Here is a 55,216-nt window from a genome sequence, read left to right as displayed (position 1 = left end):
GGGGTGCAAGGTTTGGGCAAGGCCGTGCCAGGGGTGTCAGGGTCAGGCAGGAGAGTGACCGGCAGGTGCCAGGGGGGGACCTTGACAGGGGTTGGGTTTGGCAGGGCTGCACCAGGACCCCGAGTGGAGCCAGGCAGGGCTGTGCCAGGCAGGCTCCCGTAAGGGCTGCAGGGCTAAGCCCTGCCGTGCCAGGTGGGGCTGTGCCAGGCAGGGCCGTGCCAGGTCCCCGGGGCTCCGGGGGACAGGGCTGTGCCAGCCAGACACCGCTATAAGGGGCGCGCGTCCGAGCGCGGCGGCGGGACGCGGGGCCGGGCAGGCTGCAGCCACCGTCCCGCTGGCGGAGGGTGCCCGTGGCCGTGCCCACGCCGCGGCCGTGGCTGCGCGCCTGGAGACGAGCTTGGCACCCAGGAGTCCCCCCGCCCGGCCCGCCCTGTCCGTCCCCCCGGGCTCCGGTTTCCCTGTCGGAGGCAGATGCTTTCGCAGCCCCGTCCCTCCTCCTCCTCCTTCTCCGGAGCAGCCTCCGCGCCGCGCTCCAGCCGCCCGGAGGTGCCTGCCCAGCCCAGCCCCAGCCCAGCCCAGCCCCGCCGGCCGCGGTGCCCGCCCGCCCCGGCCCGGCGGAGGGAGGCAGCGGGCACCCACCCGCCGGGGCCCCGGCCGGACCCTCGGGGCGGCGGCGAGCCCGGCTGCCCGGGTCCCCACGGGGGGCGCGGAGGGGGCTCGGCGCTCCCCTCAGCCCTGGCAGGATGCTGCCTTCCTCCCGGACCCAGCTGGGGCTCTTCTTCATCCTCCTCTGCCCCGCCAACATCATCGGGCTCTGGTGGTGAGTAGGACATCCCGGGGTGGGTGCCAGGAGGGCGCGCAGGGTCCCTCGGTCTCCGGGGATGGTCCCCCCGCCCCAGCTTGGGGACAACAGTGTCCCCTGCACCCAGGGCAGCCCTTGAGTGGGGAGCGCTGCTCGCTGGCCAGGCAGAGCCAGACCGGGGGCAGCCTTACGCTGCCGCGGTTCGGGCACACGAGCGCGTTGGGGACAGCGGGCTGCGGGACCCCCAGGGGTATGGGACACCCGGGTCCTGCGGAGGGAACTGCAGGCTGCCTCCCCGCACCCCAAGCCCACAGCTTGGGAGGGTTGTATGCCTGAGGGCTGGGGAAGGGGGCGTAGGGGCCTCCAGACCTCTCCAATAAGTCAACTTTAATTAAAAGCCCGAGGGTCCCTACGGTGTCCCCTCCCGAGTGGTGGCCTGGACGCGGCGGGGACAAAACCCCTGTTTGTAATGGTGCCTTCATCAAAGGCAGAGACGGTGCCTCGCAGGATACCGGAGGGGGTGGGGGATTCATTACAGGCGCAGAGCTGGGACCCAGCCTTGGAAAGCCCAGGTATCTGTCGAAACATGAACTATTTAAATCTATTAAGAATTTCACCCAGCCTGTCTTTATCCGGTTTTAAGTGCTTAGATTCCAGCTCCCCGGCGTGCCATCCAGGCTATCATTCATTATCTGAGGCTATTCGTCTCCACATTGTCACACTCTTTTGACCCCTAAAATAAAGCTCTCCATAAGCCTTTTCCCTCCCGGTCCCCTGCCTGCCTGCCAGTGATTTATTCTGTGGCTCCATCCCCTTCGCTAGCCCTGGCTCCAGGAGTGCAGGGCAGAAGGGGGGGCCTTGGTGGATATAAATGGTGCTGTTACGGTCAGTTGTACACCAGATGAGAGTCTGGCCCCGGAGCCCAAACGCTGTGTTTATTGCCGGGAAAGGGGTTAATGTGGATTTGAGAGGCGCTTGCTTGGGGTTTTTTGCTACAGCAGGGGAGAGCGCGGTAGGGTGAGTGCTGGCTGGGGCAGGGTGCGTGCAGAGGTTCCCCCTGCTCCCCGCCATCAGCCTGGGGGTAGCTGTGCCATCCCGGGGCACAGTCCCTCCTGCTGCCTGAGAGTTGCTCTTTTTCCCTGGCTAATTCTCAGACAGCTGCTCCGCACACCTGGCTGTCCCTTCAGCTCTCCTTGCTTTCTCTGCCCCATCCTCATCAATACCCACCCAGTGAGCCCTCACCCCCAAGCTCATGCCCTGCGCTCCAGCTCCAGGGATTTCAGTGCCATCCTGCCCACAGCTGGAGCGGGCAGAGGTGAAGCAGGAGCTCCCTTGCCTTCAATTCAGAGGCAGGCAGATGGCACCGGCAAGGGCAGGGTGTTGGGGTAGTGCTGCCCCCCGCCCTGGCTGCTCAGAGCCACGTCTTACCACCGAGCCTGGGTCCTGCTGGTGCCGTGACCATGCCGTGCGTGCGCTGGCAGCACCGGCTTGGGGAGATTAGCAGGATTTGGCAGAGGAGGGCAAGGGGTCAAACTTGTTTTTTCTTCTCTCAAAAAAGAAGAAGAAAAGGAACCTTTAATTTAAGAATAATAACCCAGCTGCACGCAGCACGGCCAAATGCACTGGGCAGCGGAGCGGCTGCAGGGGGATCACCAATACGCACTCTGCTTCACTCCGGAACCCAGATCCAGGGAGCCGGGAGGAGGTGATGTGTGGATGAGGCCACCAGCACCACCAAATGGACATGCCGACCTTCCCGGGACGGGGCACCGGAGCAGGCAGCTGATTCACGAGTTGCTTCCCCCAGAGCTTGGGATCTCTGGCCCCCGGCTGAGATCATCCCTCATTTCCAGGGAGCTCTTCCCATGCGGGGGAGAGAAATCCGGGCGCTGCCTGGCCCTTTGAGCCAGCTCAAGACAGGCAGCTTCCTACATGTCTGCTCCCCATCCCCATCCCCTCTGCCAGGTCTGGGTAGCACTGGTGTCTGTGGGTTTTGCTTTTGGTGAGGAGGGGTTCAGGGTTGCAGCCGTATGTTGTGCCAGAGCTCCTGGAAGCTCTAGGGCCGGTGGCATTGGTAGAGCGGTTCCTTGTTGTCCTTGTCACTGATGCATAGGGACTTTGGTAGCACGTTTTCACATGTGCATCTCTGGGCACCCATGGGTGCTTAGCCAAGGGGGCTTGTTCCCCTGGGCAGGAAAGGGAGGTCTTTACGACCTACCCCATCCCGCCCTTGGGTGCATTGGCTGTGCAGTGTGGGGGGATGCAGGGGCTGCCTGTTTGAGGCATTTTTTTTCCCCACGCTGGTGACAAACTGAGTTGTGAGAGTGGCACGGTGGGGTGCAGTGGGGCTGGGTCCTGGGGGGCATGGTCTTCAGCCCAGGCATGCAGCCAGGCTTGGCCATTCATGGGTGGTAACGGTGCCCGTTGGGATCCTGCCAGATGGCTGCTTCTACAGAGAAAAGTTTGTGTGTGATGTACGAGCAGTGACATCATGCTGATGACATCGTAGCCTGAGAAAGAGCACCCTCATTGTGGTAAGATGTCCCCAGAGGGCCCACTGAAGATACAGTCACCCTTGTCCTACACCACCTGTGCCCCTGTGTCTAAGAAGAGGCAGAAGGACAGAGGGATGGGCAGACGCACGGATCTTTCCATGGCAAAGGGGAGAAGGCTATGGTCAGTGCCGATGGGAAGATGTGTCATTCAGGGGCTGCTAGTGCCTTGGTTAGTGCCAGGCTGCAGAGATTAGGCTCCCCTTGCTCCCACCAGCCCTGTAAAATCTCTCTCTTCCTCCTCCCCTCATCTTTTCGTGTTTCTCACCCGGCTCCTTGTGCAACAGTGATTCCTCTCTGAGCAGGACAGGTAGGGACTGCCTGAGGCTCCTGGGCTGGCCTGGAGGGTGCGGGGATACAGGGTGGGCCAACCTGGTGTCTCAGGAGCCCTGGGCAGGTTCAGAGCCAGTTTGTGGTTGGGCTGTGCTCGCAGGGACAGAGGCACTGTGGGGATGGGGGCAAGCAAAGCTGGGCTTCCCCAGTGCCCCAACGCCCATCGGCTCTCCGTGGGCATGGACGAGAACAGTCGGGAGGTGGAAGAGAGAGCAAGGGGGAAAACCATCCCATGAGATGTGCTCTGCTCCAGCTGTGGGTCTGAGGGGGATCGGAGGGACGGACACCTGCCCTGTGTCCCCTTCCCATGTATGCACGTGGGCAGTGCATCTCCAGGTTTTCACTGGACTCCTTCAGAGGAGTTCGGGGACGACCCATCTACTGCCACCCATGGCTGCACCCTTGCTTGATGGGGTCCCGACCCCATGGCCCCTGAAGCCACACACCACCGGATGGGTTTCATGTGCCAGTGGCCTCCCCTTCTCCTCTGCCACTCCCACCAGCACCCACACTGCCCAGAGCCTGTAAGGGCAGGCTGGCAGGCTGTAGGGCCCCGCTTGCATGTCTTGGGGTGAACATCGTGAGTCACCCTCCACGCCTGCTGACCCACACCCACCACCCCACAACCCACGGCCCCCCATGGCGTCCAGCAGACTGGGCTGCCCAGCCATCCGGGGCATGCCCTCACCCCTGGACCAGCGCCATGTGGGCAGCAAAACACCTCCCAGCATGGGAGCCCCTGCCCGGCGTCATCTCCCTGTACCTCTTCTGGGGCAGTGCTGACCCACTGGATTTTTCAAAGGGAAAACGTTTCCCTTGCACTCTGAGATGGCACTAGCTCCAGAACTGGGCTACTTGTGTCATACCACAAAGACAACTGACCTTTTGCCCATGCCATCCCTCGTCCCTGCTCCTGGACACCTCCGTTCTCCCACAGTGACGCCCAGGCTGCCCAGCCCTGCCTTATGCATGCCCTGAGCTGAAGGGCTCGGCTGGACTTCGCATCTGAGGCTTGACCCCTTCAAACGTCACCCATGCAGGAGGGTGCTGGGCAGAGCCGGGCACACCCCGATGTTCGCTCAGGATGTGCAGGGTCCTGTCACCCCATGTAGCACCTGCATTTGGGTATGTACTAGCCCAGCCCTCATGCCACCCCAGCTCCAACCTCCACCAGCACCCAGAGGAAGGATGGAGCGACCAGGGGGAGGTGGACCCCTTTCTTCTCAACCCAGCCCCTCCAGGGCTTGGACACAGCTTTGGGACCAGTGCTTTTGCGGGTGTGTGCTCCTTCCACCCCCCCCGCCCGGTACCCGCAGCACAAGCTCGGGCAGCTCCTGCCTGCGAGCGCCCAGCCTTGACGTGACCCTGCAGCTGGCAGGTCCATCGGTTGATGCCATGCCACATCAAAGCCTCTTTCCTTTGGGTGGCTTCCCAGCTGTTTGCATGCAGTCCTTGCTGAGGAGGTGCGAGGAGGAGGGCAGGGAATGGTGTCCCCCTGCTCTCCCCAGTCCACGGCATTTCCTGCTCCTTTGGTGCCCCCGGTGCTGCTTGGCAGCCAAGCCCCAGCAGTGCCCCCCAGGGCAGTGACTTGCTGCTTACTCACCACCCCCCTCCCCACCGCCGTGCACCTCCTGCTCTGCTTTCCACACCCGGCTGCCCGGGTTAGTGGCAGCACCCACGCATCGCCCCGGGTGAGGGGCCAGGTACCCGCCACGCGCCTGCGTGGGATGAAGGGAAAGCTGGACGGGTGAAAAATCATGCATATCTCCCCCCTTGTCCTGTTTGCACAGCTTGGAAAGAGACAGGCTCCCGTGGGGTCTGATTTCCTTGCAGGGCTGTCACTGAGTGTGACAGCATTGGGTGGAATGTGGGGTGACACATTACCCCGAGGATGTAGCTTGGCTCTCCAGGACTGGCATCCTGCAGCTCTTGCCTCTCCAAGCAGGTGGAGAAGTGCCTGTGGGCTCGGGGCAATGGGCCAGGTACCCTGGCACCCTGCATCCCCCTCCTGAAGGCATCCAGGGGCTGGGATGGAGACCTGGATATAAGGCAAGCCATGCCCTCGCTACCCCACAGTGGGTTCACCTTGCCACACAGGAATGCCCAGGCAGCAGTACTCAATAGGTGCAGACCTGACTGGTCCCATGTGGAGCTGGCACAGCACAACTGCCACTCTCCCTTGGGGTTTCGGGGCTGTCGGGACCAAAGGACACATTTTTCTACCCAAGATGCAGGTGCCATTTGTGAAGGCTGGCCATCCTCTTCCTTGCCACATGGCTGTACCAGCCCCTCTCCATTGGACCCCTGCAAACTGGGACCCCACTGGTTCCCCTCAATCATGGTCTGCTGGCAGGGGTTGGGAGAAGCCCTGCTCCACACCATCCCCATGTCCAAAGGGGAGATGGGGACTTGTGCCAGGCTCCTTGGTCTATGATTTTGGCTGGGAACCAGACTGGGACATACTGGAGGCTCCATGACCATGGGCTGAGCTGGAAAAGCTGGTGATTATGGCTCTTGGGAGCCCCGGCTCTGTTGCAGCAAGGACAGCATCCAGAGCACAAGGGTTGCATCAGAAGCATCAGTGACTCCTGTTTCCCGTGTGTCACCAGGACTGGGCTCAGGCTGCAGCTGTGGCAGCCAAAGGGGTGACAACAGCAGGTTGGCGGTGGGTTGCAGCTCCTCTTCCGTGCCTCAGTTTCCACTTTCAGCAATGGGGGTTGTTTCCCTTGGACAGGGGTGCAGGAAATCACGGTGGAAAGCGGAGCTCATCACCCTGGCTCCTTTCGGGGCGAGGCGGCAGCCGCCCGGCAGCAGTTTCGGCAGCAGGCGAAGGGCGCTGGGGGCAGGCGGGAGGGATGCTGCCGAGGCGCCGAGCCCGGCCGGGGGCTGCCAGGCGGGGGGCCGGGGTGCCCCGGGCAGTTTGGGGGGAGTCGGGCTGGCGACCTGGTTCCTTCACCAGGGCAGGGGGAGGAGTGCCCGGCGGCAGAGGTGGGGCACCTTAATTGTAGATGCGGGAGGCCTTGGAGCAGGACAAGCTCAGGCAGATCTGGGCCCCGCGCCGGAGCCCTTGCCAAAGCGGTAGCAGTTTGGCAGCATTTTTCTTGCCCTTGTCTCCCCCTCTCCCCCCCCCCCCCCAAACCCTCCAAAGCAAAACAGCTCTCGGGCTCCCGGCAGCCTCCCCGCGCCAGAAAGCGAAGCCCAGCGGAAATTAATATTGCGCCGGACTTAGGCAGCCCACCCCACGCCTCGACGGCATGGCCGGCAAGCTCCTGTGCGCTCCCGCTGGCCTCGCCACTGCCCGGGACATGGGTGGGGACCCCCACGGTGCCGGCGAGCCGCCTACCGCCCCCCGGCCCTGCAGGGCTGAGCTCTTCTTCCCGGCCTGATCCGGCGGGCCGGGGTGAGCTGCAGTTCAGCATTTGATCTGATGGCCCCGGGGGGCTGGCGCATCGTTTTTATATGAGTACAAAGAGCCGTCTCTTAATGAAAGTCCCGTCCCGGCTCCCCTTCTTCCCCACCCCGCCGGAGCAGGCGGCCAAACCTCCACTGTCCTGTTGTGGATGTCGGGAGCCCACGGTCCCCAAGGAGGGTGAGCTCGGAGCCTGGGATGGAGGCTTGAATCCCCATGTGGTCATCAATGGGATGGGACTGGACAGGCTCACTGGTGGCTTTCTACATGGGCCTCAGTTTCCCCATCAATGGGGCACCTGTGCCAGCCCAGTCACAGCCCCAGGATGCTTGCCCAGCTACCCCATCTCTTTGCAGAGGCACCCATGCATCATGCAGCAAAGGCAAACCAAGCTGTGGGGAGCAAAGGGAGATGGGTGCTCCCCAGCAGCGGTGCAGTCTTGCCTCAGTTTCCCTGCTGGAGGTCACCTTTCCAGGCTGTGCCTCTCAGCTGAGCTGTTTAACCCTTTAAACCTCCAACCAAACCATAAGGGCTCCTTTTCCAGGCTGTGTGAGAGGACATGTCTGCCCCAAACCCAGCTGGGGTTTGGTGGGCAGGAGATGCAGGCAGCTTGGGAGCCTGATGTGGGGCAGGGAGACTCTGGCAGGACCTCGAGCTTCAAACAAGGGGCTCGGAGGGCGTTTGCACTGGGGGCAGGATGTTAAGCAAAGTCCTGCAGCCTGGTGTCCCGAACACAGACCCCAGCTGCGTGAGAGCAAAAAGGAAACCCAGAACATAGTTAAACACCGAGATTCAGCTTGTGATTTTCGAGCCCCTGGGGCTTGGCCAGACTATAAAGGTTTGGGTTTGGAAGCTGCAGCACAGCCGGTGCTCCCCAGCGAGTGGGGCTGCCGGCAGCATGGGCTGCCTGGGTGCTGCTCCCCAGGGGACGCCAGCGTACATGGTCTCGCAGTCCTTGGACATCCCAAAGCGCTGGGGGATCTGAGTCCAGCCCTGGGTCCTGTGGGCATCCACAGCCAGGAAAATCATATTATCAAGCAGGACGAGCTCCGAGCCCACGGGAGCGGTGCTGGAGGCGAGGAGCTGCTGAGTGGGGCTGTTTGGGGCGTGCTAAATTCGGGTGGCCCATGGCCCCACGGTGCCACGGGACGGGTGGCGTAGGCGGGAGGCCGTCAGCGCAGCGTGCCTGCCCTCTGCCCGCTGCGGCTCCGGCGTTGCCTGCGGCGGAGCTGGAGCGTCGCCCGCCCTGGCATGGGGCATGGCGCTGGCGGGCTGCACAGCTGCACGAGCCGTGCCGTGGAGGGCACTCCAGGCAAAATGTGTGGGGAAAGTACAGGAGTTTCTGTAGCCAGCGGCATGCCGGGGAGGGCATCATCGTGCTCAGACTTTGCCTCCCAGCCCAGAGAGCCAGGCACCTCTCTCCATCTGCGCTGGCAAGGAGGAGCCGCCTCTGACACGGGCCCAGCTGAGACTTGCCCTCCCGCGCTGGCATCGGCAGGGCTGGCGATGCCACCTGCATCCCTCCCTCGTGCGCCCGCGGTTGCCCGTGGCTCTCTTCCCTTAGGGCCGGTGCCTGGGTAGGGGGAGTCGAACATGGGAGCTTGGCCAGCAACCAAGCGGCTTTATCACCGGCAAGGTCACTCGTCTCGTCTCCCACAGGGTAAAGCAGTGAGCCCCCCCGGAGAGGGGGAGGAACATCGAAAGTGCTGGCTGGGCTCCCCGCTCTGCCCACGGGGCTCCAGGAGCTGCAGCTGCGCTGGGCATCGGTCACACCGCAATGCCAGGGCTGTGCTGGGTCAGTGCCAGATGTAAAGAGCAGGTGCTAAGCAGCACAGCATCTCTGCCACCTCCCGTCGGGTACACCACCATCACCCCCGAGGGCTGTCCCTGAAGGCTTCGGGGTGTGAAGTGGCACATGCCAGCATCATCCTCCAGCCAGCCCCACAGCTGGGGATCTCCAACTGGCTGGGGAGGGCAACGTATGCCCTGAGTGCTGGCATGCAGGTGCCACCCATGCCTTTTGTCCTGTCCTCCCCATACACCTCTCCCTGTCCCCTTGTCACCCAGGGTCACCGCTGAGCCAGCACTGCCCTGTGGCCCCACTCCGTCCCGGGGAGCAGGTCTGGCCATGCCCCATCCCCACCCTGGTCCCCCCCACCGGGCTTGGGTGCTGGTTTTGCTCTGCTCGCTGTCCCCTCCTGCAGGGCAGTGGGGAGCCCCCTGGTCATGGACCCCAACAGCATCTGCCGCAAGACGAAGCGGCTGGCAGGGAAGCAGGCGGAGCTGTGCCAGCTGGAGCCAGAAATCGTGCAGGAGGTGGCCAAGGGCACCAAGCTGGGCGTCCGGGAGTGCCAGTACCAATTCCGCTTCCGCCGCTGGAACTGCACCAGCCACAGCAAGTACTTCGGCAAGATCCTGCAGCAGGGTAAGGCCAGTGCTTCCTCGGCCTTCCACCTCCCAAAAAGCCTCCAGCCGCCCAGTCACGCGCCTCCCCGGGACTTCTGGAGCAGAGTCTGGGTGTGCAAACCTGTGTGTGTGTGTGTGTGTGTGTGTGTGTGCATGTGTAGGGGGTTGCTCAGTGCTCCCCGGTGCAGTCACGCTGAGGTTTTACTGCTGGGACATGTCTCCCCGTGTTGTAATGAAGCAATTACCGATGCTCCCAGACAGCACGGGGCTTCACAAAGCCCAAGAATGCACCCTCGTCTGGCAGTGATTTACTGCTCCCCCGGGACCCCGGGGTGTGTGGTGGGGCGGGGGGTGGGAAGGGGCCCGGGTAGGAGGCAGCGCACAGCCACTGGGATCTGCCCCTCGCCCCATGGGTACCCTGCAGCTCCCTCCTCCCGGCCTTGCAGGGAGCAGAGGAGAGGATTGCTTGGCCCCCATCCCTGCATCCCTGGGTGGGCACCCTGATGCCACCCTGAGGGTCAGGGGTGAGGTGGCAGGGAGGGATGGGCAGGTCCCACCCAGGTGGTCCAAGCCCAGCCCAGCTGCATCAAAGCCAGAGCAGGAGCAGAGGGAGGGGGCACCCGTGAGTCTGTAAGGGATGGCAAAGTCCTGCCACGGTCCCCAGGGAGAGAGGCTGGGGTAACAACAGGGAAGGGGGGGGATGCTCGAAGCACCTCAGGCTGGTAGGGCCACTTAGTGGATGGTGAGTTTAGTCCTGCCCCTGTTCCACATTGGTTGGTGTGCTGGGGTGGGCGAAGATGCTGGAGCGAGCCCTGGTTTCCTTGGTGGTCACATCTCCCGCTGGTGCACCCACCAGGCCATGGCAGAGCGGGTATGTCCTTGGGCCTTGCAGGGGGGTCAGGGTGGCCTCCCTGGGGGCATTGGCAAGGGCAGAGAGCCCTGGGCACCCGGCAGGTGCGGGTACCAGTGAGGGGCAGAGCTGGGGCCCCAAGGGAGACACCGGCCTGTGGCAGGGAGGGCAGGTTCATTTAAGAAGCTGATTTGCAAGTGTGGGTTCCTCCCAACACAGGGATGGAGGTGTACTCAGTTGAGGGGCAGAGAGCCAGGGCACGTGGGGGACACACCTGCCTCTGGAGTCATCTATTTTCACACCAGCCTGGCAGGTGGGATCTGTGCCAGGAAGGGTGCCAGGCTGGAAGCGGGGTGGTGCCAGGATGCCAAGGCCAAACCTGGTGGCGAGTGGGCGATATTGGCGGATGAGCTGGCGGGTACCCAGGGGCAGATTGGGTCGGAGGAGACGCAGGCACATCAGGCATGGGGATGCTGAAGGAGCCCCCACGCTCTGTTTGGCCCAGCCTCGCTGCCGGGGCTGGGGAGATGAGCATTGTTCTGAGGACAGTGGTGAGTTTGGGAGTATCTGGCACTCCAAGGACATGGGACATCCCAGCTAGACCTGTGGAGGTCCCCAGGGCTGAATCGTGGGTGTCAGGAGCAGAGAGCTCGCACTGCACTGAAAGGTGTCAGCAGGCACCAGCCTCCCTGTAAGCCTGCAGGGACTGCATAAACCGTCCCAGCATTTCTTGGGTTCCCAGCTGCCATCGGATGGGCACCTCCCATCTGACAGCCTCTTCTTTCCAAGAATGCTGTGGCACGCTCTGTTTCCTGGCCGTGGTCTCCCTGGTGCAGTCGCGGCCATCGCCCTTCCCTGCCGATTGTGCCAGGCACAGCGTGCCAGGGCAGGCTGGCTTGGGGGGAGCCACGTGTCTGGAAGAGCTGTCAGAAGACCAGCATCCCCCCGGGGCCCCGGCTGGCAGGGTGGCACAGGGACCTCTGCCAGCGGCAGGCTGCCTGCCCAGGGCTCTGCCAGTTCCAGGTGGGAGCAGGCGGGTGGTCATGTGGCTTAGGAGGGACAGGAGAGCCAGGGCAGGGGACACTCGTCCCCGGGGTGGCACTGCTGGAAAGGCACCAGTGTGTCCAGTTCCTACCGACAGCAGTGGGAATCAGGTGCTGCGTGGGCTTGTGGAGGAGCCCCTCATGGAGTCAGTGCCACCTCTTCCCACAGCCCCCCCAAGTCAGAGTGGTGGAGACAGAGGGATGGGGCACCCTCCAAAACACAGCTTCTTGTCCATCCCCATGCCCTCTGCGTGTCACCACCCTGGGCCAGCCCTGCCCTGGCATTTGGGTTGGCAGGGGTTTGCCTGGCACGGGTCGGGGGGAGCACGGGAGCCCCCCCAACAGGACGCCGCGCCCCCGCTGCCAGAATCCCCCGCTGGCTGCGGCTGCAAGCGGCAGGTCCGGGCAGGGGAAAGATGCTTGGAATTCGTGTCCCGGAGCAGAGAGAGACAGGAGCAAATACTAATAATAAATAATCCTGCAGGGTGGAGGCTGTGCCGGCAGAGGGAGGGGGGGCAGGCAGCACCCCATGGCAAAGCGGGTATGGGGGAAGAGTGGGCAGCACAGCTTCATCGCTGCCACCCTGCAGAGGGATGAGCGGCACCCGTGGTGTCCCTCGCAGCACTTGTCTCCAGGTGCCAGCTTGCAGCTGGGGATGGGGTTTTTACTGCTTGGAGGGACATTGCGGGGTAGCGTGAGAAAGCTGTGGGTACCACCTGGACACCTGGGATCCCCCTGCTCTCAGAGCTCCCCTCTTTCCCATGGGGCAGCACCTACCCTTGCAAAGGGAGGCAGGAGATTTGTTGCCCCTAGGACCCTACAGCTGGGGTGGAGGAATGCTTACAGGGCCTGGTCATCCCCCCAAATTCTGCATTCCGCTCGCAAGAGGCAGCTCCTGCCCCAGGCAGCTTGCTCCAGGGTGGGTGCATTGCCAGGGAAAAAGCACCGAGCACAGACGAAGGGAGAGAAGGGGAGGTCTGAGCCCCCATGGGATGTTGGTGGTGGGATGCTTTGCTTGCAGAGTCTTTGCCAGAGCTGACCTCGCATCTCAGCCCTGTCTCTTCTCCTGTAGATATCCGGGAGACAGCCTTCGTGTATGCCATCACAGCGGCTGGGGTGAGCCACGCCATCACGCAGGCTTGCAGCATGGGCGAGCTGCTGCAGTGCGGCTGTGAGCTGACACGGAGCCGGGCTCCCCCCTTGCCCACGGCAGGTCCAGGCACAGAAGGCACAGCCTGGGAGTGGGGGGGCTGTGGGGACGACGTGCAGTTTGGCTACGAGAAATCCCAGCAGTTCATGGATGCCAAGAGCAAGAAGGGCAAAAATGACATCCGCGCTCTTATCGACCTGCACAACAACGAGGCCGGGCGCTTGGTAAGGCCCCTGTGCTCCCTGCCCTCTCTGCAAGCATCACCCCGTGCCCCCACCAAACCCAACCCTCCAACTTTACCTCCCTCAAGCCATGCCTGCACTAACTTTGGGTAAGATCAGACCAAATATCTTTCAGGAGCCCTTTGCAGGTGCTTTGGAAACTCCCTGTCACCCCCCCCCCCCCCACAGCACCCTCCCCTGGGGCAGGGCAGCACCAAGAGGCAGGGCTTTGGCTGGGGGTGCTGGGCAGGGAGGCCGGGAACTGAGGTCTGAGCATTGCTGTCTCTTCCCCAGGCGGTGCGCAGCTATATGAGGACAGAATGCAAATGCCACGGGCTGTCGGGCTCCTGCACTCTGCGGACCTGCTGGCGGAAGATGCCCCATTTCCGCGAGGTGGGGGACCGCCTGCTTGAGCGCTTCAACGGGGCTTTCAAGGTGATGGGAGGCAATGACGGGAAAACCCTCATCCCCGTGGGGGACAACATCAAACCTCCCGACAAGCAGGACCTCATCTACTCAGCCGACTCACCTGATTTCTGCTCAGCTAACCGTAAGACGGGCTCGCTGGGCACCCGGGGCCGCATCTGCAACAGCACAGCCATGGACACGAGTGGATGCGACCTGCTGTGCTGCGGTCGAGGGCACCGGGACGAGACGGTGGTGCTGGAGGAGAACTGCCTTTGCCGCTTCCACTGGTGTTGTGTGGTGCAGTGCCGCAAGTGCTCTGTCCGTCAGGAGCTCAGCCTCTGCGTCTGACCACCTGGGGTTGGGTGAGGACAATTTGGGGCACCACCCCCAGGCTCATGCTGCAGCCTCCCCGAGACAGAGACAGGCTGAGCCGGTGGCAGGGACGGCATGGCTGAGCCCAGCTCTGCGCCCTGGGGAGTCCCAGCTTCCCCAGGGGACAGCGTGGGGCTGCCTGGCATCCCCACGGCCCTCACCGTGGGGCCTGTGGGTGCAGAGCTTCCACTAATAAAGCTATTTAAAGCTGGTGTGCCACAGCGCTTCCTGGGGAGGGCTGGGAAGCGCTGACTGCTGTACTGGAATGGAACCGGCCGGAGAGCCGTCCTGCCCCGGCCATGAGTCCTGATCAGCCAGGCTCCCTCCAGCCTCCTGTTCCTGCTGGCCATGGTGGGACCCATAGCAGAGTTCCGCTCATTTTTTATCCACTCTCTGCTTTTCTCCATGTTGTAGAGCCAGGACGTGAGTGTGGATGAGGGCAAGTGCTCTCCTGCCCTGCTCTGCAGCCCCCAGGCTGGGTGGGTGCTCTCCTCCTCTCATCCATGACCACCAACACTTGGGGATGCCAGTTTGTGTCCTGCCACCACCCTACCTGGGATGTTTGCGGTGACCTGCAGTCCACCGTCCCTCTGCTCACCCCTCATGAAGGAGGTACAGCTAGCTGCCCTGACACCATGGTGATGGGCTGTGAGTTTCTTGAAGGTATCCTCTATTTTTTTACTCCATCTTCAGCCAATGTTGCTGCAGCCTGCGCCACACGGCCTGGCATGGAGAAGCCCTGTGTGGCACTGACACTGTTGGCTTGGTGGCATATGAGGCATTCGCTTGGCATGCTGTGGGCCATCTGCAACCTCAGCTGACCAGCACCATGCCAGGCCCATCTTGGTAACCGGATCAGCCAGTGCCCCTCATGGGCAAACACAGGGCATTGAGCAGCCCACCTGGCTGCCCAGCAGGACAGGCTGCCATCCCTCTGCTCCAGAGGCTCCGGGGGTCTCCAAGGGGGTCCCTCCCATCCTGCGAGGAGCCCAGAGGGAACTGGTTTCTCCAGCCCTAGCCAGCATGGGGGTTTAGGTAACTAACTGCAGAGGGCAACATGTGTGTGCAGCACACGCTTGACTGGCAATGCCACACTGGGCAGAGGAGCCCCTGAGGGACGTCAGCAGAGCCAGAACCTGGGCAGAGAGGTCCACGCTCCTGTGCCTGCCCTCCATGCTGTAGCAACGCAGGGCATGGGGGCTTTGCCCATCCACCCCTCTGGAAAAGGGCTACTGGGGCTCTCAGCCGAGTTGGGCAAGGCCCCGCGCACTGGGTACTGCCAGGCAGGGCAGGAGCGGAGCTCGCAGTGCTGGGCACACTGGAAGGCAAAGGGAGCTGCAGTGGGGTGCTAGTGATGCCCACCAGTGGGTCCTTCCTTGCTGCCCGCTCCAGGCAGCCAGTGGGGAAGGGCAGGGGAAGCAGGGTGCTAGTGAACCATTAACTTGGCCCAGTAAGTGCTGGGGCGGGAGCCTCTAAATCTGTCAGCTGCAGCTTTGCAGCTGGAAATTCCCTCCTGGCTTGCCCACGGCAGCGCTGGGAGAGGGGAGGCACTCGGGGCTCCCGGGATCTCCCGGCCACGTGCCCGCCCATGGGAACACAAGGGTGGGTGCGAGTGGGGTTGGTTGGGTGTGGGTGAAGGTACCCGTGCATGCAACCAGTTCAGCGTGTGTGCGTGCACAGGTAACACGTCTACGCATGTTCACGACCATATATGTGCAGGTGAGCTTGCGTGCACATGCATCACTGTGCATGTGAGCCCCTCGTGGGTGTGCAAACAAGTTGGCCCGTGTGTCTTCATGCATATCTATGAATACACAACAAATTGTCATTGTGTGTGTGCTGGTGACACTGTCCCCTGCGTGTGCCTTTGTGAGAGCATGTTTGTTTGCACGTGTCTTACTGTGTTTGTGCAGGTATGTCTGGGACAGGAAGGACATGCGTGGGTGCAGGAAGGCCCTGCAGGAAGGGAGCTGCAGAGATGTAGGGTCTGTGTGCTGGGACATGTGGGGACCCATTTTGTAGCTGATCAGGTCTGTTTGGATTAGAAACACCAGAGCACACCTCAAGCCCTGGGCTGCCCATCAGGAGAGCTCAGTTCAGGCAGGTCCTGTGAAACTTTGGGTCACCCTGCTCTCCCCTGGAGCCACGCCAGGGTGAGGCCAGTTGTACTGGGGGATTCTGAATCTCTCTGTGAGATGTTAGAGTCCTAGCTCTGACCTTCAGCAAGCTTCCTCTCAGGAGTCTGCCTCAGTTTCTCCACAATGGGCTGCTTTCATGCTCCTGGATGCACTGACATGGCTCTGGAGGTCTGGATCATGGATAAACCCTGGGGAAAACAGGTAGTTCTTTTGAGTAAGGGATCTAACCTGTGTCATCTCTGCCATTGCCCCAGATCACAGCTCCTGAAGGCTGGAGACCACAAAAGCCAAAAATATGGAGGGGGAAGAAGATGGAAAATGGAGCTAGCACAGGGGCAAGGGGTTCACACTTGGAGAGAGGCAGATGGCCACTGATTGTGGGGTGACTCCTCTGCACCCCCAGGACATCTCCAAGTGCACTGCCCAGCTGGGGAGGGGGGTTAGCTCTTTGGGAGCTGCCAACACCCTACCACTGCTGCCTGCTGTCCCTGAGCCGGCAGAACCAAATCCATTCCCTTGGCAGCCAGGAGAGGCCCTGGCATAGGCAGGTGATGCCGGTAGCCAGGCAGGGGCTGGACCTGGCCCAGTGGTCTGGAGAGGCTGAACAGCCAGCAGAGCCCCCTAGGAATCTCCCAGAGCCCCAGACGTCTAGCAGTCCCGCCCAGCTCCCCAGACCTCCAGGAGCTCCCCAAGAGCTCCCCACCCGCTAGCAACCCACCCCAGACTCCTAGAAGCACCTCAGCCGTCCCTAGGGGCCCCTCATCCCCCTCTTAACTTCCCAGAAGTGCTCCAGGAGCCCCTCCCCGCCGATTCCTAGGCGTCCCTCAGCTCTCCAGACCCCTAGGAACCCACTGAAGCCCCTCATGAGCCCGCAACTCCCAGCCCGAGGGGGCGCAGCATCCCCGCCGTCGCCGTGGCAACCCGGGATGCGGGGCGGGGCGGCCGGCGCGGCGCCGGGCGGCCGCCAGGGGGAGCTGCGGCACGGTACGTCACGGCGGGGCGGGGCGGGGCGGGGCGGGGCGGGGCGGGGGTGTCCCGGGGGAGGGCTGAGGGGGGCATGGGGGGGGTGGGGGTGCATGGGGAACATGGGGAGTGGGCATCGGGGTGTCTGGGGATGGGCTTGGGGGTGTCGGGGGGGGGGTGTATGCGGGGCATGAGGGAGTGCGTAGGGGGGGGTGCAGGGAAAGGCGTGGGGAGATCCGGGGAGTTTTCTTGGGGGTGTGCATAGGAGGGCATGAGGGGGGAGAGTGTATAGGGGTGTGCATGCGGGAATGTGCGTGGGGCTGCATGGATGTGGGTGTGCACGGGGGTTCGTGGAGGTTCACAGGGGGGTGCAGGTGGCTGTGCCTGGGGAGCTGTACATAGGGGCTTGTGTGCATGGGGGTGTAAGCGTATGGGTGTGCGTGGGATTGTGCTTGGGAGAAAGTGCGTGGGAGTGTGCGTGTGAGTATGTGTGAGCCCCCGATTCCCTCCCAAACTCTCGGCCCCGTGCCCTTGGGGGCAGGACCCAGCTCTGGGGGGCTGGTGTGAGCCGGGGGGCACATGGGTGGCTGTGTGGGTGCCTCGTGTAGCTGGGGAGTCCAGGGGGTGTAGTTGTACATGTGCGTGTGTAGCCCAGATCCCTGGTGCTGGGCAGTTTGCATTGCAAAACTTGCATGATCTTCCCAAGGGAAACAGAGGAAGTTTATAATATTGGGGTTAAAAAAAAAAAAAAATCCCAAACCTCTGTAATGTTAATGGTTTCATTTTATTTTCTTTCAAATGGGAAGAGCACAATTTTCCCTTCAATTGCCCAAGTTGAAAACAGCCGGACAGATTAATTCAATCAAACTTGAAAAAAAATCCCTCTGGACTGAGACCAAAAATAGAATGTTTTTGCCAAAAAAAGAAGCTTTTTAGGAAAGTTTGGAGTAACACAGATAGGCCTATGAGGGGGAGGCTGAGAAACCCAGATACCAGCTCAGCTGAGGGAAGGTTTGGACAGCAGCACACAAAACCTCCAACAAACCCACCTCTCATGGTTGTGGTCCCTCTGCCTGCTCACTGCAGGGTACCGAGCAGGGGTCTACCCGGCTGGCGGAGCTGGGTCCCAGCCAGGGCTCTTGCCTGCTCAGCCCTGCTGTCCTGGGAGGCCTCTGACTGTCCCTCTCCAGGCTCTGCTTCTCCCCCCAGGGAGCTGTCAGCAACTGTCCTCCTCTGTCCCCACTCCAGGTCCCAGTGACAGATGTCACCCATGCACCCATAGGGTGTCCAGGCCAGCCCTGCTGCAGTGTCTCCAAGCACCCAGGCAAGGGGATGTGCTGGGACTCAGGGCACCCAAAGCAGGGTGCAGACAGTGGGCACCAGGCCTTGAGGAGCAGGAGATGGGGTGCACAAGGACCCCCCGATGTGCTGTTTGGGGATGCTGCCTGTCAATGTGAGGGGTCTGTGTCCTTCCTTTTTCTTGATCATCTCTGGCACTGGTGTCTGGCCCCTGCTCTCTCTGTGCAACCCCAACATTCTGAGGCCAGGTGTGCGAGCGCAGTGCACACTAAGCAGCATCTGCAAGGGCAGTGGGCTCTGGAGGCTGGCAGGGAGTTGCCCCCCCAGCAGGGCACCCCTCAGCCCCCCCCAGCAGAAGGACAGGGCAGACACCCCTCCACTCCTGGGTCCTGTTTCTTACGGCCAGCATCTCACCTTATCCAAATCCCTCCCGCAGCCTCATTATTTTCCCTGTAAGGAAGGCAGCAGCCATCCTCCATCTCTGGGGAGGGGGCTCCGACTATGCATACCCCGGAGGGCAGAGCTGCCGGAGAAGTGGCTGCTGAGGTAGCTCCATGCTCTGCTCACCCTGCATGGGGACCAGCACCCTCCATCCATCCCTGGGGCAGTGCATCCCTCCCCGCAGGGGAGAGGCACCCGGGGCAGCGCCACACAGACGCGCTTGGCCAGTCCCATCCAGCCACCTCCCCACTGCCCCAGCCGGCAGCTTGGCCCTTTGGGGATGCTCTCCCCCTGCCAGGGGCAGTGCAAGGGCTGGGATCCCCCATCACGGTCATACCAGCACCCCAACCAGCTCGATGGCTGCTCTGCCACGGGGTGTCCCCCTGCACGGCCAGACCCTGTGGTTTGGTGGAGGCAGCGTGGGTGGGAGCCTGCCCCAGCCCCGGCATTCGAGGCTCCCGCAGGATGGTACCCACTGCCAGGCTTCAAGCCCTTCCCTGCAGCCTGCTGCCACTGTGGCACCCACTGCCAGGTGCTGGGAGGAGGATGAGGAGGAAAGGTCTGCCTCACCACAAGGATGCTCCCGAGGATGGCTGGAGGCGGCCGGATCCTGCCTCTCCGCCCTGACGCGAGGGGCAGCGTGGCCGAGTGACAACGCTGGGGCTGGCGTGCACCCACTGCCCAGGGCCCTGCCAGCACCCCAGCCCCAGGCAGTCAGGACTGGCTGGGCCGGCCGGGTGGCCGTGCGGTTGGGTCCTGAGTCACGGCAAGCAGACTCGGGCAGGTCGTGGGGTGTGAGCCAGAGGGAGGGCAGCGATGCTGGGGGCTCCGGTGCTGCTGGGCTGGGGCAGCTTGGCACAGTGACTAACGCTGCCGCAAAAGGCAGGGTCGCCCGGACCCCACGCCCAGCCCTGACTCATGCAGCCATCACTCTGGTCCTGTGGGTGCTGCTGGGCAGGGGAGCGAGGAGAGCTGTGCTGCAGGACAGCAAAGGCTGGGTGTGTGGCTGGCTGCATGGGCTCCCAGCAAACATCTCCCTCCTCTTTCTCCTCCAAACTGGCTTGCATGCCCCGCTGCAGACTGCAAGCCACACAGCTCCCAGCACCCTTCCCCTCTGTCCTGGTGGCATCAGACTGAGTGTCTGTCCTGGTGCTGCTCCATCTCTGTCCATCCTCCTGCTCCCCCATGCTTTAAGGTTCCCCAGAGCTTCCCCCTGCACCCTTTCAGCCCCAATCTGCATCAGCAGAGCTGCCCGGTCCTCCCACACCTGCACACACAGACTGGTTGGATCTGGCGGTCTCAGGGGCCATCGGCACTTCCAAGGCTGTGGCATGGCCAGGACTGTGCTTGGCTGGAGCAGGCTGGTCTCTCCCCGTACTGCCCTCTGGTCCTATCTGTGGGCCTGCAGCCAGTCGGTAAGATCAAGTGGGAGCAGTGTGGTACAGCACAGAGATCTCAATGCCTGCCTTTCCCTGTCGTGGGTCTCTAAGCGGTCATCCTTTGACATCCCAAAGTCCCAGCCAGATGCCTACTCCAAGGAGATGCCAGACACCCTCCATCCAGTGCCTATGAAAATCACTGCGTGATTGTCCAGGGCACAGGGCTTGGAGGATGCTTATCCCAAGGCAGAAGGGGCTATAGGAGGGCACCTGCCAGGAGGGAAGCGGATGACAGAGCCAGTGAGTCAGGGACTGCATGCAGAAGTGCTGGAAAGGGCTTCTGATGGAGATGACAACAGAAGCGCCAGCCCCATTCTCCTGGGGGTGTGGAGCCTGTGGTGTGGGGTGTTGGCAGGACCTGCTCCTGCACGAGGGAAGAAGAAAGGAGCAGGGAAAGTGGAAGCAGCCTGGGGGCTGGGCAGGACAATGTGGGGTGTAGAGATGGACGGTTGGCAAGAGGGATGGAGGGACAGAGAGATGGTAGGAGGGACAGAGGGATAGAAGGATGGAGGGAAGGGAGGACGGAGAGGAAGAGGGCTGGATGCTTCCCCAGTCCCCTGCACAAAGCACATGCTGGGACATCACGTAACCTGCTGAAGGAGGGGACCTGCCTGGGTGCTTTGGCCTGGGCAGGGGAGCTCCAAGGGCTGGACCCACAGTGCTCTCTGCCAGGGACCCCCCCATCACCTTTCCTGCCCTGGCTCTGGGCAAGCAGCAACACCCTTCATGCCAGCTCTGCGAGCTTCCCACATCCCTGCCTGGCCTCTGCAGAGTGTGGGGCTGCCAAGGGGCGCTGGAGACCAGGAGAGAAGCTGGGAGGTGGCAGGACCCACAGCCCCGTGGCCCTGTGTCCCCAACTGGGGGGCTGCAGCAGTGACAAGGACAGATGCAGTGCTCACAGAAGGCCCAGTTTTTGCCCTGAGCCTTGATGCTCCTGTCAGGACCATCCTCCACCAGCCTCGCATGCCTGCCTGCACCCATCCCTGCTTGGAGGGGCCAGATCGTGTCCCATAGGCCCCCGATTCCCCGGGCCACAACAGATGCTCAATCTTGTGCTTAAGGGCTTTGCTGGTGTAACACAGAAGAAAGGCTGGAGCAAAGGGCTCACCTGGCTCTTCTTCAGCCCCGGGACGTTGCTGGGACATGAGGAAACAGGTGTGTCCCCCCCGCCTGCCCCCGCTGTGAGCACTGAGATGGTAGGACGCAGCGGCCGGCCTCCTCCCCAAGTCAGCAGGAGCGTGTGAGTGAGACACCCGCTCTTGGAAGCGATTATGTCATTAAGGGCTGGAGGAGGATGAAAGCGTTTCCCCTCTGATTTGCCTTGGCATTTATTTGTACGCAGGATCCTAATGAACACACAAACATCTGTGCTCCCGGAGCCCGTGTACCAGGGTCTCCAGAGCCGTGAGAGTTGCCTTCTGGTGGGAAGGAGCCCCGCTTTCACTGGGGGACCTCCAAAAGGAGCCCCCAGAGCACCCTCTGGTGGGTCCAGGCCAAGGGCAGCGCATGCCTGGGTGTAAACCCTGGGGTGGCTCGAGAAAGCAGGGGTTAGTGGGGACCTGCTTGGGTGACCCAAGCCAGGGTGCTGCCTGGCAGAGGGGGCTGCTCCCCTGCCTCCCCCCACCTGCTAAGGGGGGGTCCAGCCGGTGTGTACCAGGGTGCAAAGGGGAAACGGAGCATGGGAGCCAGGTCTTGGGTGGGAGGAGGTGGGGAAGGCAGGACCCTACACTGGGGTCCAGTGTGTGTCACCCCCACAAGTCCCCTGGTATGCTCTGCCAAGCCCTGACACTGTCCCTCCCGTCAGCCAAAGTCTGCAGCAAAGGGACAGGCATCCTCTGGCCCCTTCCATGGCAGGGTGGCTGAGGGGAGGGGGGTCCTGACAGCACTACCAACCTCCTGTGGGACACCCCACATTGCCTGCTCGGTGCCGGGGGAGATCCAGGAGGACAGCAGTTATGGAGGAAGAGGGATGGGTGCCGGGGCGATGCTGTGTGAGGGACCTCTCTGGACTCAGGGCACTGCCCAAGGGGCAGAAGGGTCTGTGACCCCCCCCCCCCCCCCGCGAAGCTGCGTGGGCAGGGAACTTGGAATGTAGATGCCAGCCCCATGCTGGTTCTCCCACCTGCCCACAGGCTAAGCCCACTCGGGAGTGGAGCCAGGGAGCAGGAGAACAGCCAGCACCCCCAGGACTGAAAAAGGGACCTCCGTAGGGATGCCACCCCCATGCACCCAGAGTCTGCAGGGGGGACAGCACAGCTTTCAGGCCCAACTCCGGATTGCAACTCATTTCCCAAAGGAAACGCATTTTCCTCCCCGGTGCAAACAGGAACCGACACGCAAGCAGTGCTGGCAGCCCCCGCCAGCGCTGCTGTGCCGGCGCGGAGACGCGCGGTGCCCGCCCGGGGGGAGAGCGCTTTGCCAGCTGCCGCCTGGCTGTTTACGGTGCGAACACCAGCATGGCGTGGGCCGCGGCAGCTGGGGACACCGGGGAGCTGCGGGGGCACTGCCCGCCAGCCACCAGCGCCCAAGAAGAGCCCCCCTAGCCCCAGGGTGGACACCCAAACTCAGGGGACACCAAGTATCCCCATGACCAAGAAGGGGCTGCATTAGGGCAGACAGTGTTCACTGAGAGCCCGGTTACCCTGGGCTTTCCCGGTGCCACCCTCTTGTCCCCAAGGGAGCAGGACAGCCTACCGCGCCGCTCCTGGATGGGAGACCCCCTGCCCAGCGCCAGGAAGGTAAGGGGTACTTGAACATTGGGAGGATGGTGCCAAGGAGCTGCGTACAATCTGGGTGCCCAGCCCAGGAGAGCTTGTGGGGAAACCGAGGCAGGGAGCGCTCGGTGGCCCCGCCAAGGGAAGCCAGAGCCACGTCCACAGCTCCTCCAAAGGCATTGGCCCTGCAGCACTGCTTCCCTGGCACTGGGCTGGGGGAGCCCAAAATGGGGCTGGCACCTCCATGGGATGCACACGGCCGCACTCTGTGCCCACACACACAGAGTCACAACCCCGGTACGTGCCACTCATGCTCACACCTCTGTGCACACAGACAGGCACCCATGTGCCTCGCACCAGCAGGGAAACTTTCCTGCACAGCCGCATCTCGTGCCATGCACCCTCAGCCCCCATCCACATACCCTGATACCTCTGTGCACCCCCGGCGTCCTGTGCACACCCCACACCACGGACACACTCATCCCCACTCCTCACATATTGCATGCTATGCACACCCCTCTCCCTGTGCACGCTCACTCCATGCTCCATGTATTCACTCTGCCATGCACACTCACTCCCCACACCATGCACACTCTCTTCATCCCCAATGCACACTTAGCCATGCCACGCACACTCACCCCACACCCTGCATGTTCACCCTGTGTACCAACCACACTCAATCCACACCATCCACACTCATCCCACATTGCACACACTCACCTTACACCCCATGCACACTCACCCCACACCCACTGCATACTCACACCGGGCTGTGCAGTCACCCCGCGCTCCATGGATGCTCACCCTCACAGCTCACACTTTCTCTATACTCCACGCACACGCACCCCATGTGATGCACCCTTGCTCCATACATACCTAGTGGATGCTCAACCACACCATGCACACTCACCCATGCCCTTTGCACACTAACCCCACACCATACACACCTCACACCCCATGCGCTCACCCCTGCCATGCACACTCACCCACACAATGTATACTCACTGTGCGCTGCACACGCTCCCCCGTACTCACGCGTGCTGCGCACACATGCCCATGCCCCGTGCACACTCACCCACGCCACGCACAATCATCCCACACCCCGTGCGCTCGCCCAACCTTGGGCACGCTCGTGCTGTGCACCTTCACCCCACACCTTGCGTATGCTTATCCCATGCCACGCACACTCACCCGTGTTTTGCACACTCACCCTGTACTCTACGCACGCTCCTCTACCCTGTGCACACTCACCCCGTGCCCACAGCCCCGTGCACCCGCATGCCCTGCGCGCACTCACCCACGCTGTGTGCGCTCCCCCACGTCCCCCTGAACGTTCCCGCACACCACACACACTCGCCTCACACCCCCCGCACATTCCCCCCCCCCCCCCCACCGCGCACACTTGCCCCCAGGCCACGCACACTCACCTCTCGCCACGCTCAATCCCCACGCGGCACACGCTCACCCCACACCACGCGCGCTTCCCCCCGCCGTGCGCGCTTCCCCTACTCCCCGCGCACACCCCTCCACGCTGCGCACACCCACCGCACGCACACACACACACACACACACACACTTCTCCACGCTGCGCGCGCTTACCCCCCCCCCCCCACCCCGGGCACACTCCCCACGCCGGGCGCGCTCCCCCTACTCCCGTGCCCACTCCCCCACGCCGCCCCTACTTCCCCGCGCCGTGCCCACTCCCCCACACCCCTTCTGCTCCCCGTGCCCACTTCCCCACGCCGCGCACCCCCCCCCCTCCCGGCGCCCACTCCCCCGCCGGCCGTGCCCGCTCACCGCCCCCCACCCCGGCCGGCGCTCGCCCCCCCGCCGCCCGCTCCCTCCCCGGCAGGCTGCGTGCGACACGCCGGCTCCCCGCCCCGCTGCCACCCTCTGCCCCGTCCTTCCCCCGCGGGCTCCTGTCTGGACGTGTCGGGACTCGGGCTCCGGGCGCTGAGTAATGCTCGGCGCAGCGCGATCCCAGGCAGAGCCGCCGCCGCCGCCGCTCCGCGCCCAGCGCTCCCGGGGCGCTCCGGCCGCGACCCTGCCCGCTCCGCCGGCGGCCCGGCGACACCGGGGGGCGGCGGGGGGGGCCGCGGCTCCCCATGTGCCTGCGGGCCCCGCGGGAGCCGCAGCGCCGCTCGCCCGGCGAGCCCTGCCCACGCCCGCCGCGGCCCCGGAGCCCCGGGGCGCCCTGGGGAGCGGCGGGGGAGCGCGCCCCGCGGGCCGAGGGCCCCCCCGGCCCCCCGGCGCGTCCCGCCATGGGGGGCTGAGCCGGGGGGCTGAGCGCGGCGGGGCGGCGGCGGGCAGGGCGGGGGGCGCGCAGCCCTCGCCGGGCTCGGCGGGCGCCGGGGCGGCGGGAGGCGGGGGGGGCATCCCGGGAGGATGGCAGAGCCGCCCCGGCGAGCCGAGCCCCGGCGCGCAGGGAGCCAGTGAGAGGGAGGAGAGGGGAAAACACAAACAAGCAAACAACCCACAACAAACAAAGCGGGCAGAGAGCAGCGCCGAGCCCCGCCGCCCCTGCCCCAAAGGCGCCCGCCCGCCCGCAGCCCGCACAGCCGCTGCCCCAGCGAAGATGCGCCCGGCCCTGGCCCACGGACTCTGCTCGCTGCTGCTCAGCCTCTGGGTACCCAGGTAGGAGCTGCCCCCCCACACCCCCCCCACCCTCCCCGGCCCCGCCGCCGCCGCCGCCGCCGCCGCCGCCGAGCGCCCCGGTCCCGCGGGGAGGGCGCCGGGAAGCCGCCGCGCCCAGCCCCGGGCCGGGGGGGCGGGCTGCCCCGGGGAGGGGGGTGCTCCGGGGGGGTCCCGCCGCCCCGGCCCGGCCCCGCACGGCTGCGGCCCCCCGCTCGGGGCGCTGTCAGGGCCGCTGCCCTCCCTCCGTCTTGCCCCCCCGGCCCGGCGGAGCGCCGGCGGGATGCGCGGCTCCCCCCGCGTTCCGGGAGGTTGTCCCCCTTCCTCCCCGGCCGGAGCCGCCCCAGCGCCCGCCCTGCTTGCCTCAGTTTCCCCGCTCTCCCCGGGCGGAGGACGGGCCTCGCTGCCGGGGGCCTCCGCGGAGGCCGGGGGGATGCCACCGTCGTGGGGGACGGTGCCCACGGGAAGGGTGCCTCTGGCCTCCGCACCCCAGGGGCGCGCACCGGGGCGGGGGATCCACCTGCGTCTCCTCCCCGGCTCCGCCGATCCTAAAGGCGAGGGGGGTAAGAGGGGGCCGCCTGCCTTCCAGAAAACGGCCCCCCAACATTCACCGCCCCTGTCCGTCTCCATCTCCCCCGGGTGGCTTGCAGCTCCCCTCCGCCCGCTCCCAAACTTGTGCGCTGCAGGCAGCCAGGGGTTAACGCTGGTGCTGGTGTGAGTGGGGGGGTCCCCCGCCCTTCCCCCTCCCTCCAGCCCCTTTAAATATAATTTGTTAACGTTGGGACTTGTATTAATTAAAGCAGCAGCCGCTGCAGCCTGTGACCTGGGGGCTTGTCACCGTGAAATCAAGTTTAAATCCAGATTTCAAGGGGGAAGAGAGCTGGGGGGAGCGCTGTGTCCTCCTTGGGAGGGTGACAGTGACAGCTCCTTGCTGGTCCCTGGTGCCCCTGAGCCCTGAGTGAAGCAAGAGGCAGATGGACCTGCCCTCCGCTCACCGGGGCCCTAGACAAGGGCCCCTGCCTCAGTTTCCCCGCTGTGCAATGGGGAGAAGGACCATAACACCCCCCCCCCCAACACACACCCCCTGGGATGCCCTGGGAGAAGGTGGCAGGTGCAGTGGCTGGCTCGGGACAGGCAGAGGACAAGGTCCTTGCAGTGCTTGGGGCTGGAGCTGCTGGGCTTGGGGTTGGTGGTAGCTGCGGACCTGCTTTGCACCGCCTGTCAGCCAGAGCTGGCTTTGACAGCGTGAATGAGCGCAGGAGCTGGGCAGAGGATTTCCCCTCCTGTGTAGGGGCTTTGGAGGGATGCACCCCCTTCCACTCTCCTTCTCTCTGCTCTTCCCCCACTTCAACTCTCCCTGTTGGAGTCACTGTGGATTTGCACTGGGGCAGACGCACATACCACCCATGGAAGTGGTGGAATGGGTATAAACACCCTTGGGAAGCTGGAGAAAGCAGCAGCCTGACCCTGACAGCTCCCCTTCCCCCCTTGAGCAAGCTATAATTCAGCAGGGACCCTGGGGCCGAGCCCTTCCTCCAGAGCTGGGAGAGTGCTGAGCTGGGGAAGTCAGTCCCTGCCCCCCGAGAGCTGCTTCTGTTCATGTACCTGTACCAGGCTTGCAGGATTTTGGGAGGGGGGGGAGCAGAGGGGGAGTAACCCTTCTCCCCAACACCTGGCTGCTCCGAAAGGCAGCTGCAGTCCTTCCTCCAGCATCCTCCTCCAAGTCTCATTTCTGTAATCAAGGTTCAAAGGGCTCCAAGCTCCTTGCTCCTCCCAGGGACCCAGCTCTTGGCTGTCCTGGGGAAGAGAGAGCCCTGCCTGGAGAGAGCTCTCAGCGGGTTCTGAGCTGTCCTGGGCAAGGAGCGGGGCGGTGCTGAGCTCCTGATGGACTCTGCTGCAAGATGCAGGATGCTGCTGGGCATCCCGCTGCCTGCTGCTCGCTTTGCAGGTCCTCTGCTTGGACGCTGTGGATCCCAAGGTCCTTCAAGACATTCCCGGGAGCTGGGCAAACACTTCCTCCCCTTCCATCTCCCTCTCCGCATCCATCAGTCCTGTGTACCACTGTCTTAGTTCCAGGCACCTCTCTCTGGGCATGCTTTGTCCATCTCCCCACACTCCATCCACCTCCCTGTTTCCCTAGGCACCATCTCTACTCGTATAAGTACTTGTACCCCTGTCACGGAGCGTGTGCCTCCCCTTGTACCCATCCAACTGCTGGTCTCTGTGCTTCTGTGGTGGCAGGCATCAGGTCCGGTGGGGCTGGGATGTGACGGTGGATTTGGGATTGTTGCTGGGAGCTTGAGGGTGTTCAGCAGGGTGCTTGGCTCCGAATTTCCCAGCTGAGCTAGCAGGAAAAGGCTGGTCCCTCTGGTTACCTCCCTTGTGAGGACCAGCAGTGCCAGGGGGTTACAGGAGATGCAGGGAAGGGATCAGCCAGCAACAGGGAAGGAGCCAGACCTGGGATGGGTCTCCTGCTCTGGGGTCTCTGGATTCTCCCAGTGGGAAACCCAGGCTCTCAGGGGAAGGCGAGCCATGGCAGTCTGTGCCCGAGAGTCTGCACCGCATGGCCAGGGCGGGAGATCCCTGGGGGAGCATGCAGAGGGGCTGCAGCCCCAGGAGGTGCTGGGCTCCAGAGGCAGGAAGGCCAAATTTGGCTGCCGCCGGGCACAGGCTGCCGGGCTGTGCTGACATGACTGGAGAGGATTACAGCCCCATCGCTGCTGGGGCATCTCTGCCCAGGGGTTTTCCAGCCTTCTCTATAGGCAGTGGGCACAGTGTGGGTTGAGGAGCATCTCCCCTCCCCCTGTGTCCCCCCTCCCAAGCTCTTCCCCCTCCCCAAAGGGGAAGCGAGCGGTTGACACGTTGCTTGCTCCGAGCTCACGGGTTTCCCTTTCCCTCCCAGCTCCTGCTCCAATGAGATCCTGGGCCTGAAGCTGCCGTCGGAACCGGTGCTGAATGCCAACACGGTGTGCCTGACCCTGCCGGGGCTGACACGGCGGCAGCTGGAGGTGTGCGTGCGCCACCCCGACGTCACTGCCTCGGCCATACAGGGCATCCAGATCGCCATCCACGAGTGCCAGCACCAGTTCCGGGACCAGCGCTGGAACTGCTCCAGCCTTGAGACTAAGAACAAGATCCCCTATGAGAGCATCATCTTCAGCAGAGGTAAGGGCTGGACAGTCGGACGGTCTCCCTCCTCCTCCTCTTCCTCTGCCCAGCCCCTGCTCTCAGGAGCCCTCATGGGCTCCCCATGGGCCCCTGCACAGCTCTTCCCTGGCTCAGGGAACCAGGCCAGCTCTTCAGCATCCCCATGCATGAAGGCAGACAGAGCTTGAGAAACCTCAGGGTCTGCCAGACCAAGCAGCGCTGCGCTGTGGCAAAGCTGGGCTCTTCTCCATGCACCTTTGTACCTCCGCTGGCCCTTGTCCTGAGCTGCTCCTCCCTGCTCAGCCCCAGCTGCTCCCAAGGCTCCTTCCAGCCCCACCACTTTCTGGCATCTTCCCCCCATGCGGTGTAGGCTGGTGTTTGGAGCGGTGCCATGGGTGTGCAGCACCGTTGGTGCGTCTGAAGGTGGATGCCGTGTGCTGGGATTTGGTTTGGTGGATGCAGTGAGCATCTTGGCTCATTCCTGCTCTGGGGATGGTGTTTCAGTGCATCATGGTGAGCAGAAATGCCCCTAGCTAATGGGACATAGCTCTGTGAGCCCATCACCCTGGTGTCCTGCCTTTGGGTTGGCTCCCCAGTGTGGAGAGCTGAGGGCTTTCTGTTTTGTGGGACTCTAGAGTGTGGTGGCATGGGGGGCAGGGAGACAGGCTGTCCTGGGAGCTCGCCTGCCCACAGAGCCCCTACCTGCGCTGCTGGGAGAGCTCTCCTAGCCCTCCACTGTCTTGCTGAGCCCTGGCGCCAGGATCTCGTCGTCTCCCTTACAGGCATGGCCAGCTCTGCCTGTATTGGAGCCTCCTGAGTTGATACTCTTTCCCTCAGGAGTGGACTCTGGGGGTGCAGAGGGGCTGCCCTGCATGGTGCAGATCAGGGTTGTGACCTGATGGGACTTTCTGTAGATACTTGAATCTATCCTCTCACCTAAGCACCCTTCCTGAAGCCTGGGCCTCAGCACATTTCTAAGTGCCCATTGCCCCAGACTGTGGGCAGGAGAGGACAATATGATGCCAGTGGCAGGCAGGATGCTGAGGGCAGGCAAGGTGGCCAGCAGCTCCTCCAGGTCCTGAGGAAGGCAACAACTACCAAAGATGCTGCTCTCTTGCCCTTTTTGGGAACCTCCTAGCCTGGTGCCCAGCAGAGAGATGCCTCCGTCCCCCCTTCCCCAAATATCCTTACACATCTTACAACATCTTCTCTCCCTGGGACTGAGAGGAGAGTCTCACAGAGAAGAAGTTGGCAGCTTGAGGCTTATATGCCTTTGAGGGGATGCGCTGGCAGGAGCCCCCAGGCAGCTGTAGCAGGTGGGGCGATGGCTGTAGAGGGGAGCACAGAAGTGTTTCGGTGCTGGGAGGTCCCTTGGGTCCAGGGCAGATGGGCAAAACCTCACTGGAGGGGATGCTACCTTGGAGCACGCATGGCATCAGGGCTGTGGTTCTGCCGTGGAGCAGCCGTGGTCCCTCTCGGCACGCCGGTGCCTGGAGGAGGGCAGCGTCTCTTCCCTCCACGAGCAGCACCCAGGTTAGGGCCTGGCAGGGAGGGTGGGGACCGTCAGCCCTGATAAGCATCGAGGTATTTCCAGGTCCTCTGAGGAATGCAGTTCACTTCTAGTCTCCTCAGGCGGCAGGAGACACCGGCTTGCTGGCTCAAGTTGCTCACACACCCAGGTGAGCTTCCGTGCTCCAGGTCCCACCAGGCTGGGTGAGAAGCTCCAGCAGCAGAGCATTGACCTTCTGCATCTCTCCCTCAGCCCACCAGGTCTGGTGGTGGCCGGTGACCTGCAGCTCACTTGTGTCTCAGGTGCCACCGCAGCCTTTCCCGCTGTCAGGGCTGTGACCGATGGGTGTGGGGACTCCCGCAGCCCCTGGACTCTTGCCCCAGTCCTGAGCTCTTGGCTATGGCGCAGCCCAGGCTCCCAGCACTGGTGGGATCCCATTCCCTGGGATAGAGGCCCAGCACCAGGGAAGGATGAAGGTAGGGTTGGAGCAGCAGAGCAGAGGGGCACCTCATGGCACTCCTGTTTCGGCAGCAGAGGGTGCAGGATGAGCCCCAAGCACCCAGGCCATCCCATGCGGTTGCTCGGAGCCGTTCTGGCATGGAGCAAACCTTAAGGCTGGTGCCCTGGCCCGCTTCCAGCCCGCTTGTGTCCCTCAATAACTGAGCTGGAGCTCTGAGCTCCATCTTGCAGCTGTTATGGACACAGACATCAGAGCAGGGATGCTGGGTGCATCTCCCGAGTCTGGAGCCAGAGGAGAGGCAAGCAGTGGAAGCGAGGGGTGCAGGCTCCGTGCCGCAGGCATTAATGCATCTGACCCCCAGGGACCAGGTCTCTGCTCTGCGCCCTGCCTCATCCTTGCCGTGCCTGGGAACACAACGTGCTTGTAGGATCATTGTTTGTAACCCGAAGTGACAGACCCCTTTAATCTTTCATTCCTTTTCCCACTTCTTCAGCCATCAGTTCAGCCGTGCGTGAATCTCACTTTAAATTATTTGTAGCTGGCTTCTCCCGCCCTCTCTCCCGGCTTGGCTCTGCTCCCCACCTCCGCCCCGTCCTCCTGCATCTCTTGCATCTTCCCCAGCACAGGCGTGAGCTGTCTGGGGTGCAGCGCAGGTGACTGTCCCACGCTCTGCCTGGCATCCAGGCACTTGGTGGAGTTGGGGACCTCACCCCCTGGGGACAGAGCAGGGGACAGTGGCAAAAGAGTGCCTGTCTCCCCTTACCCCTGATCTGATTTCAGAAGTTTGAGTGGAAGCCCTGGGGATCCAGGAAGGAGCAGGGAGGCTTCAAATTGGACAGGGCTGGGAGTCTGGGATGGCTTCTGGGCAGCATAGCTGGGGACAGGGATGCTGACAGCATCCTGGGCAGAGCACAGACCTGCCGGGCTCAGCAGGGAGATGCAGCCGCCCCTGGGGTGCAGGGCACAGCGGCTGCGAGGCACAACAACAGGTTAGCAGAGGGCAAGCAGACGGGGTGCCCAGGGTTTTATCATCTTTGCTCTCACAGAGCCTCTGGGGTTTTTTGAGACATCCTCAGGGGCTGTGGGTTTTTCAAGTTTGGTCTTTTGATGCTGCACCCTTGAGGTGTGGGCTGTCCCTCGCACCCCTCGCTGAGCCTCCAGTGCTATCTGCACCCCCTGTCCTCCTTGGCCTACGTCCATGTGCCCTCCATGTGCATCCAGACTCAGCATTGCCATTGCAAATCCTCCTCCCGTCTTCCCTGGCTCCTCAGCTGGCTGCCTACGTCCTTGCCAGCCTCCTGGCCATTCCCTGGCACTGGCACCCCTGCTAGCACCCTCCAGTCCTGTCCCTGGTCCCACCCTTCTCTGCTGTCCCTCCTTCTCCCTCCATGTGCTGGCCTGCCGGCAGAGACATCCTCTCCTGGGCCCAGGGGCAGATGTAGGAGGATGGAGCGGTAAGGTGGAGTCAGGTGGCTGAATCTGCACCAGCAATGGAGACAGGTCCCCTGCTCCTGCTCCAAGGGTAAGCAGCAGAATTGTGTCCACCTCGCTGGAGAGGGTGGCCTGTTGCCCCCAGTATGTGGTGCCCCCGCAGCATCTGTGGGCTGCCGGACACTGCCGTGTGGCTTGGCTGGGCTGAACTGTGTCTGGGTACCTGCCAAAAACAAAGCTGCAGATGGCAGTGGTCACCGAGCCTTTGTCCTTTTCTGGTATGCGTGCACCCATGGGTGGGTGCAATGCCAGCGGGGCTGGGACTGTCCGGCTGCCGGGCAGGGTCTGTGCTAAGGGATCCCTCTTCCCTGAACATTCCCCTTTGCTCATCCCAACCCCATCTATATGGAGCTCTGAAAGAAATGGGACCCTCACAGAGGGACTGGGTGTCCTTGAAGGCCGCCAAAGGTGCGTGGCTGGAGGGAGCATGGCTCTGAGAGCAGTATGCCCTGGTTTCTTCTGCAGCCTTTGTAGGGACGGGTGATGCTTGGATGCCCTGTGCCTTCCTTAGAAGGGCTCCCTGGTTCCAAGGGGTCTGTGTGGCCATGGCCAAACCTTGATTTCTTACAGCAAGGAGAGGGGAACTCCCTGCAAGGCTGGAAACACCAGGTGCTGGGGCCCAGCCAACTGCAAACTGGAGCTTGGGGAGGCTTTGCCGTGTGTTGAGGGAGGCAGGTGCTGTTACGGATATCTGGGGAGATGCTGCCAAGCTCAGGACCCCGGCGCCTGGCTCTGCAGAGCCCCAGCCAAGCTCCGGTGCCCGCAGACCGCAGCGGCTGGCCTGGTGCAGCTGCAGCTGGGCTGCTGGCAGGGTTTTCAGTACCCCCAGGCAAACCAATGGCTTTGCCCACCTGGCCCCGAAGCGCACGTGGGTGCTTCAGATGCTCAGCTACATCTCTGTGGGCGCCCCCATCCCCTGGACCTTCCGCTAGCTGATGGGTGCAAGCGAGACCCTGGGGCCAGGGCAGCATCCCCGGAGTTGTGGAGCTGAGCCCGGGTCCCTGCAGCCCGCAGAGCGGCGAGGGCTGCCGGCTCGGAGCGCCGTGGGCGGACGGGGAGCGAGGGCTGCGGGCTGTCCCTGGCACGCTCACGGAGGTGCAGGGAGGCAAGTCGGGATCTGCAGGGAGGCGTTTAGTGCCTGGCGTGGGGCCAGACCCTGGCAGGTTCACCTGCAGTTTAATTAGGGAGAGGGGAGGGAGCGGGGCTGGGGGAGAGGCGGCGTGTCGGGACTGGCCATCTCCGCGGGCCTCGTAGGAGGTGGCGGGAGAAACTCTCCACCTCGCCAGCCAGCGGGGCCGGGGCGATGTGCCCACAGCCCCTGGCAGCTGCCACCCACTCCTCGGGGGTACTGCCAATGGAGGGGGCAGCTGAGCAACTCTGGGGTACCCCAGGGTGCACCTGGGCCAGGCTGTCCTGCCTGCTCCCTCGATGCCACCCAGGCACTGCAGTGATGGGTGCCAGGAGGGCGTTGCTGCCTGGGTGCGATGGGAGCAGTGGGAGGAAGGCCATGACTCCAGCTCTGCCTGGTCTCCAGACCATGGAGCCTGCAGTCGTGCCTGACCCAGCCCCATATCCACATGAGAGATGGAGAAACTGCAGCATCTGTGGCAGAACCAGTGCCAGCTGGGGCTTGGGGTCCTGCTAAATGGCCCCCCATCTCCTAGGTGCATCTTGACAGGGAAAGTTTTCCCCTGCTACAGAAACTGCTTTGGGATCTGACCTGGGGCCAAGATTTCGGATCCATCCTCCTTGCCCAGCACGGTCCTTTAAGTACACAGCAGACTGGATGCCGGCGGCGGTGTCAGGGTGGTGTCCTCCATTCCCTCTTCCCTGCAGGATGCAATACTTCTCCTTGCGCCTCCCACGGCTACAACCTCTTCTGTGGTCTCTGGAGGGATCTAGTGACTCAAAACATCACCACTGAGGTCTTAGGTGGCTGTAGTAGCCAGAGAGCCTCCCTCTGAAGGGCTTGGGGCCGGCTGCCGCACACCGCGCTCTGCTGTGGTTCCTGGAAGCTCCCACCCTTGCTGAGCCCATGAGGCTGGTGGTTGTCGCCTGCAGCCATGTTGCTTGCTGCTTTGCTGCAATCGTCTGGGCTCTGGCGTGGCCAGGGTAGAGCAAGGAATGTAAACTAAACCTCCAAGCAGAACCATGCTGGTATGGCTGCTGCGGTCCCAGTGCTGCCCTGGGCCCCTTCTCCCCATTGCTCACAGCTCCCCATCATGGGATGAGGGAAGGAGGTGAGAAGGCAGGGAGGAGCGGCGGGGCCAGGCAGAGTGATACTGAGCAGGGAAATGACCACGGTGAGATGGGGACAAGACTCTCAGAGTGCTGGGATGTCAAGTCCTGGGGACCAGCCCGTCCCCTGCCCACAGCCTGCGGGATGGCAGCTCCAGGGACAAGGAGCCATGCCTCACCCATAAGCTCACGCATGGCTGGAGAGGAATGGAGGAAGGAGGAGGGCTGGGGCTTGACCCCAGAGGTTGCTCAGCCGTGGAGGGCACCAAATGAACCCGGCCTCTTTACCTGCAAGGAGACGGGCTTATTAGATGGACTGGGTGGGGTAGAGCTTCTGTCTGAGCTCCAGAAGGGATTTTAAGGAGATGCCACATGGGGAATTATTCGTTAGGCTGGAGAAATGTGTGAGAAAGAGGCTAATGGAAGGGCAGGGCTGAGAGGAGAGTGTCACGCCGGGTGGAGGATTTGCTGCTGCCATCCACGGGCACTGGCTGTGCGAGAAGCCAGTGATGCCGAGCGGGGCGGCAGCAACAGGTCCCTGCTTTTGGGCTGTGCCCAGCCTTGGCTCGTGAAGGGCTGGAGCTGGCCCAGATTATGGGGATGGAGAACTGATATGGAGAGGATTTGGGGACCCTGGAGACCTTCCGGTGCTGGTTCTCCATCCTGCATCGCTTACCTGGGGGCTGAATTTCCCCAGATTTGGGCTGTCCTGCTCTAACAGCGATGTGGGTGTGTTGCAGGCGCTGCCTGCCAGCGCTCTCCCCGGGGAGGCTGCGCAGCGTACGCACCAGCAGCCCCATTACCTGCCCGCTGAAAAATGTTGTTCAACTTGTGCATGGAAAGAGGTAGGCTGAGAGCAAGCTTGTCCCACACCGAGGGGAAGCTGGGAGAGGCTCCTGCTGGCTTTTAAGCAGCGCCTCGTTAATTTTTTAAATGCACCAGTGTCAAATTAACACACAAAAGAGCAGCATGACTTTAAATGCAGGTTTCCGAGCTGTGTTTCATTTCCCTTTAATAAGATCATAGCATTTGCTCAGCGGGCGGCAGCGAACCACTGAGGAGACATGCGTGATGGGGAGCATCACCAAGGATGGGCGACGGCGGCGGGGAGTGGTTGTGCTCTCACCTCTCGTGACTCCGCAGCGCAGGCAGGGAGCTGGCAGAGCCCCTGCCTGGGATCTGTGCTTTGGGGTGCTTGCCCAAGCCCCCCATTAGTTAGCAGGGATCTGCTGGAGAAAATGCCCCAAACCCTCTTGGCTGTTCAGCTGTAGCAAAGCCAGGGCTGATCAAGCTGCTCTTGTCCAACGGAGGGAGAGAGGCTGGCGAACTCCAGCTATTTATTTATTCATGTGTGAAGCCACGGCACAAAATCTGGCTCTCCCTCCTTCCCCTCCTCATGCTGGGGCTGGTCACTGCGTACTGAAGCAAAGAGAAATGTGGGCTCCCTGCTTGGCCTGGGAACCACAAATAAAAATATTACTTTGCATTTAAAATAAAATAGAAGTTCCCAGGTAGCAGAGGCTCTTCACCCAGCTGAAGCGAAGCCAAGTGGCCCTCAGGCAGCCCCCGCTGACAGCCCCACGGAGCCCCTGCCGTGGGACCCGTCCCTGTCCCCTTCCACCCCATCCCCAGCTAATGGCACTTGCAGATGTCCTCGCTCACCAGCATTTAACGACTACCAGCTGCTGGCCCTGGCAGCGCGCGGTGTGGTCACGTCATGCTCTAACTAACTAGGGATGCTCGATTTTTCCAGTGCGGTATCGCGTTTGGAGCTTCTTGCGGGAGCTGGCGGGGCTCAGGGAGGGAAGGGGCATGAGCAGACAGCTGGGGCTGGACAGGCAGTGCTGCCTGATCCTGCACCCTGTGGGTAAGCAGAAATGGCCCATTCCTCAGCAGAAGTATTCCTCAGCCAGCATTATATTTAACATAGTGGGAAACTCTGAGTGGAGGCGGGTGGAGATACTGCCTTTCCCATCAGAGCCATAACGCTGATGCCTGAGCAATGCCGTGGTGGCACGTCCCAGGGTGATGTGAGAGCACTAGATGGGGATTTGCTCATGGTCCAAGTGGGAGCTGGTGCATCAGAACAAGGCAAGGCACAAGCTGAACCTCCAGCTCCCTACACCCCAGCATGATACTGGACTCATCCAGTCCCCTGCGGGGGCCACACCACCCAGCCTGAGCCTCTCTCTTTCCTTCCTCGCAGGCTTTCGGGAGAGCGCCTTCGCCTACGCCATCGCGGCCGCCGGTGTGGTGCACGCTGTCTCCAATGCCTGCGCCCTTGGCAAGCTGCAAGCCTGTGGCTGTGACCAGAAGCGCCGGGGTGATGAGGAGGCTTTTCGGCGCAAGCTGCACCGTCTCCAGCTGGAGGCCATGAACCGTGGCAAAGGCATGGTGCACGGGGTGCACATGGAGCACATGCCGGCTGAGACCCCCGGCCTCCAGGACTCCTGGGAATGGGGAGGGTGCAGCCCTGATGTGGACTATGGGGAGAAGTTTTCCAAGGATTTCCTTGATTCCCGGGAAACCTACAGGGACATCCATTCCCGCATGAGGCTGCACAACAACCGTGTGGGCCGGCAGGTGAGTGGGGTGCTGGGCAGTGGGTGCAGGGCAATGGTAGCTGGGATGGGGTCCCTGGGACACGTGGGTGGGCTGTGAGGGGCTTGTGCTGGCTGTGGTGGGATATGTGTGTGAGGCTGGGATTGCCCCCAGGCACTCTCTCTGCCCAGTTTTGCCCGGAGCAAAGGCAGCGGTGCAGCCCTGTTGCAGAGCATCTCTGCTGGGGAGGGCACCTCTGAGCATCACTGCTGTCCCTCTGCCAGGGGACAATTCCCCAGGCCTCTGTCACCTGCCTGTGCTGCAGTGGTGCTGTGGGGATGGCACAGCAATGAGTCCCGCTCCTGCCTCTCAGGGACTGGGTGAACTGGTGTCAGGCAGCTGCAGTGGGAGGGAGCTACGGACAGCGAGGAGAAAGTCACTGGCATCATGGGGACACAGCATAGGCTCGGCAGCACCCAGCCACGGCCCGGCCTCTGGAGAGGGAGCCGGTGCCCTGAGGAGGCAGATGTGAGCGGGACTGAGCGAGGCAGTGGGTGCCTATGCCAGCTGGGAAGAGCAGCATCCCCTTGGGAGTGGAGGTGACAGCCCACAGACTCGTCCCCTGGCTCTGAGGGGGTGCTGGAGCCTGCCCAGGCGAGCAGGGCAGCCTGCCCTCCATTCTCATGATGTCAGGTCTCGTTAAAGGTGCTAATTAGTAGCTCGTTCTGTCTGGAAGCTGATGTTTAAAAGCAGCCTGACATTGGAGACAAGAAGCACGCAGGCAGGAGGGGCTGGGAGGATGGCTGCATTTGCCTGCCTGGCTTTGCTCCCAGCAGGTGCCTGGGAGACCCCATCCTGTGGATCCAGTGGGACATTTGTCCCCAAGACCCCAGCCACGTGCCGCCAGGGCAGCACAGAGGGATGTGTAGTGGCTGCAGGAATAAGTAATTAAAGATCAGAATTCCACAGGGAGTGTTTCCCCAGGATCGCCTAGACATTTGGATGTGCCTCTTGCTTTGAGCATGTGTAAAGCCATCTGTAAGATGGGGATGCTGCAGAGCAGGACCTTGATGTGTGCCCTTCCCTGGTGCTGGAGCTGAGCTTTACCACCCCAAAAAGCTGCCCCAGTTTGGTCAAGCTGTAAATGCCTGGAGAAAGCTAGACAGAGGTTTTTGCTTGTTTGCTTGTCTGCGCGTGGTGGAGGCTCGCCCAGTGTTAGGCAGCTAAATTCTCTGCAGGCTGCTCTGCCCCAAGCAGAGGCAAGACCCCCTAGCCCCTCCCAATTCTGGGTGCAGGGCTCATCCTGGCTCCCCTCCAGCTCTGCATGCCCAAAACAACTGGGACTCTTGGCAGTGCTCAGAAGTTTGGAGTCTGTATTGCCCATTTCCCAAGGGAAGTCCCCACAGCCCCCTGCAGAAGGAGGGGAAGGTGAGAGAGGAATATTTGCACAGGGGTGATGTTACCACATGGTGCCTGTGGGATCCAGTAACAGCAAAAATGCCTGGGGTCTGCTTGTCCCCAAGGACAGGCAGGCACAGGACTGGCAATGTCAGCTCTTGGTGGCTTCAGAGACCATCCAAAGAGCTGGACTGCTGGAAGAAGCCTGGGAGCTGGAAGCAGAGGCAGAGGAGGACCAAAGGGATAAAGGAGGGGATGATACCAGTGCAGGTGGGGAAGAAATGGCTGGACAGGCTGCCCAGCTCAGGGACACTGTTGAGATGAGAGTGTAAGCCCATGTGCGCGTTGGATTGTGATGGTTGTGGGTGCCATGCATTGGAGCAAGGAGATGATGCTGTGCCTGGTCTGTGCCTGTTGGTGCCATGCTTATTGCTGGGGCTGGACCTGGCCATCCACGTGCCTGGGGATGGGTTGTCCAGCTTCCCGCCTGCTCTCTTAGCCATGCTGTGGGTCCCACTCCCACCCAAGCCCTCCTCACTCCTAGGACCATCTTTCTGCTGTAATAAGGAACAATCTGCTGGGATTTCCCAGGAAAGGAGTGGCCATGCTGGATGCAGCAGCTCTGTGCTCCTCCCCTCCAAGTCCTGAGGCTTCAACCCCTTGAGCAGAGCGGTGACTCGGACATGCATGCCATGCGCCATGCCCTGCCGTGTGCCATCCTTCTTCGTGCACCGAGCAGCTGCAGCACCCAGGGCTCTCCAGCATCTCACTGATGCTGAGCATCCTCCCCACAGTCCCTATGTGTCCCAAGGGTGCTCTGCACATGGATAAGCCTGGCTCCCAGCTCGGACCCTGCAATGCTTTTGGGATGACAATCCCACCGATGGCCTCATCCAGTGGGTGCAGGATGTGGGTTTCTGTAGTGTAGTGGTTATCACGTTCGCCTGACACGCGGAAGGTCCCTGGTTCGAAACCAGGCAGAAACACCCTGATTTTTTCATCTTTTGTATCCAGCTACAAAGCCAGAGAGGGGATTGCAGCTGCAGGGGATGCACAGCATCCTCCGACCATGGCAGTGGTCACCTTGGTCTTGAGTTGGAATAGGAAGCCCCGGGGCTTCCAATTCCAACTCAAGACTGAGGTGGGTGTCCTGCATCCTTGGGAGGGAGCAAGTTCCCCAGCAAGGAGCAGCAGGAGCATGCAAGAGGCTTTGCAGGTCCTCCTAACCTGCCAGATCAGAGAGCGAGAGAGGATGAAAGGCAGCCAGGAACTACCCATTAGCCTCACAACAAAGACCTACGATAAAGCTCTTATGAGCGTGTCTGGGAGGAGCTGGGAATGTGCGAAAGAAAGCACCAGCGAGTCCGGGCATGTGCCGAACCCGGGTGTCTGTGAGACGGGGGAAGGACATGGCCGGGTAGAGGTGCGTGGAGGAGATCCGATGGCAAAAGGATGGGGCCAAGGCTCAGATGGGTCCTTCTCGGGTCTCCTCGATCTGGCAGGGTCCTGTCCCCCTTGTGCTGCCCGTGCAGGAGGAATAACAAGCTGTCCCTGGGCAGGGATGGATGGGTGCTGCGGTGCTGGGGCTCAGGATGCTCAGCAGTGATGGCTTGAGTGCTGGAGATGGCACACACACACTGCCTTCTCCGGCCCGTGCTGCAACCAGCTGCAGCCCCAAATGAGCCCCTGTGCAGCTGTCATGCCACTATCCCCTCCATCCCGGTGGTGACTATCCCAGCCACAGCCCTATATGCAGATTTTCCCTGGTCCGGCCAAGGGAGCAGGGGGGGGATATGGGAAAGGATGGGGTCCCAGTGCCACCATGTTCCCATGGATGGTGGCAAGGATGGTGGCGAGCAGCTGGTATTCCTGGCCAGCACACCCAGCACACGCCGAAGAGGCCCAGCTGCTCATTACCTGTGAGGTAGAGGCTGTTCCCAGCAGGAGACAGGACTCTCAGCAGGATGAAAGCCAAACTCCAGCCCAGCCCAGACCTCTCTGCCGTGTGCCCCAAGCTCCAGGCATGTTTCCCTGACCTGCCTTCATTACCATAACTGCTTAGCAACGGCGAGATTTACTCAAAAACAAGAAAACAAGGAGTAAAAACTACCCACCCCTACCAAAACAAGGCACTCCTCTCATACGCATCCCCCCCAGGGAGGGGGCAGGAACAGGCAGCGCGTGTCAGGCGTGAAGCCGGGCGGCCGGGCAGGGCTGGCATCATGGGACAGTACCTTGTGCAGGGCCACGCGTCCCCTGGGCTCCCCCTGAGCCCCGGTGTGTGGCCCTGGGTGGGAGGATCAGACCACGATAGTCTTTGCAAGCCCCAGCCTGGCTCCCAGAAGGGTTTCGGTGTCCCCACGGGAAGGGGACTTGCTGGAGCCTGTGTGAGCACGTGGGCATGGGGGCATGCGACCCAGCAGGGAATCCCTGTCAGGACAGAGCACAGGATGGTATAAACTGTCTCTTTCTAGGCTGTTGTGGGGATGTGTGGCCGCTCCGTGCCCCTGGAGATTGCTTAGCAGGAGCTGTTTCCCTCGGCACAGCCACAGCAGCATCCCTTGCAGGGATGGGGGATCTAGGGGGACCCCAGCTCAGCAGCATTGTCCAGGGATCCCAAGGTCCTCCTTACCCCTGCACTGGCCTCTGGTCCTTGCACAAGCTGCGCTCCCCGGCCAGCCCAAACCACAGCTGCAGCCTAGCCCATGCACCCTGGCCCTCGTGGGTGGTGGACGTGTGGCACCGGCCTCAATGCAGCCTCCCCACGGCCTCCCCAAACCACAAGTCGGGGCTATGAGCATCTCTGATTCCTGCTTGAAATTCGGGTGATGGTGGGAGGCAGCGCCTTAGCCTTCCAGCGCTGTGCCCAGGGCTCCCATGAGAAAGCAGGCAAAAGCTGAAAGCAGAGCTGCTCCTGGGACTCCCAGAGCTGGGGATTTACAGGAGGAAAGCCCTGGGGAGGGAAAAGCATCCCTCCCACCTGCCCTTCTTGCAGTGCTCCTGGCTGGTGAGGTGCCTGGGGGACCCTTGCATTGGGGAGTCCCAGTAGGGCTGGAAAGATACAGCCACACTGGCTTTCAGTTGGGCTCCGGGATCAGGTTGATGCTGCTGGAGCCAAGCAGCAGTGGAAGGTGAGTCCCTGGCTCCTTCTCCTCCCTATGGTCAGGTAGCTCACCCTCCCCTTTAGGTGCTGATCACTTGCTGGAGCATAAAAGCCAGTTGGTACTGCCAGGATAGGAAGGGACAGGGTGTGGAACATGGGTGACACTGGGCACAGCAACAGGCTTTGCAGCTCCAGGGCTCTGATGGCTGCTCATGCCAGCCCTTGGTGTTCCCATAGTGCCAACCCACAGCGAGCTCCGTGATGGCTTCTCCGGTCCCCCGAAAATGTCTCCTCCATGCTGACCACTCATGCTTCCCTCCCCGCCCAGGTGGTGATGGACAACATGAGGAGGAAGTGCAAATGCCACGGCACCTCGGGGAGCTGCCAGCTGAAGACGTGCTGGCAGGTGACACCCGAGTTTCGCCTGGTGGGGTCCCTGCTCAAGGACCGCTTCTACGGGGCCACCCTCATCCGGCCCCACAACCGCAACGCCGGGCAGCTGGAGCCGGGCCACGCTCGGCATCGCCGCCGGGCCGGCATCAGCGAGCTGGTTTACTTTGAGAAGTCACCCGATTTCTGCGAGCGGGAACCGGCCCTGGACTCCTTGGGCACCCAAGGGCGCCTGTGCAACAAGACCAGCCCGGGCATGGACAACTGCGAGAGCCTGTGTTGCGGCCGTGGGCACAACATCCTGCGGCAGACGCGCAGCGAGCGCTGCAACTGCAAGTTCCACTGGTGCTGCTTCGTGGCCTGCGAGGAGTGTCGCATCACCGAGTGGGTCAGCGTCTGCAAGTAGCCGGGCAGGGATGGGTGCCCACCCCAGGGTGCCAGGGACAAGCATGCCTGCCCGCAGGGGGGGGAGGGAGACGGGGATCGGCGCTGGGGGGGGAGATGGAGCCATGGTACCCGCTTTCTTCCACTCTGAGGGGATCAGGAGAGGAGATGCTCGGCACCCTCTGAAATTAGCACTTTGTCGTCACCTGGGGAGGGCAGGGCTGCCTGCTGCCTGCTGCCCGCCTGGCCCCACACGAGAGCACCAAGGCTCCCGGCCCCGGGGAGCGCACGGCCATGCTGTACAGACCGCCGACACCAGCACCGCTCGGGGGGGCGGAGGGTGGGCATGGGGGTGGGGGAGTGCCTGCTGGCACCCAGCGGGACGGGGCAGGGTGGGGTGGGGGACAGCAGGGCGTGGGGAGCCCAGGGTGGGAGGGGAGGGGGGGACACACGCATTGGCACCGTGCACAGGTTCCTCTGGCCACGTGCGAGACTGTGCTCCGAGAGGGATGGGGATGGAGCATCCCTTGGGATGGAGAGGGGGCACAGCTCCCCAGGCTGGGGCTCGCCTCTGCTGGGGCAGAGCTTGGGCTGGCTTGGGCTGCAGCATTGTGGCCGGAGGGGAGGGTGCCTGGGGCTGTGCTGTGCGTGCCTGTGTTATTGTATGGTAAGTTATTTTCTGGTTGTGAATAAAAGTGGATTGGAGACAGCACAGGGTATTTCAGGGTGCAGCACCCTGCTCTTCCTGCTGCCCGGGGCTCTCTGCTCCTGCAGGGTGCCAGAAGGATGGAGGGGGACCCTCAGTACTGCCTACCCACTTGTGCGAGACTCTCCCTGGTGCTCTGCTGCCATCCCATAAGAGTCCTAGGAGCTGTTTGCAGACTGGCAGGAGGTGGGAACCCCAAACACTTATGAGGTGGCTGCTGGGAGGCTCCTGCCCAGCCAGACGCATGCTGGACCCCATCCATCCTGTGGGAATCCCGGCCCTTGGCCTCATGCCCGTGGCTGTGCCGGGGCTGGGGGCTGCACACCTGACCCCACACTGCTGGAGAGGGATGGTGGAGCCAGAGAGCAGGAAGAGGGGAAGGCAGTGAGGACAGGCCAGGAGATGGGAGTCCACAAATGGCACCTCGCTGCGGTGACTGGGAGGGCACCCATCCGGCTGCAGCAGCCTGCAGGGGCCAGGCAGTGAATCATGCTGCTGGTATCTCCCGGCTGATAACTTCCCCGCTCCTCCCACGGCTGTGTGCTCCTTGGGGCTATGCAAAAAAAAAAAAAAAGTGAATAAAAAAAAAATAAAAAAAATCCCAAAACCAAATCGAGGAGGAAAATACCAGGCTGGAAGGAAGCTAGTGCCCCAGGCCCAGCGGGGAGCGGCCCGTGTCCTCGTTTCATAACGTGCCCGCAGGCAGCGGGGAGCTGGGTCAGCTGGGACGGATGCTCTGCCCTTCACCACCCCTGGGCAGGAGGGCTGACTTTGCCCTTCCAGGAGGGACCGGATGGATGGGGTCCTTGCCCCTGGACCCAGCTGTGTTTTAGGGGCTGAGGAGAAGAGGAGGGTGCTGGAGGCGCTGGAGGGAAGTGTGGGAGCTCCTGTGACCTTGCAGAACCTGTGTGGCTCCATCTCCCAGCGTAGCAGGGACAGCAGGGCACGTGGCCACCGCAGCAGTTCCCGACAGCAGAGACCTGGGGCTGGTGACCTCGCAGGGACGGGATGTCTGCTTGGGGCTCAGGGCACGCAGGCTCACCCTGTGGGGCATGAAAGCAGCGGTGTTCCCATGGGGCAAGTTTGCTCTGGCAGGGCATGCTCCAGCAGTTCATTTTCCTTTCTGAGGTCCTGCTTTTCCATCTCCAATAACCATCTCCAACATCAGGGCCCTTTCTCCAAATCCCCAAGCCCTTTGCCTTTCGCCCTTTGCCCCAAGAACTAGTCAGACCCCCTGATGTCTGCTGTCCACCCCGTTTCCACCCCTCCCTCCCAGGCTGGCCAAACCCCCATGTCCCCAGGGCTGCGCTGCCCAGTGGGGCTCTGCATATCCATCATGCTTCAGCACTTTGTAGGTGGCGTTGGCTTCCCACCTCCCAGGGGCTGCTTCGCAGGTGCCTGTGATCTCAGGGCTGCCTGGAGTGATGACTGACTCACCACCGAGCTCTCCCCGCACCGCACCGGCCCCTTCACTCCCCTGCTTGCTAATCCCAGGCCACCTGCGCTGCAGCAGCTGGATCCCAGCGCATGGCTCCCCTGGCCGGGCAGAGCTGGGGAGGGGACCAGAGTGGGGACAAGGTGTCTCTGATGACACAAAGAGGGGATGCAGGGCAGGGCTGTTCCCCCCAAGCACATCTCACATCCCCCAGCAAGGCTCTGAGTATCCTGGGGCTGCAAAGACTGCAGTTTGCTCTCCCCTTGCCCCCCCCCCCCCCATTTTGGGAACATAACGTTGTGAAATGGCACACCAGTAATGCCAGCACAGCCAGGGTGAGACTCCCAGCACAGCCTGGCCACCGAGCCTGGAAAGCCACAGTTCCTGGTGCTGTTTGGTTCTGCAGAGACCCTGTCTGAGCTTGGGACCCCAGGCCATTCATGGGAAAACATACAATGATCCCTTGATCTCGGTGGGTCTGCAGGCGGCACGCTCTGGGTGCAGGCAGCTCCAGGGCACAGGCTTCCTGGTCGCAGGAGCTCTTTCCCTCCTGGGGCCAGCTGGCTCCCAATGCAATACCAACCTTCAAGATCTGCTCTGTGGCTTCCCTTTCTGAGGGAGCCACAGGCAAGACGCCAGTGTGCCTGTGGTTACAAAAACAGTGTCCCCATGCTTCCCTAACTGGGAACAAGCCGCCGGGCAGCCATCCTAACAACCGCACTGCTGGGCACAGAGAGCGTGCAGGACACCTCCTTTCCCCACGGCCACTGCTGAGCCTCCAGAACCAGTTGCCAGTGAGGGCTTGGCTCCCCAGGGTCTGGGCATCCCCAGTCTCTCCTCTTCCATAATCCTGAGTGCAGCTTCCCTGATCCACAGATGGGATCTGTTCCAGTCCCACCAAAGAGTCATGCTTCCTCACATGGATGGACTATCTAAGCCTGCTGAGCTGCTTCAGTCTTGCACCTTCTGGTGCATGGCCCTCCTGCCCCATGAGGGACGCCTCCACCCTGCAGGGCACCACACAGGGTGCTGGGCTGAAATGGGAAGGCTCAAGGTGCTTCACCCAAGAGAGAGGAATGACCATCAGGGTAGAAGCACCCAGGCAGATGATGGAGGTGGCTTCCATCAGACGAGACCAGATTTTCCCAACAGTGTCCCATCACCTCCCTGCAGAGGCAAATCGCTAAAGAAGTTCCAAAACTTAAAAAGAAATGGCCATTTCTTTCACACGCATGTCATGAAAAGGGCAGTGATGGCTTCTAAAGATGGCAGCAAGTCCATGCTGGGAAAACCAGGTGGAACTTACCCAGTTTCATCAAGTATTTTGGCCCAAGCTCTAGAGGTTTCTCTATCCCTGAGAGTCCCTGCCACAGAGGGGACCACCAGCCTGATGGCTCTGCTAGAGACATATGAAGTCAAGTGGTTTTTCTCAAAGCTTGGACTTCCCAGTCCCAGGAGCAGGAGAGCTTCTCAGCTCCTTCCAGCGAACCAAAGTTCACTTCTTGCCCCTGCGGTTGTGGAGAGCAATGGGAATACCTGACCTGAATGTGACTGCCAAAAAGGCAATAGAGAGACCTGAGCTGGCCCAATCGGTTTGCACTTCTGCCAGGACTGAAGCCAGATGTGTAGCTGTCCAGATGTGGATAACCCAGGCTGGTGCTTTCTCAGACCTTGGCCTTGTGCCCATCACCAGACACAGCATGGAAGAGCCAAGGGGACAGCAGAGTCCCTCCAGCATGGCAGGTTGCTGGGTCTTTTCTCCTCTCACCCAAAACCCCAGCTCATCTCCTGCTTCTGGAAAGCTCCAGCAAGGGTGGGGAAGGTCTCTGGGGGTGGCAGGGGGGGAGTGGGGGGGCTGGGACTTTCCCCAGGAGATCACAAGAGGAACTTTGGCTGGAGGGTGGGGGGAACCGGTGAGGAGTTGCTACATCATGCCCCAATGAGCCGTGAGTAACTCTTCTGGTATTTCTTCCCCGCACAGAACAGTCATCAGAGCCAGATCCTGCCCGGGGGAATCGCTACACGGGAACGCCCAGCCCCATCCAAATTCCTTTCCTGCTCCCAGTAGAGCCGATGTGAAGCAGAGGCACGAGGGAACAGTTCCCTGGTACCCCCTGTCCCATCCCACCCACTGGGGTGGCAGGAGCATGGCCATGGGCAGGGCTGGCAGTGCTGGCTGACAGAGCCTGGTGGGCCACCAACCCACAAAAGCAGCCAGATGCACCTGGGCTACTGGAAGTCACTGGAGAGCAAAGCCTCCTTGCATCTGCTGGTCCAAGGGGAGCAGAGGGCAGAGCCTTCCTTGCCTTGGTCTGGGCAACTGGCCTCCATGCTTCCTCTGGCTGAGAAGCAGGTGGCCATGGCTTGAGACGCTTCCCAAGAGCCTGGCTGGCACCATGCTGCAACCTGAGCTGCAGAGAGGTGCTCCAAGGCTTTCCTGCAGTTCAGCCCCAACATGTCATGCTTGGCACCAGCACCCGTGCAACCCCCCCAAAAAAGAAAAAAAAAAAGAGTTTGGCCCTAACTGACCTGCTTGGCAAGGCAAAGTACCTACAGCGAGGCAGCAGCTGGCTCAGGAGAGGAGCCCAGGAGTCCTGTGCTCCCACCACCAGGCCCAGCTCCTGCCCACCACCCCCCGGCACAGCATCCTGGTGGCATTTGCCCCCACGACAAGGGCTTGGGTCGCCTGCCCGCTGAGGAGGCTGTAGCCACCACTGTGTTGAGCTTGTTGAGTGACCAGACGCACCGGCAGCAGCCTGACTCCGCAGGAGTGCCCCCGCTGCCTGGGTGGACTGCAGCCTCCTTGCTGGGCGGCAGCTGCACCAGCCCTCGGTGCTCCGCGGCTGGGTGTCCCTGAACACGGGGCTGCCACGCGCCTGCAGAAGGGCCAGCAGTGTCTGGAAATGGGTGGGATGTGGAGATGGAGAGCAGTGGGAGGGCTTGGGCTGAAGGCTGTGATGGAGCCAGGGGAGTTCCAAGGGCCGGGGTAGGAAGAGCTCCTGGGGGAGACTGGACAAGGGATGGGGAAGGTAGGGGGTAAGCAAGCTGGGAACAGAGTTTGGGGTCCACTAAGCCCCTTAAGCAGAAGATCTGAGTGGAGGCAGTGGGTGCAGAGGAGCAGGGTGGGCAAGCACCAGAGTGAGAGCAGGTGGGGGAGACACACGAGAAAGGAGACTGATAGTGTGTCTGGGAAGGGGGTGATGTGGAGGTTCTCCACAGCCCAAACCCCGATGGCTGAGATCCCCACCAAGCAGATGGACACCAAGTCTCCCCAGGGAGCCTGTGGACTCAGAGGGAACGCTCTAACCATTAGACCACCTTGCCTGTGATGTGCCCCCTGCTGCAATGGCTGCAGGTAGGTTCGGACCCAAATATTCTTTACTCTCTCAGTCCTGCATGTGGTCCCCTGCCCTCAGAGACACCCCAGGCCTCTCAGGGAGTGTGTGAGGGACACCAGAGACCTCTCACAGGGAGTGCCCAACCCTGGCTACTGCACAAACCGGTGCCTTTTCTCTGTCCCCCAGCTGGAGCTGAAGAAGAGGAAGGTGGGTGCCAGTGACAGGGAGGGACATCAGGGTCTACCAGCATCCCCAGCTCATTGCTTCCATGAGGCAGATGGAGAGGGAAGAGGATGCCTGGCTGTGACAGGGCAGGGCACACCCGGAGAGGGGAGTGACCCTGGAAGCCGGCTGGTGAGGACAACAGGACTGATAGAAAGGGGGAAAAGCTTTTTTTGGACATGGATGGAGAACACCTGGGGGGACTTTGTGCCACACCTCTCCTCCCCCCATGGCAATGGGAGGTTTTGGGCTGGGGAAGGAGATGATGGAGGGGCAGAGCCGGCGTGGGGGCAGGACGCCAGTGCAGGGGAGGTGGGAGCGGGCGGCTGGGGGTCGGGGGATGAAAGCACAGGGTCCTGGGAGGGGGGGTGTCAGGAGTGGTGCAGAGGCAGCCAGCACAGCCAGGTGCAGTGGGAAGGGCCGGGAGGAAGGCAGGGAAAAGAGGCCAAGTGCAAAGAGAGCAAAGGCAGCGGAGGAAAAGAGAGCGTGGCCAGAGAGGCAGACATGAAAGGGGGAGTGAGGCAGGGGAGAGATGAAAGGGCCATGGCGCGGGTGCTCCTGCCTCCTCCCCAGGCTCCCGGGGCTTTGTAATCCCCGGGGAGCTGGCTTCTCTCATGTGGTGGCCCGCAGCTGTGTGCGGTCGGCTCAGCCCCACCACTCCGCACTGGGACTTTCCAGGAGGGGGAGAAACCCAACACAAAACACATGACTTAACCAGCGCCTGCCAGGCCCCGGCGCACATGGGGTCCGGGGGCACCCCGGTACACGGCACACCCCGGGGATGCTGCAACCCACCGGGGCCGGGGCCAGCCGGCAAGCACGGTCCCTTTTGCTCTGGGGAGAGGTGACCCAGAGCAGGGTGAAAGGGGTATGAGCCCGGCCGATCGATGGGCAGAGCTCCAAGGTGGTTACGCACGCATGCAAGAGCCAGGGAGAGCCTGGATCAAACAGCACCCGCGGCAGCACAGGGCCGGCCCCTTAGGGGCACCCCCCTGAAGGCACGAAGGTGAGGGGTTGCAGGGGCTGTATGGGCTCAGTCCCTCTCCCCTGCTTCCCCTGTCAAGTGCCATAACCCCCGCTCCTGCCTGCTGGTCTTGGCTCTGGGTACCAGGGATGCAGCAGGACTTGGCAGACAAAGTTGGCACCTATCCTGATGGGTCACTGGGTCACTTATTTTACTGCTCAAAAGCAAACCAAGAACACAGACCACAGCGGATACTGAAGGAGCGCTTCCAAGGCACTTGTGACTTGGGATATCTCTGTTCTCCATGCCCAGCTCAGGCCACCGGAGCGGGACTCTTTCCTGTAGCAGATGGCCTTGCTGCCGGACAGTCTCCTGTTCACCACTGCTGACTGCAGGGATGCTGGGCTCTCTTCTCAGCTCTGGGTCAGGTGGGGCAGCAGAGCCGGTACCCATGGGGGGGTCCCCCATATGTCTCCCTTCTTCCTCATCTCAGTTTTGCCTGTGCCAACCTTCTCTTGTGTGCCTGTGTGAACCTGGTGGGTGCAGCTAGAAGTGACTCTGACTGAGCTTGCGCCGCACCAGACGCTGCCTTTGCCCTCCTGTCTCAGGGCTTTTCGTCTCCCCAACCCCACTTTCAAGACAAAAGAGGACCGGTGCTTGGCAGCATAGCCAGGGACCTCCTCCGAGCCCCTGGTGAGAGTGTCACTGTGTAGGACCTTCCCTTTCCAAAGGCTCTCACAGAGCAGGGTTGTATCAGTTCCACAGGTATCGCCCATCTGGGGAGATCCCATCTAACTCCATCTTCTTGGCTACATCTGCAAGTGTACTGATTTTCTCCAGAATACCCCATCCTCCCCACATCTACCCTCAGCAAGGAGCTGGAAGGGGAATCTCTGTGGGGCAAGGAGGTCCCAGCCCTAATGCGCTGTCCCTGCCCCTGCCACGTCTGGCCCCCACTCTGCACTGGTCAGGAAGGGTCGCACCACCCTCAGCCACACACATGAGAGAAGGGGTGCAGCCATCCCAGGGTGCTCCCCACACCTGCACAGCAGCCCTGAAATTGCTCCTGGGAACATGTCCCCATGCCGGCCGGGAGTGCTGTCTCCATGGCCTCAGTGGGCTGTCGCTGCAGGGACTCACTGAAGAGGTGATGAGGATGCTGCAGTGGGGAAGAGCCCAGTGCACTTGGGGAGCAGGGGGTGGCCATCCACGTCCCCCATCCCTCCCAGTATGAGCCAGCCCTCCCCAGAAGAATGCTCCAGCACGACTGCAGCTGCAGGGAGGGGAGGCACTTGCCGAGCGCCGTGGCATGAAGGCATGATAGGGCACGCTCCGCCGGACCATGAATACCTGTCCCAGGCGGTTAGAGGCACCCAAGGCGTGTACGGGTGGCGCAGGAGCACACGCCTCGTCAAGCCTGGGCGGTGGTGCTCCACCGGGAGAGGAGGCTCTTTCCAGTTCACCCTCCCACTCACGCTGGTGAACGACTAGCTCCCCCCCGCCAGCGACCCGCTTCCCCATCACACTCTGCACGTAGCACACGGGTCTTGCGGGGGGGGGGAATACCCCTTTTCTCCCTGGCAAAGGGGATGCGAGTGGGCCTGGCCTGAGGCTGGGGGTGGGCTGGGTGGCCTTGCTGGGTCCCTCCAGCCTTAGCATCACTGCTTGAAAGAACTGCCAAGGGAGCTGCTAAGCGAGGATCGGAAATCAGGTGATGTGCAAGGCAGTGAAAGAATAAAGAGAAGCACAAGGAGCAGCGCCTGGTGACTTGCTCTCATTTGCTGCTTGCGTGGACATGGACAGCATGCCTGTCACATGCATGGGGACACATCCATGTGAGCCTCATCCCTGCTGCTCACGCACAGCTCACTGTGCTCCTGCTGCTGCAGGAGCCTATTGCTCGGGACAGGCTGCACCCTTCTGCCACTCCGTGGACCACACTGCCTGCACCAGACCAGGAGCGTGTGTCATGCCAAGAGGCCCCCAGACTCTCTGCTCTCTTGTGCTCTCAGCCATGGTACCGATGCACACTGGGGGCCTCCTAAAGGGCTGATGCCAAGTATAGAATGAGGAAAAAAGCCAAAGCCGAAGCCTCCAGCTGTTTGCAACAGCTGCCTAATAATAAGGATGCACGGCACCATGACACTGCCAGTGCAAATCTTCTGCCATGACCAGGTGGGGTAAATACCTGCTGGAGGAAGGGCTTTTGCTGAGCAACATCTTGGAGCAAAGCCAGGTCTGGACTGGTGTTGGTAGCCCTGTGCTGGCTAAAGGGGTCCTCCAGACCTCCTGGGAGCTAAGGGCTGGGAGTTCACTCTCTGTACATTTGGTCTAACAAGGAGGCACTTTTCCAGCAGCCAGAACGCTGAGACACTTTTGGGCAGGACTGGAGAATTTGCAGTGCTGGAGGCAGTTGAGCCAGGCAGGTTGCTAACCTTTGAGGATGCTTGTCCTCAGGAGGTGGGGGCTGTGACAGGAGAGGTGCAAAATCAGGAGAAGACTTCTGCCACCTTCCTCCAGCTGTAGGACCCAGAGCAAGCCCAAGGTGGTTGTGAAGTAGAAGGCAGCAGCACTGGTTTTGCCTCCTCACATCCCCCCCGCCCCCCTGCAGACACTGCCTGCCCAGCATTACAAGGAGAAACAATCTGTGCTGTCATGGTGCGTCATGCTCGCTGTTCATGGGTGCTGAAGCCTGTAGTGGGATGGAGCGTCCTGGACAGGCTTTGATGTGGCTGCCTGCTAAAACCACTCCTGCAAGGTCCCTGGGCAGCAGCCCTGGCTGCGGGGCAGATATCCCAGATACTGCAGGGGCTCCGCTTCAGGTGGTGTTGGTTGGGCTGAAAGAGGAGCCTGGCAGCAATGGGAAACCCAGGATATGCTGGACGATAAGCAGTCTTTCCCTGGAAGCACTTTGCAGCTGGCAGCTCAGCCCTGCAACCTGCCTGCAAGATGGATGCTGTCAGCTCTGGTGCCAGTGCACAAGAGCTCCCATGGATAACACAGCAAGTAGCAGCAAGGCTCAGAATAGGACCCAGAAGTCCTGTTCCCGGTGCCACTTCCATGCCACCTGTCACCCGGACTGAGAGGGAGCCTGGTCCTTGTGCTGTCTCTGTACCCTGGTGCTGCTGCTGGAGGGGATGCCTTGAAGAAATGTCGCCAGAAGCGTCTCAGGATGTGAATCCCCCACAGCGGGTGACCCCTGTGGCGAAGCACAGTGCTAAATCAAGGCTCAATGTGGGCAGGGATGTGAGGCACTTTTGTCACTTGACTTGGGGACCAGAAGCTGGCGAGGGGATGAGAGAGGAGGTTTGTCCCTGCTCAGCCCATGCACACTTCAGGGGGTGCTCAGGCTGCGAGCAGAATTGCAGCGGTAATCGGTCCGTGATGGCTGTGGTTCCTGGAGCCTCCTGACTCCCCGTCCCCTTTGCTTCCTGTTGCCGCAGTCACAGCACTTCGGGTTTGGGGATTCAGGCCCATCCCTGCCCTTCTGGGGAGATGTCCTTTCCGACTGGACAGCTTTCTGCTCCGTACCACTGCAAAGCCTGGGGCCGGCCTGGCCCCACGCTCACCGGGGACCACAGCATCCCTCCACCAGGTAGCGAGGCTTGGCAGGAGCCCGGCTCTCCAGCTGCCGGCAGAGCAGCCCTCCCTCACCAGCTGCCCCATGCTGGGGCTGCAAACAAACAAACAAACAGACACCCCAGCACCAAGCCCCGGCAACTCATCCCCTCCTAACGACGGTAATTACAGTGAGGCAGCTGGCGAGCAGCGCTTGAAACCTGGTGTGTAAACATGGCTTTCTCCTCCACCGCTCAGGCAAAAGCAACCTCCTTCAGGGGAGCAGTAATTTCAGGAGGGGGGTCCACGTTGTTGTGGCAAGGGCTGTGGCCGGAGACTTTCATCTTGGCCTTTTGATGCAGGGCAGGAATAATAGATGGTAGCTGGCAACACCCCACTTCACTGCACTGCCTGCTCTGGGCCATTTTGCACCTCCCGGTGGGCAGCTGAGTCTCCTTGCCCTTCCCAGCCCCTGGGCCAGCCACTGGCTCCTTATCCCTCTCCAGGATGGGTGAGGGCACGGGGAATCTCAAAGAGCCAGGCCAGGGCTGGCACCAGCCATCCAGGAGCTAAAAGAGCCATCTTGTGCCTAGAAGGGCTGGCAACCAGAGACACGAAGGGATGGTTGGGCCACATCGCCACCCTGGGCCACATCAACACCTATCTCACTCCTTCACACCACTGCTTCCAGGGCTGTGGCTGCTCCAGAGCCAACAGACCAAGAGCAAGTGCTCTGGTACCTCGGTGATGGGCACCCTTCGAGACCAATCAGAGAGGTGTGGCTGCCTGCAAGAAGAGGTGACCAGAAGATCCCTGGTGATGGCACCTCTTGCAGAGTGAGCCCAGACTATCACAGACAGGATGTCCTACTCCATGCACAAGAATGGTACATCCCTGCAGTGTCCCCTGGTCCTGCCTCTCAGCCCTACCTGGAGGTCCCTTGGGTACTACTGAAGAGGAGAGGAAATGTGCGGGGAGCAGAGGGCAGGGGCTGGGGAGGCTACGTGGATGGAAGAGGGTTGGGAGAGGTGATAGAGTGAAGGGGGATTGTCCCAGTTGGGAGAGGTGGGTGCAGGAGACCCTCACTCCCTGCCTTGCCTCCCAGCCCCTCCAGTGCTCCCCAATACACAGCCCTGAGTGTGGATGCTCCCGAGCTTTGGGCCCCTCTGCCCAAGCGCTAGCTCACCGTCACCACGTGCCTCCTCGGCTCCCCTCCGTGCCCTGCTCCTGCTGCTCGCCCAGCCTTGTGTCACCAGAAGCCTCCCGCCCTGAGCCCAGTGCAGCTGGGTCCCTCTGGGGAAGGAGGTGGCGCGTGTCCTGCCTGCGTGGGGAGGAGTGCTGCTCTTTCCCATGGTGCCAGCACAGCACCTGTGCAGGGAGAGGGAGGGACAGGACAGCCTGTGCTGCCGCAGTCACCCAGCAGCGATGCCAGGCTGACTGCTGGCGAGTCCAGCGCTGTGGCACGCCAGATGGGCATGGCTCCGGGCACGGCTTTCTCAGGACACGCAGTGGCAACGCTTCGAGAGTTTCTTGGTTTTGTGGGAGCAATTCCTGCTGGCCGTAACGCCCAGATACCATGTGCCGAGCTGTGCGTGCCGGCAGCAAGGGGACAGTGCTGGGCATACGGGTGGTGGCTGCCAGGCACCTCAGGCTGACTCTGCACAGTGCCAGGCTGTTAGCCGCGGGCAGGCACACTATGGCCGGGTCAGACTGTCTCAGCACACCCTGGCAAGGGCGCTGACCTGTGTCGGGATCATTACTGGAAGCATCGGATGCAAAACGCTGCCTCATGCCCTGATGGCTTGATGCCCTCCTACATTCAGAGCCAGGGTGTTAAATCCACCGCCCTGGACCACTTCCAGCTTAGGTAACTGCACCTGCCAGAACTCCCTTCCCTGCAATTCAAGGGCAGGGCACTGTCTGGCCACTGCCTGGGGGGGGAGAAGGGATGCTGTTGCCTCCCAGGGGTGCTTGGCCGATGCCCGGCATCAGCCCTGGCAGGCCCAGGGGAGGTGCTGGCTGCCACACTGCCAGGTGCTGCATGGAGGATGCGCGTGGTCCAACTCCCTGCTGACGTAACTCCTGAGAGGCAGCCGGGAGTTGCCAGCGGGGAATTGGCCCACATCACTCAGAGCACTTGGGGAGCCGTGCGGAGAGCAGGTAATTGTTAAATGTGGGCTGAGATAGGCTGAGCGGGGAGGGCAGGAGGCCAGGGAGGTGGCAGACACCTCACCAGGGCTGGCTTGGTTTACACAAGTTAGGCTTTGTTCAGTATCTCCCCGGGGTTTCGTGGCTGGGAGGTACCACCCCGTGCCGCTCTGATGACAGGGAGCCAGGCGGCCGCTTTGCGGAGCCTTGCAAAACCTTCCCCAGCAGGACACAGCGGCTAGGAGAGGGGGGCACGGTGGGGCTGCCTCAGGTCTATCCCAAACACTGGTGCCAAACCCCCTGTGAAACAGTGGCCTGGAAAACCTGTGGAAGAGCAGCACAGGGTGTGGTGGGTATGCAGGTGATGAAGCCTCCCTGTCTGAACTGGGGGACAGTCATCACAGCCTGGCCACGTCCTGGGCAGCCTTTGTCTGGAAGCCGGGTTGAGGGCAGCAGTAGGCTGGAGGCTGTAACCTCCCCATCTCAATCATGGTCCTGACTACCAGCAAAAACATCACCTGGGGCAGAAGTTTTGGTCCACGTTGGCTTCACACCCAGGGCACAGGGCTGCTGAGAGCTAGCAGCATCCACTGGGCCAGCCCGCAGTCCCCATGGTCCTGTGGAAGGACACTGGGCAGGTGAAAGATGCCCCTAGCCTGGCAGGAGACAGGCCCTGGCTTCTGGGAGAAGGTCCTTTAGCCTTCAAGCCTCCAAGTGCATGCCCATGCCTACTAGAGATGATGTCCTGATGGCTAATGGTGCTGGGACATGGCCCCTCCCTGCCAGGGGAAGATTTTGCTGGCTGCAGTGCTAACAGCCAAGAAGGGAAGACCCATCACTGCCTTGGACAAACAGATGAGTCTCTCTTGTGCCCAATCTCCTTGGCACCGGGGTCTAGCAGACACCTGGATTATGCACTAAAGCACAACTGTTCCCCATGGGCAGCCTCAGCTCCCCTGTGTGTCCTCCAGCTGGGTCCGTGGGGTGCCCATGGTGCAGAGCTGGCTCCCAG

General features: G+C 61.9%; 2 protein-coding genes and 1 non-coding gene across 3 annotated transcripts; all 3 read left to right on the top strand.

Moving 5' to 3' along the window:
* Nucleotides 1-640: 640 nt before the first annotated feature.
* On the top strand, nt 641-13,660 carry WNT6 (Wnt family member 6). Its single transcript, XM_049803618.1, has 4 exons — nt 641-820; nt 9,301-9,521; nt 12,468-12,769; nt 13,061-13,660. Exons 1-4 carry the CDS (start codon nt 744-746, stop codon nt 13,520-13,522), a joined length of 1,062 nt encoding a protein of 353 aa, XP_049659575.1. The 5' UTR covers nt 641-743; the 3' UTR covers nt 13,523-13,660.
* A 10,781-nt stretch (nt 13,661-24,441) lies between these two features.
* Nucleotides 24,442-41,935, top strand: WNT10A (Wnt family member 10A). Its single transcript, XM_049801161.1, has 4 exons — nt 24,442-25,174; nt 28,074-28,336; nt 36,224-36,600; nt 41,388-41,935. Exons 1-4 carry the CDS (start codon nt 24,501-24,503, stop codon nt 41,853-41,855), a joined length of 1,782 nt encoding a protein of 593 aa, XP_049657118.1. The 5' UTR covers nt 24,442-24,500; the 3' UTR covers nt 41,856-41,935.
* On the top strand, nt 38,870-38,942 carry TRNAV-GAC (transfer RNA valine (anticodon GAC)). The gene has a single exon. It is a non-coding gene; the product is annotated as a tRNA-Val (tRNA).
* Nucleotides 41,936-55,216: the final 13,281 nt, after the last annotated feature.

The sequence above is a fragment of the Accipiter gentilis genome, chromosome 1, assembly GCF_929443795.1.
Source record: "Accipiter gentilis chromosome 1, bAccGen1.1, whole genome shotgun sequence".
Classification (NCBI taxonomy): Eukaryota; Metazoa; Chordata; class Aves; order Accipitriformes; family Accipitridae; genus Astur; species Astur gentilis.
The sequence above is the reverse complement of the archived record's forward strand: the minus strand, read 5'-3'. Positions and strand labels throughout refer to the sequence as shown.

What these genes read in the sequence shown, in the direction of transcription:
- WNT10A (XM_049801161.1), top strand. Translation starts at nt 24,501, where the DNA reads ATGCTCGGCGCAGCGCGATCCCAGGCAGAGCCGCCGCCGCCGCCGCTC. An exon ending in GAGCATCATCTTCAGCAGAG is followed by an intron (nt 28,337 to 36,223) that starts GTAAGGGCTGGA and finishes CCTTCCTCGCAG; the next exon opens with GCTTTCGGGAGAGCGCCTTC. An exon ending in ACAACCGTGTGGGCCGGCAG is followed by an intron (nt 36,601 to 41,387) that starts GTGAGTGGGGTG and finishes CTCCCCGCCCAG; the next exon opens with GTGGTGATGGACAACATGAG.
- WNT6 (XM_049803618.1), top strand. Translation starts at nt 744, where the DNA reads ATGCTGCCTTCCTCCCGGACCCAGCTGGGGCTCTTCTTCATCCTCCTC. An exon ending in AACATCATCGGGCTCTGGTG is followed by an intron (nt 821 to 9,300) that starts GTGAGTAGGACA and finishes CCCCTCCTGCAG; the next exon opens with GGCAGTGGGGAGCCCCCTGG. An exon ending in CGGCAAGATCCTGCAGCAGG is followed by an intron (nt 9,522 to 12,467) that starts GTAAGGCCAGTG and finishes CTTCTCCTGTAG; the next exon opens with ATATCCGGGAGACAGCCTTC.